Here is a 72089-nt window from a genome sequence, read left to right on the forward strand (position 1 = left end):
CATTTGTGCCAGGAGTGTCAAGGCTCTCTCGTTCCTGAGGTTATGAGTCTGAGGCAGGTCACATCCCAGACAGCAGGTTGACCAGTAGCTCATCACCACCAGGGCCATCAGAAAAGCACAGGATCTAGCCATTGCAGATGGTGGAGATGCTGCTTGTCCTATGGGCTGTTGGTCCTGAACCTTCCCCTTTAGGACCTCTGAAGACCATCCTGTGTGCATATGTCTTAAATATGAGAAAGCACCAGTTTCCATTTTCTAATTTCCCTCCCATTATCTTCCCATTTCCCTTACACTTTCTTTTAGTCATTCTTTGCTAGTATCTGTCTTTTTTTCAGCCATATTTGTTTTCATTATTTCTCTACTTTCACAGCTCTCCTCAGAAGAGCTTCTTTAGACTTTATTTTATGGATAATCAGTAATTTTTTATAGCACAGATATACTTTACATGTGTGAAGTTCCTCACATGCAAAGAGTGAAAACTTTCACGCAATATTTGTACAGAAAAGTTATTGAATTTAAGGGTGCAGTGGAATTTTGTGGGTTGTATTGATTTCTTCATATAGTTATTGAAAGTGTAATGTAATTTTTTTTTACAAATTATGTTTTCTAAGTGTACACTAATGATATTTGATGCCATGGTACAAATTAGAATCTACTATATATGTTGATTTAAATAAAATAAATTATGTGCCATGTTTTATTTCTATCCATGGGAGGCCTACCCTTAGGTGAATAGAAAGGGAGACAGAGTGGATTTGGGGTGGGTTAAAAGGAAGTTGCTTGCTAGGGGAGGAATGTGGGGATCCTGTAGCCTGGATGGAAAATAAATAAATACATAGTATTAAAAGTTTAGTTTATTCAAGTTGTCTTAATTTGGATTAATACAAAATTATATGAAAAATCAAGTTTTGTTTGTAGTGTATATTAGGTATTTATTTAATGCTTGTCCAAGGGTCATTATGGCAAAATCGGTATAGAATTTCCTAATGAAGCTTGACAAATTGATATTGATCCCCTGAACCCATGGTGTGTGTGGAAAACTGATTCCTGTGAGGTGTCCTCTCATATGACATGCTTTCTGTGAAAGAACTCTCTCTCTCTCTCTCTCTCTCTCTCTCTCTCTCTCTCTCACATACAAACACACACATGTATGTGTACAAACTGCCATAAACTTTATCAGATACAGATTTCTTCTAAAAGTTACATTCTTACACTTTGCACTGTTGTTTCTTATGTAAGGAACTATAGAAATGATCCCTGAAACATGACCTTCATCCAGTCTTGGGGTAATTATCAGATAGAAGAGTTTCAGTACAGCCATTGTGCATAATTTTTCATTTCATATACAATTGGTATGGTCGCTTCATGGTGGATGGCCTTTCTTTTGAATTTTCATTGAATTGAATGTTTTATTTCCCTTTCCTCACTCCTAGAGAGAAGAGACTGAAGTTACTTTGTGGTATTGAACAGAAATTGTGATGTCACTTGAAATGAAAATGAGAAAAAGGAAGTGGTGTCCTGTTTCTGTTTCAACATTATTGCAGCATATGTTTGAGTGGATGTTTCTCAGTACTCATGTAAAAGCCCAGCATAGAAGTACCTGCTTGTATTCTTTAAATTTGGGAAGAGACACCAACAGGCCTCTAGTGCTTCAAGATCAGCCTATCTCACTGAAAAGAAGAACCCTAGATTAAATGAGAGAACCTGTCACAGGAGGAAAGGAGGGAGTGGTTGAGGTAGAAACTAGCCATTGACATCTGACCTAACACTCATGAACTGCAAACATACAACAGAAAAATGAAAGCAAAATGACTGTAAAAAATGCCCAGACACAATCAGAGAATGAATGCAAGGAAGCTTAGAGAATTGGGAAGCATGTTACAGGCATTAAACATGGAAATTAGTGTTTCCCCATGTACGACATATCCACACAAGATGGTCATGAGGGAACCAAGAGGGAGTTCAGGACCATAGAACCCAGAGGACCAAGCAACATCTGGAAAAGTCACAATAGCCAGGGCCTGTGACTTCCTGACAGTCATGGTGTGGATGAGTTATCAACCTGCTCTCTAGGATGTGACCTGACTCAGACTCACAACCTCAGGAGCAAGAGAACCTTGACACTCCTGGCACAAATGAGGAAACTCTCCCCTCTCTCCTGCCTGAAGGACAGAAATGACTGTGCATACCCTCTGGAGGAGGTACATCCAAACTCATCTATAAGGTTCAAGATATCTCTGTCCTGCAGGAACTGACCCAGCATGTCCTGATCTTCTTCATCTCAAAGGACACATATGTTGCTTTGGAGACAGCTCTCTTAGACACATTCAGTGCTGGTCTCTACCAGCTGCTCAGTGACCTGCAAACCTGTCTAATGCAGCAGGAACCTCGCCTGCATGTCTGATATTTACATTATGATTCATATCAGCAGAGAAATTACAGCTATAAAAAGCCAGCAAAGTGTTTTATGGTTATGGTTCACCCTAACATAAGAAATTTTATAAAAGGACTTCAAAATGAGGAACCTTGAGAATATCTGGTTTGTTTAGTGAGTTCCAAGACAGTCAGTGCTACGTAGAGAGACTTTGTTTTATAAATTAAAAAAGAACAATGGTAACTTGTGCCTTTAAAGATTGATCTGTTTATTGAAGTGTAAATATAAATACATTATATCTTAGTATTTATATCTCTACAATGAGGCACACTAAAAAGTCATGGAAATATATAAATAAATTTTAAATACTGTACTCAGTTAAAGATTGTCACTCTTATATCTGAATAGTTTTTAACATGCGCACATATAATATGGTTTAATTATGTGCTCTCTATTCAAAAAAAACCCCATGTGGCTAAAGTATGGTTCAAAATATATGGATTTTATCCAAGAAAACATGGAGGCATTTGAGTTCTTTCCTAAATTAATTTTCAGCAACGATTTCAAATATTGTGTTAAAAGCTTCCAAATTAAATTTTAGGATTAAAATTTTTAAGTGATACTTATTTAATTTTACATTATTAAGTAGGTTAAAAGGTGAATTAAGATTGAAATTTTAATTTTTTTTAACATTTATTTATTTTTTTATTATGTACAAAGTGTTCTGGCTGCATGTATGTCTGAGGCCACATTGTACTATCGTTGGTTGTGAGTCACCATGTGTTTGCTGTGAATTGAACTCAAGACCTTAGGAAGAACAGGCAGTGTTGTTATCCTCTGAGCCATCTCTCCAGCCCCAATGATTCAAGTTGCTAATAGAAGTTGAAAACACTGGGTAACTCTTCAGCAGAGGGGGAAGAAGGATTGTAAGAGCCAGAGAGGTCAAGGATAACCAGAGATGACAGCACAGAATCAACTAAGCAGGTCTCATAGGGGCCCACAGAGACAGAGATGGCAACCATGGTGCCTTGCTTTGTCTTTGCTAATTCATCTGCAAATATGTTGTTCTTGTTAGCTTGGTGTTTTGGGAGAACTCTTAATAGTTGGAATGGGGATTGTCTCTGATTCTTTTTTCTGTTCTTGGGACCCTTTTCCTCTTACCTTATTGCCTTGCTCAGCCCTCATATGGGGACTGTACCTAGTCTTATTGTAAATTGTTATACCCTGTTCTGGTTGATATCCCTGGGAGGCCTTCCATTTTCTGAAGAGAAATGGAAGAGTGTTATTATGAGGGTCAGGGAAGGTTGGTGATGGGAAATGGGAGGAGTGTAGGCTGGGAAATTGCAGTCAGGATGTATTGCATGAGAGAAGAATAAAAAATTTGTTGCAATGGTATGCTTTAAATCCTTTCAAGTATCTCAAAATTAAAATTAATTTCCTTCATAGTAGCTTTATTTATATATTAGATACTACATCTGCATTTGGTTTGAGTGGTTCAAGTAAAGATTTGATTCTCCAATGTCACAATGGTTTGGTGGATAGAAGAGCTTGTGATCAAAATACAATGAACTGACTTATTCCCTGGAATCAAGATGGGAGGAGATAAATGATGCCTGAAAATTGTCATCTGACTTCTCCATGTGAATTGTGGCTTATAGCTGCAACACACACACACACACACACACACACACACACACACACACACACACCACACACACACACACACACTCACACACACACACACACACCACACACACACACACACACTCACACACACACACACTTGCACCCACATGTGGGTAAACATGCAAGCACACACACAGAGTTATTTAATTCATTTAACACATATTAGCATTTCTTTTCAAGTGACAAGAGTTAGAAACTAGCTTACTTTCTTACTTTAAGTGGAAAATGATGTTCCTTGGCCCCTTGGACTTCCATAACTGGGCAGACATTGCACAGAACCTTCACAGCACAGTCTCTTCAGAATGAAGAAGCAGATGGTGCATTTTCTCTTTATGCTCTTTGATGAATCATTACAGTCCAAAGAGTTCTATGAATTTTTTCCCTCTCAATAACAAATTCCTGTGGAGCACATGTCTGTGCTTCCCTGATGCCTCAAAGTAAGGATTGGTATAGACATCACCCTTTTTTACCTACCACTTTAGTAGTGAAGACTGCAGTGCTCTTCAACCTGTGACAATCACTCAGACTCTCACTGCTGGTTCCTCCTTGGTGTGTATGTGTGTTCAGAGTCTGAACCCAGGATGGTATTAGTTCTCCAATAACTTGGGACCTACTCAGTAGCTCTCAAATTCATGAACACTCTCTGCTGCACAGTGAAATCACAATCTCTGCCCTCCCTCTTGTACCTTACTCCATGAGAGAGGCCATACAAAAATGACATCAGAACTCAAGCAAGAAGTCATGTCTCTTGTTTTAAGTTTCCTAAATCCTAGAAGATTAGTGCTTCAATCTCTAGTTGATCACGTGACAGGGCTTTGTTTTCAATTGTGAGTCACATGGTCAGGTATTCGAGTGTCAAGACTCCTAGATATTATTAGAAAAACTTTGGGTTATCTATATTAATGGGGAATGTAGTCTTTCTGAATATCATCTTTAGTTGATAAGCACTTCCTCTCTACCAAATACTATTTTATGATCAATATTTAATTGTTGAGTGCTTGCTATGAATGAATTCTTAGGTGAACATATGCGTATCCTTGCTTGGTTATCAGTTATCTGGTAATCTTCCCTGAGACATGTCAATACACTTGTATTTTAGTAATTTTCCCTCGCTTCTTTCTTTGTCTGAATGCAAAAATGAGTGGTAGACATGTTCACTTTACTCTGTCAGAAAGAAGAGCTTTCCATTCTTCAACTGTGTATCATTTTTCTTTTATTTTTACTATTGAGGTAGTAGTATAATGGTGGATGCCTGACACTTAATCCTTTCATCATATTTACTTCTCAGTGAACAGAGAGAGAAAGAGAGAAAGAGAGAGAGAGAGAGGGGGGAGGGTGTAAAACAAAAAACCTAAAAAGGCAATGTCAGTCTCATATAATCTTTCCTTGCGTTCAAATCAAAGTTTTGTTTCTCTTTTCTAATTTTCTAGAAAGGAATTCCTAATGTTTGTGTGTGGCAGTGAGCCACACTTGGAATGAAACCAAGGAAAGTGACCTGTCATTCAATTGGGGAAACAATAGCAATACTGATAACAATATTTGTATTTTAAATTCTATAGTCCTATACATATAATTAATATGATATGAAAGTGATCATGTTTTGAGTGTCACCTACAGAGTCAATTTGTTTTCAATCAAAATTACAGTACTCCAACTCCTATAATGTCAGTATTAAAACAATGATGGAACAGGAAGTTGTAAATAGAAGAAGCACTATGGAAAAGAAAAGCCATAGTGGAGGCGTCCAACACTTGACTTCACATCACAGGTGTACTTCTGATGGATTATTGCATCTCCCAACTTCATCAGAGAATCTTCTTGTTGCATTAGCTGACTATGAACTAAGAGACACCAGACTGGCCACCATGTAGAGAATGAATTTTGTAGTTGGTGAAAAGCAGTGTGTAGGTCAATATTTGTAAGAAACCCTATGCACACATAAAATATATTTTCACAGGTATGTTTGGCTGGTGGGTTTATACATTCACACTGAGTGCTTATAAGCATGTGTAAATCCTTTTGCTGGATCAGACACAGTGTGCATTCCATAGGTAAATGGGGCAGGAGACTCTGGCTGCTACTTTACTAACAGAATCTTCCTTAGAAAGAAACATGTAGCTGTACTATGAAAACTGAGAATGAATACAACTGGCTGAGGGTGTTTACTTCATCAGTTTCATGAGAGACAACTTTGAGATGTTATTCTTAAGTCTCTGCTTCTGGGTGTTTCTCACTATTTCTACTAGAACCTGTGAAGCTAAGTGAAGGATACTCTCAACCATAGTCTCATCATAAAATATCCGAGTCTAAAACTTAAAGTAGAATTCTGCAGTGCATCCTGAAGTTAACATAATGATATCTGTCTCACTGAAATAGAGGATATTTGGATGTTAAATTCAATGCTACCTGCCCTGAGCTGGAGTCTGAATACACTTGTTGTGACAGTTTTGCCTTAATTCCACACACCAGATTTCACATGAAAGCACTGTACTTTAAAGAGAACTTTAAACTAAGCAGAAAAGCAAATAATTTTCTTAAGATCATGGTTATCTTACATTGGAAACTCATTTGTGGAGCCTACTTTTCCTAACCTCATTTAAGGTAAAAATGTTGAGAGGGATGATGGAATAGTATGTGTATGACAAAATCAAACCATTCAGGAATCTCCCCCAAGTATACAACTGACAACTGAAAGAATGTTTAGAGGTAGAGAATTTAATGACCATCTTGCATTTTAAGTTTATTTGTAAAAAAAAATTACTATGTGTTTCAAAGCACAAAATTATACATTCAACAACCATAAAAATTTTGCAAACAGGATGACACATGAAATTGGGAGGCAAGAGTGGAGTTGTAAATGATTCATTTTATACACAATTGAAATCCATGCCGATATTTATTCCCAAGGATGATTTTTAAGGTTATGATGAATAGGTTGATTGTTAGATTTCTTCTCAGGGTATTTGTCAGTAGTATACAGGATAGATAGTTTTTATAGTGTACTATTAGTATGCTGTGGTATATGACTTCACTAATATTAGTTTCCTTCAATTTTTAAAATCCTAGGTGTTGAGAAAATAATACTAGGTTCCATAGAAAGGGAATTCAGAGGCTGGTTAAGTCTGGGGAATAGTTGATCAAAAAGGACAAAGTCAAAATTTGATAGGAAGAATATAGTCTGACTGACTACTGCACAGTGTGAAGACTGTACCTACAGAAGCATGAGATAAGCAGGAGAAATGGAAAGACAGAATTTCACCAGCCATGAATAAGAAGCAAGAGATGGGTTTATCTAATCTACTTATCTGAACCTATGCAATATCACATGCATGCACAATCATTTGTTATCTTATAATGTATATAATATTTACTAAAGAATGCCAGTTTCAACATAAAAATTAAGAAAAGAAATAAAGAATGAAGAAATAAAAACATTGCTTCAGAAACACTTTATAGAAAATACAAATACTTATCAACATATACCATGACATATTTTACATTTCATAAATAGTTAATAAATACATAATTTTGAATGATGGAGAACAAGTGACTTTACAGAGAGGCAGGAGAATTGCTCAAAGCTGCTGAAAAATCTAGGCATGTTAATTGAGTCCACGACAAAATGAGTAAGAATTTTGAGAATGGAGAATCGGAGCAGTTAGGTGCAGTGTCCTAGTCCAAGAGAGTCCTCTCTAATTTGGATCAAGACTTACTCCTCCTCACTCAATCTCGCCAGCTAGTTGGCTGAGGAAGACAGGGCTCTCCAGATTTCTGCTCTGACCACCTCCCAGGCACAAGGGCTGTGATTCTTCTCTCTCAGGGAGACAGTGATCCTGTGGAAGTATTTCCTCACAGCCACCAGGGAGTCTTCCTGACTCAAGGGAGGTTCCTGCTCCCCCATCTGCTGCATGAGACAGGCTTGCAGATCATTGAGCTGCTGGTGGAGGCCAGTGCAGAATGTGTCTAGGAGGGTTGTCTCCCAAGCAGCAGATGAGTTCTTTGAGCTGAATAGGAACAGGACCTGCTGGGTCAGCTCCTGCAAGACAGGGATCGCTTGAGACTTCTGCATGTGCTGGACATCTACTTTCTCCAGAGGGAATGCAAAGTCCTTTCTGTCCTTCAGGCAGGAGAGAGGGGAGAGATTCCTCATTTGTGTCAGGAGTGTCAAGGCTCTCTTGTTCCTGAGGTTATGAGTCTGAGGCAGGTCACATCCCAGAGAGCAGGTTGACCAGTAATTCATTACCACCAGGGCCATCAGGAAAGCAAAGAGCCTGGTCATTGTGGATGTTGCAGATCCTACTGGTCCTCTGGGCTGCTGGTACTCAACCTTTCCCTCTAAGTTCTCTCAAGACCATGCTATGTACATTGTCTTAAATAAGAGAAAGAACAAGTGTCCATTTTCTTATTGTCCTCCCATGACTTTCCCTTGTACTTTTTACTTTCTTTTAGTCATTTTCAGCTATTGTTTATCCTTTGATCAGCCATTTTTCATTTTTCTTCCATTATTGCTTCCACTTTCGCTGTTCACCTCAAAAAACATTCTTTAGATTTCATTCCTACAAGAACATCCCATTGATGATAATGTAAAGGTCTAGTTTTATAACTGCTGCTACTCTAAAATGTTAAATTACAAATTAATACAGTTTATATTTTCAGAAGTTAAGCTTTAGCAAGCAGCTAAAATGTGTACATATAGCTACTGTTTAAAGAATATAAGGAGACTATATGCAATTTAAATTAAACTGTGCTAAGTTTCAACTATTTTAAAACCAGTTACAGTCAGACTAAAAATTAAGGAATAAGGATTTACTTAGCCACCATGGGCTTAAGGCAAGTAACTAAAACAGACAGACCTCTAATTCTTCAGTGACCTGCAGACTATGACATTTAAAATGTTATTTTAAAATTTTATATCAGACAGACTGTCAGATCCTGACAGTGACCCAAAGTCTCCAAAGAAGATTATGAGGTACCCCAGTTCCTGCATCTGGATGATGACAATGCTGACCAGTGAGCAAGATGCTCAAATGTGACACCAGCTGCCTGCCAGGACCTGGCAAAGACTGTGGACAAAACTGCTGGACACTAGAAAATTGATTGCACCCCCTTTGCCTAGACAAAACAAGGTCAGTCTTTTCCATGTCCCTCTTCCACAAAGAGAAAAAACCTCTCACCTTATAGGCCCGGTAATGATCACTGTTCATTGATACTTCTGCCTCCAACGCTAATGGAGAGACTTGGGTATGGCTAACTCTATATGGACTGGTTCCTGCCACTTTTTAATAGATTTGGAAACTGTATAAAATTTACCCTTCTCAGATCTCTGAAAGTATTAATAGTTGTAAGCTTGACAGCAACAGGTACTCAGATCCACTATAGATTATAGTCGGCTTGGTAGCTGATAAAGTAATGACTTCCTACTGTTCAGGCACAAGCTCAAGGACTTTAGGTTTATTTTGGTTGTCATCTAATTGTAAACTTAAAAGGCTTTTCATCAGGCCAAAGACACCTCTATCCAATCCATACCTGGCTCTCTGGACAGAAGAAAAATGTACATGCTTCTTGAACAAATCTGTAGTTTTTGCTAGGACTCAAAATTCTAAATATGTTCCTGCTGTTTAAACAGATATCCAGATATCTACTTTTCTGCACTGGGGGTTTAAATAAATAAGTTTTAACTTCTGTTCCGAGTTGAAACATTTATTGAACAGGTTTCTGCTTCTGGCAGACACAACTGAGTATCAGTTGCTGACTACAGGCTATTCCTAAGTAGTTCTGCAAGCCTTGGACATACTGTGGAGGTGATCCAGCCCAGCTGATGTGGACACCACCTGTCTCTTCAATAGAGTTCGACAACCAGTTACTTCCCCATTGCCTGAATTTTTGCTTTTGACTAGCATTTCAGCCTTCTTGGGTCCCTAACTGCATCCCGAAGTCAGCAGGAAGTAGCATGAGAAAGAATATGTCTCTCATTTTCTGTGGTTGAAATGCTAAGTCAAAATAAACTCCCTTACATAGGAGATGCCAATATCACTCACTCCCTGATGGGAACACCAGAGAAACAGCAATTCCATGATTGGAATATTCAAAAAATAGGGGAATGAAGGGAACATCTCCCCATTTCTGCAGGCATAAAAGCCTAACACATGCTTGCCTGACCTGTCTTGGTCACTAGGAGGTCAGAATCCTGCCTCGTAACAAGGAGCCAATCAGAATTTAGCTGGTAGTGCTATGCTTTACGGCTCTGGGTGTGCTTTATGGACAAGTGCACAGCAATGACATGCAGAGCATAGCAACCACCATAGGAGGGCCTATGGTCCACAACAACCTGTTGGCCTGTAAACACAGGGCAAGTCCTCCAAGCCTGGAGGCACACCAATCCTGAGCCTATGGGTACCCCCTATACATTCCCCTTACGCTGCCCTTTAAGATCTCCATCCCGTGGCTCCTCAGAGCCTTTTCCCAGCCATCCACCATGGTAGATGGATGAAAGGCCCGAGATAACATGGGGTTAGATAATTGAACAGCTACAATAAAACCTCTTGCTGTTTAATTAAAAAAAAAGAGCTAATTCATCTGGGTGGTGGTAGCTCATGTCTTTAATCACAGCACTCCTGAGGTAGAGGCAGGCAGATGTCTGTGAGTTTCAGACCAGACTAGTCTACAAGAGATAGCTCCAGGACAGCCTCCAAAACCACAGTGAAAACCTGTCTCAAAAAAACAAAAGAAAAAAAGAGCTCAACTATGGACCAGCCTTTCAGCATGAACTAGAGGTTAAAGCTAGTGGCCAGCTGCTTTGTTTCCCTAATATTCCCTAATATTGAACACCAATATCTATCTCTAGGTAATTTATTTATTCATGTTTCAAAAGAGGTTATACTTCTGTCTTTGCACAAATGTACAAACTCCAAGATGGATTCTGATCAAATGCATTCAAACAGGACACCCAGAGTCCACTGAACAAATGCGCGATCTGAAGAGAGCTGACAAATCAAACTGAGACATCCAAAGAGGAACAAAAAGCTTGTAACTTAGGGAGGAATCAGGACATTAATTCATCAAGCTGAGACTTTGAAGAAACAACAAGGACTGATCCCAGGATGATACCTTTGTGTTCACTGACTGTAATGCATGGTAATACTCAGCTTATTGATGCAAAATCTAAATACATTTTGTCAGGCAGGGACAGACAAGGGTGGATAAAAGAAACACACTTTGATAGGAGACAGGGTGATATTGTTTGGCCACACTAAGTATTGTATATAAAGATTTAGGATGAATAGGTCCCATGTTACATACATTTTTACCGAAAAATATACGCTTATAACCACAAGGGAGTGGACCCAGAGAAGAAAAGAGGTTGGCTGAATGGACCAGAGTCCATTTTGTTCTTCTCTAATCTTAGTACTGTCTAGTCAACTGGACCAAGTACATTGCCCCAGGTGAATCACTGGTCTCTTTCTCCTCTGCAAGAGAAGATCATCTATCTTGCCATTGCCAGGGACACAGCAGGTGTTTGTGAGAGAAGGCCAGAAAGTCCTGGGACCTGCTGGGGTTCTATGCAGCATTCATCCAGGGGTTTCTCGTCAAAACTTCCTTGGGCCCTGTCCATGAGCAAAGATGGGTGAGCCTAATTACTCCAGTCTGAGAGTCTTGACTTACTAGCTAACAGAAGGAAGTTAACCAGCTGACACGTGGGACAAAGAATGGCTCCAATAGGCACCACCTCCAAAATCCATTCTCACATCAAGACACATTTCCATCACCCTTGGCACACGCCAAACTACCACCAGGAGTAGAAACCATTCAAGGAGATTTGGAATCATCATTTTATTTGGAAATGGATTTGCTGGGGCACACACAACACCAGACAACACACACCCTTCTCATTCTCATCTTCATAGAGGCTGCTGGAGAAGACACTTCAAAATACATGGATGATTATCGTGTACTGTTTTTAGTGCCAGATTGGACTCTGCTTGTGTGCTATGACTTGAGGACCCTAGCATGATGTCATATCAGCATTGATTCAGGCATGGCACTTCTCTTCTTGGGGCTTCTCTCTGCAGGCACAGTAAATGTGGCAAGGACCATTTGCAATTCTGCCCTGATGATTTCCCAGGAGCAAGGGTTGTATCACTTGCCCTCCAGATAGCCAGAGATTCGTGAGAAGTAGGTGCAGATGGCCAAGACAAAAGTAGGTAGGCAGGACAGGCTTTGCTCCCCTGTCCCCACCAAAGCTTCCAGGCCAATCACCAGAGTATTGAGAATTTGACCAAGCACCAGCTCTGGCCAGGCACGTCTGCTGGACTCTGTGGCAAAGAGGTTGAGGACCTGCCCCAGCATCTCGGAGTAGTAACAGGGGGCCTCTTCTCTCTGCTTCCCTTGGGTGACAGGCCCTTTCTTCCAGGGACAACTGAAATCGTTTCTGTCCTGCAGGCACAGGAGAACCAGCATGATTTTTAGCTTTCATAGGAATACTAGAGTTTCAATTCGCTGAGAGTGCATGCTCCAGAAGGCGCCCCTGTCAAGTGAGCAGGCTGTGCTGCAGCCCAGCATCAGCCCCAACAAGAGAGGGAGCACAGGCAGCTTGCCCAAGCATAATGATTCCTAAGCTGTCCAGCAGGGGATGCGCGAGAATAAAGCAAGGAAAGACCCATTCATGGCTTTTGCTTTAATAGTGCACTTCTTGACAGTGCTCTGGCCAAGGCTCCCTCTGAGTCATGTCAGCAGAGAGGCCACCACACTGGAGCCCATTTGCCGGCCTGCTCCCCACTGGGCGCGGCCAAAGCCCAAACTTGGTCTGGAACCTAGCTCCACAGGGACTTGGTTGGACAGAGGACATATTGCAAGGTGGTGGTGGTGGGCTGCCTGAGGTGAAATGTGCAGGCTCCATATCCCAGGGAGCCTTACTTTGTTTGGCACGGGATTTCTCTGGTCTGGTTGTGAGAGTGGTGTGTCCAGGGAGTCCCAGGCATCCAGCTCCCTCAGAGTGGAGCAGGGAGCTGGGAGCCAGATGAAAGAAGTGAGGAGCAGGGAGCAGGTAGTGGGGAGTGGGAAGCAGGGTAAGGGAACAGGGAGAGGGGAACAAGGAGCCAGGAGCCAGGAACCAGGAGCCTGGAGCAAGGAGCCTGGAGCGCATATAGGGGAGACAGGAGTGGACTTCGGGGTGGGATAAACCAGAGCTGGTCAGGGACAGAAAGAGGGTCCCCCTTGGTCAGGGCATGCTCTGCTCCACCATGTGCAGGAGCAGCTCTGACACAGCCAAGTGGATCTTCAACCAGGAGGATGGCTCTCTTGCGGGCAGCCCCCTGTTCTCCATTGCTTAAAACCCAAAGGCACCATCCACCTTCCACCCCAAACGCATTTCCGGTCCGAGATGATCTTGCTCTGACTCAGAGTGCTTCCTTTTTGTAGCCCTGTCTCTGCTACTTGTGAGATCCTCTGTGCTTCTGGATAAAACACAAGTTACTCATGCTTCCTGGATCAGTAGTCCATGTCCTCTAGTTCTCAGCTTTTTTGGAGAAATCCTTTCACTAGTTAGCTATGGATGGTTTGCTTCATCCGTGTTTGTTGTTGTTTCTCTTGTTGCCTCGCTCTATGTATATCTATGCTCCGTCTATTTTTAAATATTTAGTCGGCTGTCTCATGTTTTCAGCTGCATGATGGCAAAAGGTTCGCTCTGGGCTCCTCGTATTGGTATTAAGCTCCACCTGTGGCGCCTGATGCCTCTGGTGGAAGTCCAGAAGAACCAGAAACCAGTTTATCCCCACCAACATTGCAGGAGTTCCCAGATCCTCCTTTAGCCTCCCTCCCCCTACAAGCAGTGTTCCCCGGGGACTTCTGTCCCTCCTCTGCTTACCCTTCACTCTGAAGGCACAGACCACATTGCCCTCTGTGCCAAAGCTTCATCACCAAGGTGCTGTTCTGCTCCATAGAGCTCCGCCTGTTCTTCAGCAGAGTAGGTGTCCATGGGTTTTTTGGGCATCTGCTACACAGGCAACACCGCCCTCCAGGAGGGACACAGATGCTTTGATTCCCTCCTTTGACTTTTGCATTCCTCCTGCTATCCCAGAGGCTTCACATTCTTGCCTGGACCCAGCATGAGACATTGCGGTGTTGTTTGGTTTCCAAGGAAGAGCCCAATGTCACCCAGTTCCAGAAACTGAGACACTGGAGCCTAAACCTCAGAGGGATGGCTATGCAAGGAGCTATTGAGGCAGCAGGAGGGTCCTGGGCATCACAGCTCCTTACTACAGGATGAGCCAATCCTGCTCAGCTGCACTCTTTTCTTCCCCAGAAACTTCGTGGCTACTGGAGGTTACCAGCCTACACTCTACTTGGATATCAGCAGAGCAGCAACACAGAGCACACAGGCAGGTGGTTTTCAAGAAGACAAAGAGTGGGGGAAGTGCCAGTGTGTCTGACTTCACAATAGCTCCCAACACCGAACAAGCATATTGAAGGGAGAGCCAACCAAGGAACTGAACCACCTTGGCAGTTTAATGCAGTCCTGGTGGACCACAAAGCACTGGGAAGTTTTAGAATCCTCACGCTGGGTATACACAGCATCTCCTCCACCCCTCTACTGGGAGAGTGATGGGCTGGAGACAAGAGTTGACAACACTGGCTGGCTACTCTGGGTATTCTGGGCTTATTTTTGGTTTTGGTACCATGTTACACAGGCCAGGGTACTGGTTCCATTGGCAAGGAGGTGGCATGTGGGATGTTTAAGTTCCTGATTATCTTGGTGGCTTACAAGTCTTCAGCTCCCTATCTTGGCCAGGGAAGACCTGATTCTGATGTAGGCATGGCTCTATGCTCTTGGGAGGGACTAAAATGGGACCTTTTGACAATGGGAAGGCTAGGCTCCCTCAGGACACTTCACCAATAGCTCATAGGAGAGATCTGTTACCAGATTCCTCACAGATGGGTCCCCAAGCTGTTTTTCAGCCTGTTGTCCTGGCCTGGGTATTCTGCTTCTGCTTCTGCTGGGGAATGGAGGAGTATGGGGAGCCGAGGAGGAAAGTGTACCAGGCCACAAAGTTGACAAAGCAAAGGGACAGAGAAGAAGAGACCAGAATCCAGCATTTACCTTTTGGTGCTGGCCCTTAGTGGGCATCAGCAGCAGAATCCAGAATGCAGTAGCCAGAAGAGAGATGTGGGGAGTGTGGCCCACACTTTCCCCTTGCACCCTGCCATGCCTGACCATCAAAGTCCAGGATCTAGGGAAAAGTGGCCAGTGAAGAAGGCAAGGCTCCTTATACTGCCAGTGTGGTGTCCAGGTGATCCTGTGCCCTGCAAGGATTTCCATGATCAGGCCTTCCTCCACTTCCTATGGCATTGATACAGCTTGTCTGTGGGTGCTCTTGTCTCCTGGTCAGCACACTACACACCCAACCACAGACCTCCTCCAGACAGTCACTCTCTGTCTGTGTTTCACTGACTCATTCTCTGTTTCTCCCAACTCCTCTATCTTCTCCTCTCCTCTCTCTCTTGGTCTCTGTCTCTGTCTCTGTCTCTGTCTCTCTCTCTCTCTCTCTCTCTCTCTCTCTCACACACACACACACACACACATCTCTCTCTCTTTGTCTGTTACTCTCCCTCCCTCTCTTCCCTTCCACTCCACAACTTTCACCCATCCCTGTGTCTGTCCACTGCAATGCTTCTTGAAAGTCACAAAGAGGCTGTGAATATGAATAGGTTACATGATCTGTTAGTCTCAGTCTTCAAACCAGGCCCAGACTGGCCTTTCCCATTCCTTATGTGTGTGTTGCCACAGGATACATGAAAGGGAAAGCATCAGAGCTAGGCATGATCCAACTGAAGTCATCAGGGCCACAAACAGGGTGACCACGAAGAGTCTTTGTGTTCAAACACTTGACCCTTCCTGCCTCGGGACACCCAACACAAGGCCCTGTCACCTGATAACAGATGTAGGCTCACTGAATGGAGCAGAGTCCATTTTGTCTCCTATAGTCTTAGTGCTGTCTAGCCGGTTATGGTGGCGCATGCAGGTAGGAGTTGCTGAAGGAGGCAGAGGCAGGAGGATGACCAGTATTGTCTGGTCACCTGTTGCCGGTCAATCACCCCAGGTGAATCACTGCTCTCTTTCTCCTCTGCAAGACAGGATCATCTATCTTGCCATTGCCAGGAACACAGCAGGTGTTGTATTCGAGAAGGCACAGAAACAAGAAAGGCCCAGGACTTGCTGCGGTTCCATGCCAGCATTCATCCGGGAGTTTCTCGCCAAAACCTCCTTGGGCCCTGTCCATGAGCAAAGATGTGTCAGCCTACGTACTCCAGTCTGAGAGTCTTGACTTGCTTGCTAACAGAAGGAAGCTAAACCTGATGACCCATGGGGTAAAGAATAGTTCCAATAGGCGCCAACTCCCAAAAAACATTCCCACAGAAAGCCACATTTCCATCACCCTTGGCACAAGTCAAACTCCACCAGGAGTTGAAACCGTTCAAGGAGATTTGGAATCATCATTTTATTTGAAAATGGATTTGCTAGGACACACACAACACAAGACAACACAACACAACACAACACACACCCTTCTCATTCTCATCTTCATAGAGGCTGCTGCTGAAGATACTTCAAAACACGTGGATGATCATCTCATCCTCTTTTTGGTCTCAGACCTCTTTCATCTGGTTGCATATTTGACTTTGCTTGTGTGCTGTAACTTGAGGCCCCTAGCATGATGTCACTGCAGTGGTGATTCAGGCATGGCAATTCTTCTCTTCTTGGGGCTTCTCTCTGGAGGCACAGGCAATGTGGCAAGGGCCACTTGCATTTCTGCTCTGACAATCTCCCAGGAGCAAGGGCTGAATCGCTTACCCTCCAGATAGCCAGAGATTCGTGAGAAGTAGGTGCGGATGGCCAAGACAAAAGTAGGCGGGCAGGACAGTCTTCGCTCCCCTGTCCCCTCCAAGGCTTCCAGGGCATAAAACAGACTATTGAGAAGTTGACGGAGCATCGTCTCTGGCCAGGCACGTCTGCTGGCCTCTGTGGCAAAGAGGTGGAGGACCTGCCCCAGCATCTCAGATAGACAACAGGTGGCTTCTACTCTCTGCATCCCTTGGGTGACAGGCCCTTTTTTCCAGGGACATCTGAAATCGTTTCTGTCCTGCAGGCACGGGACAACCGGCATGATTTTCAGCTTTCGTAAGAATCCTAGAGCTTCAATTCGCTGAGAGTGCATGCTCCAGAAGGCGCCCCTGTCAAGAGAGCAGTCTTTGCTGCAGCCCAGCGTCAGCCCCAGCAAGAGAGGGAGCACAGGCAGCATGCCCAAGTGTAAGGATTCAGGAGCTGGCAGGAAGAGGGTGAGTGCGCGCACAAAGCAAGGCTTCAGACCCATTCATGGCTTTTGCTTTAATAGTGTACGTCAGGGCTAAGCTTGACAGTTCTCTGGCGAAGGCTCCCTCTGAGTCATGTCACCAGAGGCCACCACATTGGAGCACATTTTCCAGCCTGCTCCCTCCTAGACTCGGCCAACAGGCCGACCTCGGTCTGGAACCTGGTTCCACATGGACTTGGTTGGACAGAGGACACATTGCAGGGAGGTGGTAGTGGGCAGCCAGGGGTGAAATGTGCAGGCTCCATATCCCAGGGAGCATTACTTTGGTTCGGGATTTCTCTGGTCTGGTTTGTGAGAGTGGTGTGTCCAGGGAGCCCCTGGCTTCTTTCTCCCTCTGGGTGGGAACAGGGAGCTGGGAGTGGGGAGCAGGGAGCATAGAGCTGAGAGCAGGGAGCAGGGAGCCTGAGGCCAGAACCAGGAGCCAACGGGGAGTGGGGAGCTGGCAGCAGGGATGGGTAGCCAGGAGTGGAAGCAGGGGTGGGATAGACCAGAGCTGGTCATGGACAGAAACAGGATTCCAGAGAGGGCACTTGGTCAGGACATGCTCTGCTCAGTCCTTTGGAGGAGTGGCTCTGACCCAGCCAAGTGGATCTTCAACCAGGAGGATGGCTCTCCTGCTGGGCAGCCCCCTGTCCTCCATTGCTTAAAACCCACAGGCACCATCCACATTCCACCCGAAGGGCATTTCCGATCCCAAATGATCTTGTTCTGACTCAGAATGCTTCCTTTTTGTAGTCCTGTCTCTGCTGCTTGTGAGATCCTCTGTGCTTCTGGATAAAACACAAGTTACTCACGCTTCCTGGATCAGTAGGCCATGTCCTCTATGTCTCAGCTTCCTTTGAGAAATCCTTTCACTAGGTAGCTATGGATGGTTGGCTTCATCCCTGTTTGTTGTCGTTTCTCTTGTTGCCTCACCATATGTATTTCTAGGTTCCGTCTATTTTTAAAATTTTAATCGGCTGTCTCATGTCTTCATCTACATGATGGCAAAAGATTCTCTCTGGGCTCCTCGTATTGGTATTAAGCTCCACATGTGGCACCTGCTGCCTCTGGTGGAAGTCCAGAAGAACCAGAAACCAGTGCTTCCCCACCAACATTGCAGGAGTTCCTGGAGCCTCCTTTAGGCTTCCTCACCTTACAATCAGTGGCCGGCAGGGGACGCGCGCTCATATAGCAAGGCTTCAGATCCTTTCATTTCTTTTGCTTTAATAGTGCACTTAGGGACTTTGTTGACCGTTCTTCTATCCTAACCTCAGTATGCCTATGGAAATTGGCACCACACATAGCCCGTTGTGAGGCCTGCTCCTACCTGCCCTTGGCCCACAAGCCCGACTTAGCCTGGAACCTAGCTCAAAACCGACTTGGTTGAACAGAGGACTCCTGTTGGGGTTGTGTGTTTGAGGAGGGGGCCCTGGGGAGTGAAATGTGGAGGCTCCAAATTCCAGGGAGTCTTACTTTGTTTGGTTTGGGATTTTTCTTCTTTGATTGTGGAAGTGGTGTGTTCAGGGAGCCCTAGACTCCTTGCTCCTTGTGGTGGGAACTGGGAGCTAGAGCAGGGATCGGGATCTGGGTTCGGGGAGCCTTCAATGAAAGTGGGGGTGGGATAGAGCATTGCTGATCAGCTAGATGAAGAAGGTCCCAAAGGGTTTTTTTTTCGATTCACTATCAGCCTTGCGCTGCCTGTTTGCTCTCTGTTCCAGCCAATTGGAAATTCATCCAGGAGGATGGCTCTTCCGCCGGGCAGCTCCCTGTCCTCCTTTGCTTAAACCACACATCCAGCACCCACCTTCCACAGGAAGGACTTTTTCGGTCCCACATGCTCTTGCTCTGACTCAGAGTGCTTCTTTTTTGTTTCCCTTTTCCCTGCTACTTTTCTGATCCGCTGTCCTTCTGGAACTAAACACAAATTTCTCACCCCGCCTGGATCAGAATGCCATGTCCTCTTGTTCTCAGCTTTCTTTGAGTACTTCCTTCACTAAGTAGCTTTTGTTCCTATGGTGTTTGTTGTTTCTTTTCTTTTTCCCTCGCCCTATGCATTTATATGCACATTCTGTTTTTATACCTTTAATCTGTTGTCTTATGTGTTTAGCTGTATGGCCTGTAAATATTCGCGTTTACTTCTTCATGTTGGTGTGAAGCTATATTTGCTTCTCCTTTTTCATTATTTGTGCCTGCTGAATGTGATGGAATTTTGCTCTGAAATAGTTCACAAACACTTCTTTCTGTCTGTCCCCTTTTTATCCTTGTTTTTTTTTTTTGTAAATCATTTTTAGCTTCTTTCATGAAATTCCTTTTACTGTTATGACTTTGTTTGTTTGCCTATTTTCTTTCTTCCTATGTCAAGAGAATGTTTGAATCTTCATTTCAGACATGATGTGTACATCCATATAATTTCCTCAGTGCGCATATCACATAGAAGATGGTTAATAATTGGTTCAGGCTTCTCTGTTTTATCTCATATTTTTCCCTTCAGCTATGCTCTAAATTTCTTTGCTGGAAGTTTTACTGGAAGAATTAATGTGCAGAATTGTAACCAAATTTGCGTTCTCAATGCTGTTTTCTTTCTGGTTGAAGTTTTGAACATTCTAAATTCCTTAATAGATTCTCTTTGTTTTTAGACACTTGCTACATATGGATATTCATATTCCTATTAAGTTTGATTTCAATCTATTCATGTTTTCACTGTATAATAAATTATCATACTACCCCTTATTGGTTCACTTAGTCTAAATGCACACAGCCACAAGTTCCATCCCTCTTTCTTTTCTTGTTATATGCTAGGGTGTGTATAGTAGGAAATTACCAATACAGAGTCATGTAGAAATATAAGGGTATTTAATAGGGAAAAGCCTTACTTAGAGCGAACCAGCCAGCCAGTGGTAGTCTGTACAGCAAGAAGCAAAGAGAGAGCGAAACCGAAAAGGAAACGCAGTCCCCCTACTCACTCTGACCACGCCCTCACAAGCCTGCTCAGGTATTCCTGTAGCCTGCCCTTAAGAAGGCGTGGCTACAGCTTCCCCTACAATTCCCCTTTTAGTCTAAAAGAGGATTAAAACTTAACAGTATAAAGGTAAAATATAAGAAGATACAACAATCTGCTTATGTCACCTCCTAACTATGTATTTTAACTAAACCCTAAAGTCATCTGAAATAGGTGTCCAAGCCTGAACACCTCCTTCCAAACCGAACCATAAACAATAGGAAGCTATTCCTAACTAGGTATATACACTATCCTAAGTGACAACAATGGGGAAAGGGGGCGTAGCATTCTCCAAGTTACTTCCTGCTGAAATGGGACGATGATAGTCATGTGGGGTCCTGTAGAAAGAAAATGTTAGTATCCAGTCCATGTTGGATGGGATTCACTTGATTGAAGATCTCGCTTGAAATCCTCAACTTGATTGAAGTCAGTACCCGAACCTCTGGCCAGAGTGTCAGTTGAAATAGAGCAAGTTGGATCCAGTCGAGGAGGTGTGGCCAATTTTCTTTCCAGGGTGTCCAGGGATTGCTGTCAGGCAGGTCTTCATTGGCTGTGTGGGACTCAAACATAAACAGTTAGCAGAGAAATGTTTGTTTGTGTATGTACACATGCTAGGGAATGCAACCATGAGAGCATAACAATTATGAAAGGGTGTACACCTTGAGAGAAAGATCCAAGAAAAGACAAAGACAGTCCCCAAATTCTTCTTTTATTCTGTATTACATCAATTGGCTTCTTGATACAACACAGAAACACTAAAGCTTAGTTAAATAATGTGCTTGGATTTTAGAGGAGGAAAGCCAAATCCACCTCTAAATCCAGCATTGGTTTAATTGAATAGGGACTAGGAAATAAAGAGAAATAGAGTTTTTTGAGAGACAGCTGTAAAGTTTACCGTATGGCACATTCCTTCTATTTGATGGTTATAGCTACCTTTTCTTCTTAAGTATCTACCCATGCAGTGTCTTTTGCCTTCTGAAGATGAGTTTTCCTGTGAAGATAAAAGCAAAACACTTCCCTTTCCTTTGGGAGGTTTCTATTTAGTTTATGAGATATACCTTAGTAGAACATCTGTCATTTGTCCTCATCGAGAGGTTTTTCCTTTTCCAGTCGAATCTTGATCAACTTTGATGGTATCCAAAGTTTTTCTTTTCCTGTAGAAACCAATGCAAAACCCCTACCCCAACGTAACACACGTCCTGGTTTCCATACAGAGGTTAGTACATCTTTGAAGTATACTGGCTGATTGAGTTCAGCAGTTTTTTCCATAGTCCAGTGTCTTTCTGCAGCTGTTTGTCCTTTTTCATTGGCATTAAGAAAGTTTAGTGTTAATAAAGCATTATGCAACCTATGTTTGGGGGGTTTAGTCTTCCAAGCTTGTTTGTTGAGCATCTCCTTAAGTGTTCTATTAGATGGCTCAACCACTGCTTGTCCTGTAGGATTGTGTGATATACCAGTAACATGCTTTATGTTAAAATATTTGAAAAATTGTTCCAATTTCGTAGAGACATATGCTGGAGCATTGTCAGTTTTTATTTGTGCAGGTATTCCCATAACTGCCATCACCTCTAGCAGGTGTATAATAACAGAATCAGCTTTTTCAGAGTTAAGAGCAGTAGCCCATTGGAACCCTGAGAATGTGTCTATGGTATGATGCACATATTTCAAATTTCCAAACTCTGCAAAGTGAAAGACATCCATCTGCCAAACCTCATTTCTCTGAATGCCCTTAGGATTACAACCTGCTGGCAATGGAGTTTGATTATAAAAGGAACAAGTAGGAAAGTTTTTCACTATCTCCTGCTGCCAAGTGATAGAGAAGTCCTTTTTCAGAACTTTTCTATTTACATGATGTTTCTTATGAAATTCTGAGGCTTCTAGCACACTTCCAATTAATAAACGATCAATCTCATCATTGCCTTGTGCTAGTGGGCCAGGCAGACCCGTATGGGATCTGATATGTGTAATATACATAGGATTACTTCTGTTTCTGATAGTTTCCTGTAATTGTAAAAACAGAGAAGTTAATTCTGTATTATCAGGAACAAATTCTGCAGTCTCAATATGTAACACGACTCTCTCTGCATACTGAGAATCAGTAACTATATTAAGAGGTTCTGTAAAATCCTTAAGTACCATGAGAATTGCATATAATTCTGCCTTCTGTACAGATGTATATGGACTTTGAACTACTTTACTTACCTCACCTGCTTTATAACCTGCCTTACCTGATTTGTTGGCATCAGTGTAGAAGGTAAGAACTCCAGAAATGGGAGTTTGTCTTACAATACATGGAAGAATCCAGACTGTCTTTTTTATGAATTTAATTCTGTCAGTTTTGGGATAGTTGTTGCTAATTGTTCCCAAAAAGTCAGTAAGAGCTTTTTGCCAATATTCATTATCTTTCCATAAGGAAGAAATTTCTTCATTAGTAAAAGGTACTATAATTTCTGCTGGATCTTTTCCAGTCAGCTGACAAAGTCTTAATTTACCCTTTAAAATCAAATCAGAAATCTTGTGAGGGCACATTCCGGGCCTAGGCCGAGGGCCCGATGGAACCCACAGCCTGTCCCAAATGGGGTGTGGGTTTCCAATATCCCACTTCTGACACCAGATATAGTAGGAAATTACCAATACGGAGTCAGGTAGAAATATAAGGGTATTTAATAGGGAAAAGCCTTACTTACAGAGCGAACCAGCCAGCCGGTGGTAGTCTGTACAGCAAGAAGCAAAGAGAGAGCGAAACCGAAAACGAAACACAGTCCCCCTACTCACTCTGACCATGCCCTCACAAGCCTGCTCAGGAACTCCTGTAGCCAGCCCCTAAGAAGGCGTGGCTACAGCTTCCCCTACAGGTGTGTGCTGCTTTTATCTTTAAGAGATATCTCCCTTGAGTGGTTGCAAGGATTCCCCAAATTATTTTCTACCTTTGTCTCTATAGTCAGAGCATGCTTCAAAATTGTTATGTGTAAAGTCTTGCCCCCCTATAATCTCTGCCTTCAGCTTGAGGTGAGTGTGGGTGTTGCTCAGGGCCCAACTCCCCCCATACCCTCCTTGAAACTTCCTGGGTTTGCTCCAAATGTAGTGGACTGGCCCCAGAAAGAGGGACCACCTGGAGTTTGGCCACACCTCAATCTTGGCTCTCCATGCCCTCCATGCCCTCCACTTTGTGGCCTTTACTTGAGTCTTGGCTCCCTATGCCCTCCACTTGAGAGAGAAGAACACCAAGAGAGGCCGGGCCATCCAGAGTTACTAACATTGAAGTCTTGCTCCACCTACAACCACTGGCAGAGAGAGGAGAGAGGGAGACCCCACCTCTACCCACTCAAGAAGGGATGGGAAGACGACAGAATAAGAACACACTCAACAACAGAAAGACCAATATGACACCATCAGAATCTAGGGACTCTACACCAGCAAGACCTGAACATCCCAAAACAGATGAAGCAGAAGAGTAGGACCTCAAAAAACAACTTTTTGAAGATTATAGAAACCCTCCAAGAGGAAATCCCTTAAAGAAATGGAGGAATAGACAACCCCCAAAAATTCAAGAAATAAGTAAATCTCTTAAAGAATGCAAAGAAAGCCAAGAAAAAAATAAACAAACAAGTGAAGGAAACATTTCAAACAGTTCAAGGCTGTAAGCTCAAATAGAAACAATAAAGAAAACACAGAATGAAGGAATGCTGCAAATAGAAACACTGGGTAAATAATCAGGAACTACAGATGTAAATATAAGCAATAGACTATAAGAGATGGAAGAGAGAATCTCAGGTGTTGAAGACTCACTAGAGGAAATAAAGTCATTGACCAAAGAAAATCCCATGTCCAACAAATCCCTGGCACAAAATATCCAGGAAATATTGGACACTGTGAAAATATCAAACCTGTGAATAATAGGCATAGAGAAGGTGAAGAAATACAGCTCAAAGGTACAGAAAACATATTCAATAAAACCACACAATAGAAGCAGAAGGTTCATTGCCAAAATATTTTTACAAGACTTAAATAACCTTGGTACCCAAGCCACACAAAGAGACAACTAACAAAGAGAACTACAGTCCAATATCTGTCATGAACTTTGATGCAAAAATACTAAATAAAACACTGACAAAACGAATCCAAGAACACATCAGAAAAATGATCCACCATGATCAAGTAGGGGTTCATCCCAGCGATGAAAGGATGGTTCAACATAATAAAATCCACCATTGTAATCTATCATATAAACAAACTACAAAAGAAAAATCACATGACAATCTCATAGGATGCTGAAAAAGCCTTTGACAAAATCCAGCATCCCTTCATGATAAAGGTCTTGGAGAGATCAGGGATAACAGGAACATACCTAAACATATTAAAAGCAATATACAGCAAACCTACAGCCAACATCAAACCAAATGGAGGGAAACTTAGCACAATTCCTCTAAAATCAGGAACAAGACAATGCTGTCTATATCTCTTCAATATTGTACTTGAAGTTCTAGCTAGAACAAAAAGACAACAAAATGAGATCAAAGGGATATAAATTGGAAAGGAAGAAGTCAAACTTTCACTATTTGCAGACTATATGATAGTTTACATAAGTGACCCGAAGAACTCTACCAGGGAACTTCTACATCTGATTAAACACCTTCAGCAAAGTGGCAGGATGCAAGATTAACTAAAAAAAATCAGTATTACTTCTATATACAGATAATAAATAGGCTGAGAAAGCAATCTGAGAAACATCACCCTTTACAATAGCACAAATAACATAAAATATCCTGGTGTAATGCTAACCAAACAAGTGAAAGACTTGTATAGCAAGAACTTTGAGTCTTTAAAGAAAGAAATTAAAGAAGATACCAGAAATTATCTGCCATGCTCTTGGATACATAGCATTAACATAGTAAAAACGGCAATCTTGCCAAAAGCAATCTACACATTGAATGCAATTCCCATCAAAATCCCAACACAATTCTTCACAGTCCTTGAAAGAACAATGTTCAATTTTATATGGAAAAACAAAAAACCCAGGGAGCTGAAACAATCTTGTACAATAAAGGAACTTCTGGAGGCACCACCATCCCTGACTTCAAGCTCTATTATAGAGCTATAGTCCTGAAAGCAGCGTGGTATTGGCCCAAAAAATAGACAGGTAGACCAATGGAATTGAATTGAAAACCTTGATATTATCCCACACATCTATGAACACCTGATTTTTTTGACAAAGAAGCTAAAGTTAAACAATGGGATAAGAAGTCATCTTTAACAAATGTTTCTGGCATACCTGGATGCTGACATATAGAAGATTGCAGATAGATCCATATCTATCACCATGCACAAAACTAAAGTCAAAATTGATCAAAGACCTCAAGATAAATCCAGCCACACTGAACCTCTTAGAGGAGCAAGTAGGAGGTACCCCTGAATGAATCGGTACATGAGAAGGCTTCCTGAACACAAAACCAGTAGCACAAACACTGAGATTGACAATAAATAAATGGGACCTCCTGAAACTGAGAAGCTTCTGTAAGGCAAAGGACACACTCAGCAAGACAAAACAGCAACCCACAGACTGGGAAAAGATATTCACCAACCCCACATCCAACAGAGGACTGATTTCCAAAATATACAAAGAACTCAAGAAGCTAGTCACCAAAACACCAAACAATCCAATTAAACAGTGGGGTACAGATCAAAATAGAGATTTCTCAATATAGGAATCTAAAATCACTGAAAGATTCATAAGAAAGTGCTCAACATCCTTAGCCATCAGGGAAATGCAACTCAAAACAACTCTGAGATACCATCTTACACTCTCCAGAATGGCTAAAATAAAAAACACCAATGAATCTCTGCTGGAGATGATTGGAGAAAGGGGAACACTCTTCCATTGCTGGTGTGAGTTCAAACTTGTGGTGCCACTTTGGAAATCAATATGGTGGTTTCTCTGGAAAATGGGAATCAGTTCACTTCATGATCTAGCAATTTCTCTCTTGGGCATATGCCCAAAGAATTCACATTCATACAACAAGGACATATGTTCAACTATGTTCATAGCAGCATTGTTTGTAATCCCCAGAACCTGGAAGCATCTGCCCCTCAAGTGAAGAATGTATGGAGAAAAATGTGGTACATTTACACAATGGTGTATTATTCAGGGGGAAAAACAATGAAGTCTTGAAATTCACAGGAAAAAGGATGGAACTGGAAGAAACTATCTGAGTGAAGTAACCCTGTAAGAAGGAAGCATGATTAGTGGTACCTGACCACACCATCCTATGCGTGGTCATAGGTAATGCTGACCACGCCTGCTTGGGGCTGGACACAGGGGTCACGTTGGCGAGGTCACAGTGATGTGGGAAAGGTTTAAGTAGTTCAGAGGCACAAACACAGGCCCCTTCTCTCGCTCCCTGGTAGGTATACACTCATGTAGATATTAAACATAGAGCAAAGGACTACCAGCCTACAATCTGCACCACCAGAGAAACTAGGAAACAAGGAGGTTCCTAAGAGAGAAACATACGGTCCCCTGAAGAAGGGAAAAGAAACAAGAACCCTTGAGCAAATTTGGAGCATGGTGGTGGGGGAGTAGGAAAAACAGAACGGGAGAAGAGGAGGGGGGAGGAGAACAATTGGTATCAAGAAGACTGAGACAGGGGAGTAATAGAGGAGAGCAACAAAAGAGTTACCTTAATAGAAGGAGCCAACAATAGAGGTTTAAAGTGAAATCTGGCACTAGGGAAATGTTCACAGATCCACAAGAATGTCCCCAACTAAGAATCTAGGCAGTAGTGGAGAGGCTGGCTTTGATGCCCTTTCCCTATAATATGATTGATAACGACTTTAATTACCATCCTAGAGCTTTCATCCAGTACCTGATGGAAGCAGAAGCAGACACTGACAGCTAAGCACTGAGCCATATTCCCAGAATCCAGTTGTAGAGAGGGAGGAGGGATGAACAAAGGAGCCAAGACCATGCAGGAGAAACCCACAGAAATAATTGACCTGACCTAGTGAGAGCACAGGGACCCCAGTCATAAAGCTGGGGAACCAGCATTGGACCGATCCATAACCTCTGAAAGTGGATGCCAGCTAGGAGGCCTGGCCAGTCTATGGGACCTCTAACAGTGGAGCCAGAGTTTATCCGTAGTGCACAGATGGACTTTGGGAGCTCATTCCCTATGGAAGGATATTATTGCAGCCCGAAAACAGGGAAGAAGGCCTAGATCCTCCCCCAAATTAAGTGACAGACTTTTATGATCCCTTATGGAAGGCCTAACTATACTTGGGAAGTGGGTGGGGGGTCAAGTTGGAGAATTTGTTTGGGGGGATGGGCTGAGGGGAGGGTGAGGGAATGGGGGGATTGATATGTAAAATAAGATTGTTTCTGAAATAAAAAAAAAGTGTTATGTGTAAATGTTACTTATAGAGTAAGGAGACTTAAACCTATATCCACTGTACTCAGGTATAAAATAGATGTCAGCCTATATATAATAGCCGCAAATAAAAATCTCTATTTCCTGTCCTCATTACCATGTGTGCAATAAAAATTTGAATTTATATCTCTACCCATGTCATTAAGTATATAACTGTCCACCCTGTTGCCAACCATACTTCTGTAATTTTATTGATTCAAATGGCACCTTATGATATTCAGTAATATTTCTTCTTCTGTATCTTTAATGAGTAACATTTTTGGATTTTGAAACTTTAATTAAAATTTTTAAAAAGGAAAATTAGTACAATGCTGCAAATTTAGCATGGATGTGAACCTCACCAGGTTTGCTATCTGGGACAGTGAGTGTGGTTGGTACTAATTACCATTTTTACAAATTCAATCCCTTTGATTCAGTGTATCTACAATAAACTATTTGCACATACATCTTTCAGATTCACATTCTGGGCTATATTATTTCTAACAGATTCATTTCCACGTTAAGGGAAAAATAACTCATAGTATACTATTGAGCCCATCACCAAATTCACTTGCTTTTCTTCTAGTTACTTGTGGTTTTCGTGAGACGCTGAAGTTTTAGCTGAAGAATGCTTTTGAAGGACCAGCCATTTACATTTCAAGGATTGTTCCAAAGTCCAGAACAACCCATTTTCTCCTCATCAATGTTGTTTCAGAAAACCAGTTTACTCTAGACATTGTCCTCAAAACAAAATAAGCAAAAACCCAGTAGGCCTCACCACATGAGTGAACTCAAACCCAGAAGTCCACGCAGGCCTTGAGCTTCTGTCCTGCCTCAGGAACAATTTCTGCTTCATTGAGTCAATTCCACAGAATTTAAAGCAAACCAAAAACACTTACATTGCAGAATACAAAAAGGTAATTTTGTAAGTAAAAATCACTCAACTCACAAAACTGAAGTATGTCAGAGGACGAGGGCACAGGGAAAGGTGTGACTGAGAGACCCTCACAGCTGACACAAGTATTGCTGAGCTCACCTCTGGACACACACCTCTGAAATGACCCAAGAACCCTTCTCTGGAGCACCTCACTCAGGAAAACAAACAAACGAACCAATAAATATTTAAGAGAATACAAGGTTCATATTGGTTTTTTACATATTGCACTTGAAGAGCCAATACTTGCAAATTAGGTTTCACGTGGTCTATGTCATTAACACACACAGGGCACTGCATGTTTAATGCAGTGATGTGTGCACTCAACCCTTTTGCAAGGTGGTCACACATTGTAAGTTCCATAGGACTGTGGAAAAGTCCTCTCCACCCTGCAGTGACAGAAACCATTTCGACTCATGATGACTGACAGGACAGACCGTGAAGAAAACTTCATTGAATTGAGGAGAAAAGTCCAATATCACCATTCAGAGTCATGACTTTGTGCTGTTCTTGTCTCTCTGTAAGAATGTCCACAAACCCCTAGCAGTTAAAAGCATAGTTCCCACACTAATGAGACTCACATGTGAGTGCCTACCTGAGCATGACCTAGAGATGGGGCTGCACAAGGATCTACTGGAAATGTGACCTTCCTTCAACTCACTGCTGCCCTCCCCTTACACAACCTTCTATTTTAATTCTGAATGTACAGTCTTACTACATATACTTCATATCTATTAAGGACCATCAACCTCTCTTTTGGGCACTGACACAAAACTGCAGGTTGGTGATCATTTTGATTCAAGGCTTTGAAAGATGGCAAAGCATTCAATGATGCATTCATTGATGAATTAAATATCATAAACAGGAAGCTTGTCCCCCTACCCCAATCTCACATACAGCCTGGAATGGAATGTTGCAGCATAGAAAGGTGTGAGGGTGGGTGAGCAAGGTAAGACCTTTAGGTAACATCCACAACCACCATAATGTCAAATTATGTGCTCTTTGTTCCTAAAGAATAGTCTCTAAAGTAGTAGCTAGAGTCTTTACATAGTGACCATAGATGAATGGCAATATTTGAGATGACAGAGCTGTCAGAAAGACCATTTCAAACATTTTCATTTTCACAACTTTTCTCCATAGTGTTTTTTTATGATCCATTCGTGTGTTCTTTCTGTGGCCTGAAACACAAGACTCAGATATTGTTTGAAATAAGAGGTTAATTTTCCAGTAAGCCTCTGGTATGTTAGATATAAATAGAAAGCGTTGTTCCAATGAGAAAGTTCTGTGGTAGAATTTCAAAGTGCATACATGTGTGAAAAAAAACAGCAAATAACCAAATGTTTCGCTTAGTCTTCACCCTGCAGTTTCCCTTACTTCCCAGAGATGATGCTCTCTCAACTCTATGAGTTTCCTTTACTGCATAGAGATTGGGCAGAGCCGTCATAGCACAGAGGCTCTTCAGTATGAAGAAGCAGATGCTGCTTTCCTGATTATTTCATGGGTGACTCATTACCGTTGACAGACCTTCGCTAATAATTATCTCTCTCAGGAACCAATTCTTGGGGTTGTGTGTCACTGTTCTTCAAAGTCAGGACTAATGTAGATATCTCCTTTTCTGTCTGTCATTTGAGCACCAAGGTCTACAGTGTTCTTCAACCTGTACCATGTACCTCTACCCTGAATGCTGGTTCCCTCTTGGTTTGTGTGTGGAGAGTCTAATGCAAATGTGATGCCATTTTCCAAGTACCATGTGACTCACTCAGTGGCTTTTGAGTCTATCCACACTCTCTGCTGCACAGTGACACAATATCTTCTGTCCTTCTCTTGTCCCCCAGCCCCTGAGAGTGTGCTCACCACATCCTGATGACTTCAGCTCTCATACTGGATATGTTGTCTGCTTGGTTTTCAGAATCTAAATCCTAGATGGTTACTACTCTTATCTTAGTGTGTTCATGTGAATGGCTCTGATGCTGGATATGGTGTCTGCTTGGTTTTCAGAATTTAGATCATAAATAGTCCAGTCTCTTGTCTTAGTATGTTCATGTGAAGGGCTTTTGTTTTAAGTCATTACTCACATTCCAGGGATCAGAGTACTAAGTATTCCCAGATATCCCAGCAATCATATGAGCTGCCTATATTGATGAAGAAATTTTTTTCTGTTTGTCAAATTTCATTCAAAGTAGATAAGTACTGTCAAATACTCTTTTATGATGGAACACTTAATCATTGAATAATTGTAGTGTTTGAAATGACTGGATTGAACTAGAAGACACACTGGTAGCTGAGCATTTGATTACAGCTATGTGGGAACCTAACCCAAAGTTGTTTATCTTGTTTGAGTGTAGTAAGTGATTGAGGGTCCTTGCATCCCCATCTCCATTCAACTCAAAACTGCATGGTAGAGACACTCAGACTATTCTTCTGGAGAGGAAGAGATTTATGTCCTTAAATTATTCATAATTTTTTAATTTTCATTTTACTGTATTTTGGAGGTGTTCACTTAATGGTGGATTCTGCCGGTCTTTCCTTGTATTTACTCCCTATTAATGTTAGACAGTAAGATGACACAATTGGATAGCATCAGTTCTGTTTAATTTTTATGACGTTTAACATTTATTTACTAAACTACTTTCTTACTTGTTTACTTTAGTAGTTTCTACTTCCCTCAAGCTCAAAACCCAGTTTTGGCTCTTAGTGTGGAACTAAAAATGTGACATCAATTGTTATGAAAGCAAAAGAGAGGAAGTGACTTTTGCTGAAGAGATGGGAAGCATTGCAGTAATGTTAGTGTCACTCAGTATAGTACACAGGAAATCCTACCCTCATGAACTACGAGTTTATAACATGTAAATGACTGTATATCAAAATTGTCCTAAGATATACTGGGGTTTAAATGAAAAGTTAGCAACATTCCACTCAGAATTGGAAATGAAAATCATTAGCTATACATAGAAGCCCAATGTTCAGTGGTGGCCTTATTACAATACCTGAATGCATACTCTACAGAGTTATAGTAATTGAAACAGCAGGACACTAATACAAAGGGAGATATGAGGACCAGTGCAAAGGAACAGTTTGCCCAGGAAAAAATACACACAGCTACACCACACCTGGATGGCTGTCAGTTACCAACAGCACACACTGGTGGGATGAGACAGGTCTCTCTCTCTTCCCTCCCTCCCTCCCTCCCTCCTCTCCTCCCTCCTCCCTCTCCCTCTCTCCCTCTCCCTCCCTCCTCTCTCTCTCTCTCTCTCTCTCTCTCTCTCTCTCTCTCTCTCTCTCTCTCTCTCTCTCTCTCTCTCTCTCTCTCTCTCTCTCTCTCTCTCTCTCTCAGTAAAACGTCTTTAATAGGAGACTTAAATGTCACAGAACTTCCACCTCCGCCTCTCTCCCTCTCACATAATCTCATATCCCTTAATTGTGCCAGCCCCTCTCCCCACATAGTTTTGTAACCAGCCAGTCAGTGACACTCTTTGACCTGAGCCTCCCTCTTAGAGAGTGATTCGCCTGTTTTCATAGCTTCCTCTCATACTTTCGCTTTCATCGGCTAGTGGGTCAGCCAGCCCGCGTTCAATATGCCCCGGTGTTGGTGCCACTCCAGCGTTTGTGCCACTCCAGCGTTTGTGCCACTCCAGCGTTTGTGCCACTCCAGCGAGGGCATTAGTACCCTGTCCTTTGGTGCTTTTGTGTCCCCACCCCCTCCTGCCCCGCATGGGAGGAGCCTCCAGAGCAGAACTCCAGCCTGAGCAATCTATGTTGGTTCCCTGGACGATCCAGACGGTTGTTGGGCGCCACCTAGCGGTAGCAATTTTCTACAACACGCCTGGTCCCCGGGAGCTCGCTCGCTGACAAGGGTAGTGAATCGCTTGTCGACAGCCGCCCAGAGTGAGGAGAGGCCCGGCAAACTGGCGCGTGTGTCCCGGAGGCGGTGTTGTGTTTGCCAAAGGTCTCTGTGTACGAGGTTGCACCGGTAGATTAACAGATTACTTGGTAACTACTATGCCAGCTACATGGGCCAAAAATTACTATGTGTTTCACAGTACAAAAATTGTGCATTCAACAACCATAAAAATTAATATACAGGATGGATAGTTATTATTATGCTGTGGTATATGACTTCACTAATACTAGTTTCCTTCAATGTTTAAAATCCTAGATGTTGAGAGAAGAATACTAGGTTCCAGAGTCAGGAAATTCAGAGGCTGGTAAAATCTGGGGAATCAGTTTGATAGGAAGAAGACATTCTGGTTTACTGACTGTACCTACAGAAGCATGAGATAAGCAGGAGAAATGGAAAGATAGAATTTCACCAGCCATGAATAAGAAGCATGAGATGGGTTTATCTACTTATCTGAACACTATACAATGTCACATGCACCCACAATTCTTTGTACTTTTATTATAAGTTCTTTACTGCAGAATGCCCGTTTCAATGTAAAAATTATGAAAAGAAAGGAAGAATGAAGAAATAAAAGCATTGCTTCAGAAACACTTTATAGAAAATACAAATCTTTATTATATACCACAAAACATGTTACATTTCACAAATAGTTAATAGATAAATAAATTCAAATGAATGGAGAACAGTGACTTTAAACATGGACAGAAGCATTGCAAAAAGCTGCTGAAACATCTAGGCAAGTTGATTGAGTTAATGACAAAATGAGTAAGCATTCTGGGCCTGGAGAATCTGAGGAGTGAGGTGCAGTGTCCTAGTTCAGGAGAGTTCTGTTCACTTTGGCTCAGGACTTACTCCTTCTCCTCACTCAATCTTGCCAGCAAGTTTGCTGTGGCAGACAGGGTTCTCCAGACTTCTGTTCTGACCACCTCCCAGGCACAGGGGCTGTGGTTCTTCTCTCTCAGGTAGACAGTGATCCTGTGGAAGTATTTCCTCACAGTCAACAGGGAGTCTTCCTGGCTCAGAGGAGGTTCCTCAATCCCTACCTGTTGAATCAGACAGGCTTTCAGGTCACTGAGCTGCTGGTAGAGGCCAGTGCAGAATGTGTCTAGGAGGGTTGTCTCCCAAGCAGCAGATGAGTCCTTTGAGCTGAAGAGGATGAGGACCTGCTGGGTCAGCTCCTGCAGGAGAGGGATGGCTCCAGCCTTCTGCATGTGCTGGACATCTACTTTCTCCAGAGGGAATGCAAAGTCCCTTCTGTCCTTCAGGCAGGAGAGAGGGGAGAGTCTCCTCATTTGTGCCAGGAGTGTCAAGGCTCTCTTGTTTCTGATGTTATGAATCTGAGGCAGGTTACATCCCAGAGAGCAGGTTGACCAGTAGCTCATCATCACTAGGGCCATCAAGAAAGCAAAGAGCCTGCCCATTGCTGTTGATGTTGCAGATGTTGCTGGTTCTCTGGAATTGGTAATCAACCTTCTCTTTTAAGACCATCTTATGTACATTGCTTAAATAATACACAGAATTAGTTTTTGTTTTTTAAATGCCCTCCCATTACTTTCCCATGTACTTTTTACTTTTAGTCATTTTCAGCCACTGTCTATTCTCCCTTTCAGCCATTTTTCACTATGCTTCCATTTTTTGCTTCCTATTTCACTGCTCACCTGAAAAAAGTTCTTTAGACTTTATTCCTATAAGAAAATTTCATTGATTTTTTTCATAACACAGATATACCTTATATGAAACTATTCACATGTGGTGAATGAAAACTTTCATCTAATAATAGCATTGAAATGTTCTGGAATTTTGTGTTGCAACTTAATTTTGTGAGTCCTATTTATTTCTTAATACAATTATTTAAATTGTAATGTAAATTTTGTTGCAAGTTATTTTTCTAATGATATTTGATACAGTGATACAGGAGAAAATCTTATATATGCAGATTAAACTTAAAACTCTGAGTCCTATGCCATGCTCTATAGTCTTGCCATTTTCTGAACTTAAAGGGAGTAGTAATGGACATAGCGGTGTGTTGAAGGGAGGTGGGTGGGGACTGGAGGAAGAGGAGTGGAGGGAATTGCAATGTGGATGTAAAATAAATAGTTTTAAAAGCTGAGTCATTTTGTTATAATTGTGTTAAATTAGTTTAATTTTAATATTTATGTGGGACTGAATTTGGTTCTTAGTCTATATTAGGTATTTCTGTAATGATAGTCCAGAAGTCATTATGGCAGAATCAATTGATCTTCCTGAGGAAGGTTGATCCATGGAACCCATCTTGAGGGGTGGAAAACAGAATCCCTGAAATAACCTCTCACTCTACCTCCTTCCTGTGGCAAGATCAATCCATCAAACACCCATATCCACATACAGACATTCACAAAACACACATAACACACACACACACACACACACACACACACACACACACACACACACTCCAGTTTTGTAGGCTGTGGGATTGTGCTTCACAATTCCTTCAAAGTCAGGATTAGTGTAAACATCTTCCTTTCTGCTCACCATCATTGACTGCACTGAGTGTTCATGGACAGATAACAATTACACAACACTGAATGCAGGTTCTGTCAGGGTGTGTTTAAGTTTAGAGACTGTGATCTCTAGTTGCTGGTATTTCTCCAAGTGTCCTGTGACTTATTCAGGGGTGTTTGGATCTACTAAACTCTCTGCTGCACAGTGACACAATGTCCTTAGCTCTCCTCTTGTCCCCTGCTTGATGAGTGTGCTTAACATATCGTGATGGCTTCAGCACTCACACACAATGTTGTGTTTGCTTGGTTGTCAGCATCATATATCCTAGAAGATCGCTGCTCTGACTTTAGTGACTTCATTAGAAACATCTTTGTCCTCAGCAGTGACCACATTGCCATAAATCAGAGTATCTAGAATCCCCAGCTGTTAATAGCAGCGGACTCTGTGGTCTGTAGTGATGTGCAAACATTGCAGTTTGTCTTGAACACACTCTTAGTAAACAAGTATTTGCTCTTTTTCTAAAACCTATTTTTGTGATCAATATTTAATAATGGAGTTCTTTCTGTGCTTAAAGTTTTTAGGGGGGAATACAGATCAAAAGACACACTGATAGCAGTGCCTACGAATAGCATAGTTTGTCCAGAATTTTTGGGCTACAGATATCTCCCCAGTTCCACTTTAGTAGTGGATCCTGACACACTTTGTCTTGTCCATTTGAAAACAAGACGTTTTCAAATGGTATTCTATCAGATAGAAGAGTTTCAATAATTCAAATATGTATAGTTTTTCATTTAATTTTTTATTATGATAGTGAAACCATTGTAGATGGTGGAGATGCTGCTTGTCCTATGGGCTGTTGATTCTGAACCTTCCCCTTTAGGGTCTCTGAAGACCATCCTGTGTACTTGTGTCTTAAATATGAGAAAGCACCAGTTTCCATTTTCTAATTTCCCTCCCATTATCTTCCCAATGTCCCTTACACCTTCTTTAAGTTATTCTCTGCTAGTATCTGTCTTTTTTTCAGCCATTTTTGTTTTCATTATTTCTCTAATTTCACTGCTCCCCTCAGAAGAGCTTCTTTAGACTTTATTTTATGGATAATCACTGATTTTTTATAGCACAGATATACTTTACATGTGTGAAATTCCTCACATGCAAAGAGTGAAAACTTTCACGCAATATTTGTACAGAAAAGTTATTGAATTTAATAACTTGCAGTGGAATTTTGTGGGCTGTATTGATTTCTTCATATAGTTATTGAAAGTGTAATGTAATTGTTTTTACAAATTTTGTTTTCTAAGTGTACACTAATGATATTTGATGCCATGGTACAAATTAGAATCTACTATATATGTTCATTTAAATAAAATAAATTATGTGCCATTTTTTGTTTCTATCCATGGGAGGCCTACCCTTAGGTGAATAGAAAGGGAGACAGAGTGGATTTGGGGTGGGTTAAAAGGAAGTTGCTTGCTAAGGGAGGAATGTGGGGATCCTGTAACCTGGATAGAAAATAAATAAATACATAGTATTAAAAGTTTAGTTTATTCTAGTTGTCTTAAGTTGGATTAATACGAAATTATATGAAAAATCAAGTTTTGTTTGTAGTGTATATTAGGTATTTATTTAATGCTTGTCCAAGTGTCATTATGGCACAATCAGTATAGAGCTTCCTAATGAAGGTTGACAAATTGATATTGATCCTCTGAATCCATTGTGTGTGTGGAAAACTGATTCCTGTGAGGTGACCTCTCATATGAAATGCTTTCTGTGAAAAGAACTTGGTGTCAGACTCACACTCACACAAATACAATAATGCTCTCTCTCTCTCTCTCTCTCTCTCTCTCTCTCTCTCTCTCTCTCTCTCTCTCACACACACACACACACACACAAACACACACATGTATGTGTACAAACTGCCATAAAATTTATCAGATACAGCTTTTGTCTAAAAGTTTCATTCTTAAACTTTACACTGTTGTTTCTTATGCCCTTAAGATTTAAAGGGATGCAACGAACTATAGAAATGATCCCTGAAATATGGCCTTCATCCAGTAGCTGATGGAAGCAGAAGCAGAGACTCACAGCTAAGCACTGAGCCGAATTCCTGGAATCCAGTTATAGAGAGGGAGGAGTGTTGAGCAAAAGGTGTCAAGACCATGCTAAAGAAACCTACAGAAACAGCTGTTCTAACCAAGCACACAGACAGGAACCTGTATAAGACCAATCCAGGCCCCCTAAACGTGAGTGTCATTTAGGAGGCCTGGGCAGTCTTTGGAGTTGCTGGCAGTGGAACCAGTATTTATCCCTAGTGCATGAATGTGTTTTGGAAGTCCAATCGCTATGGAGGGATACTCTCTCCACCTAGATACATGGGAGAGGGCCTAGGCCCCACTCTCCCTGAGGAGTAGATTGGAAGTAGTATTGGGAGATGGTGGGAGAAATGAGAGGATGGGCAGGAGAGGGAACTGGGATTGATATGTAAAATAAGAAAGATTTTAATTTAAATAAAATCAACTTAAAAAGATTTAAAGGGATGCTGTCTTGGACTGTGTGTTTCCTTAACTGTTTTGTGATCCAGAAGAGCATTCATAAGAATGAAGAACACATGGAGCTGGGTTTTTTTTGGCATTATTGTCATTGTGACTTACATAGTTCACAGAGCATCTCTGATATTTCTCCAATGAATCGGTTTTGTAGAGTGTGGACTTGTGCTTCACAATTCCTTTAAAGTCAGGACATTAGTGTAGATATCTCCCTTTCTGTCCACCATTAGTGCACAGTGTGTTTTTGGACAGATTACACCAACACTGAAGGCAGGTTTTTCTGAATTGGGATGAGTTTAGAGACTCTGAACTCTAGTTCCTGGCATTTCTCCAAGGGTCCTGGTGTTTGAGTCTACTTGCCATCTTTACAGTGACAAAATGTCCTCAGCCCCCTTCTTGTCCCCTACTCGCTGAGTGTGCTCACCCTACCTTCATGGCTTTAGCACTCACACATGATGTGGTGTTTGCTTGGTTTTCAGCATCATAAATCCTAGAAGATCTCTGCTCTGATTTTAGTGGCTTCATTGGAAAGGCTTTTGTTCTCAGCAGTGACCACATTGCCATGGATTATGTGTCAAGTTACCAAGATGTCAATAGCATAAGACCCTGAGGTCTGTAGTGATGTAAACATTCCAGTTTCTCCTGAGGACACTTGTAATAGAAATGTATTTGTAGTTTCTGCAAAAACTATTTTTGTAATCAATATTTAATCACTCACTTCTTGCTGTCCCTAAACTTTTAAGGTAGAATTACAAAACACAAGACACACTGGCCGCAGTGCTTCTGATTGGCTATTATATCCAGAAATTTTGAATTTCAGATGTGTATCCAGTTTTTCTTTAGCACTAAGATAAAAAGACACCACTCTGTCTTTGTTCAATTGAAGCCTGAATAGTAGAGAGCTTTGGGGTAATTATCAGATAGAAGAGTTTCAGTACAGCCATTGTGCATAATTTTTTTCATTTCATACACCATTGGTATGGTCGCTTCATGGTGGATGGCCTTTCTTTTGAATTTCCATTGAATTGGATGTTTTATTTCCCTTTCCTCACTCCTAGAGAGAAGAGACTGAAGTTACTTTGTGGTATTGAAACGAAATTATGATGCTGCTTGAAATGAAAGTGAAAAAAAAGGAAGTGGTGTCCTGTTTCTGTTTCAACATTATTGCAGCACATGCTTGAGTGGATGTTTCTCAGTACTCATGTAAAAGCCCAGCATAGAAGCACCTGCTTGTATTCTTTAAATTTGGGAAGAGACACCAACAGGCCTCTAGTGCTTCAATATCAGCCTATCTCACTGAAAAGAAGAACCCTAGATTAAATGAGAGAACCTGTCACAGGAGGAAAGGAGAGAGTGGCTGAGGTAGCAACTGGCCATTGGCATCTGACCTAACACTCAAGAACTGCAAACATACAACAGCAAAAATGAAAGCAAAATGATGTGAAAAAATGCCCAGACACAATCAGAGAAGAGTCAGGAAGCTAAGAGAATTGGGAAGCATGTTACAGGCATTAAAAATGGACAATAGTGTTTCCTCATGTACTACATATCCACACAAGATGGTCTTGAGGGAACCAAGAGGGAGTTCAGGACCACAGGACCCAGAGGACCAAGCATCATCTGGAAAAGTCACAATAGCCAGGGCCTGTGACTTCTTGACAGTCATGGTGTGGATGAGTTATCAACCTGCTCTCTAGGATGTGACCTGACTCAGACTCACAACCTCAGGAGCAAGAGAACCTTGACACTCCTGGCACAAATGAGGAGACTCCCCCCTATTTCCTGCCTGAATGACAGAAACGACTGTGCATACCCTCTGGAGGAGATACATGCCCAGTGCATCCATATGGGTCAAGCTCTCTCTGTCCTGCAGGAGCTGATCTTATTCATCTCAAAGGACACATCTCCTGCTTGGGAGACAGCTCTCTTAGACACATTTGGCACTGGTCTCCACCAGCAGCTCAGTGACCTGCAAGCCTGTCTGATGCAGCAGGAACCTCCCCTGCATGTCAGATATTTACATTATGATTCATATCAGTACAGAAATTACAGTTATACAAAACCAGCAAAGGGTTTTATGGTTGCGGTTCATCCCAACATAAGAAACTTTATAAAAGGACTTCAAAATGAGGAACCTTGAGAATATCTGGTCTGTGTAGTGAGTTCCAAGAGTCAGTGCTACATAGAGAGACTTTGTTTTATAAATTAAAAAAGAAGAATTGTAACTTGTGCCTTTAAAGATTAACCTGGGTATTGAAGTGTAAATGTAAATATATTATATCTTAGTATTTAAATCCCTCCAATGTGGCACACTAAAAAGTCATGGAAATATATAAATAAAGTTAAATTCTGTACACTGTTAGAGTCTGTCTCTACTATATCTGAATACTTTTTAACATGCACACATATAATATGGTTTAATTATGTGCTCTCTGTTCCAAAAAAATCCTATGTATGGTTCACAATCTTTTTAATTTGTTCAAGAAAACATGGAAGCATTTGAGTTCTTTTGTAAATTAATTTTCAGCAACGATTACAAATATTGTGTTAAAAGCTTCCAAATTTAATTTTAGGATTAAAATTTTCAGGTGATATTTATTTTATTTTATATTATTAAGTTCATTAAAAGGTGAATTAAGATTGAAATGTTTAAATGTTTTTTAAGATTTATTTCTTTACTTCTTATGTACACAGTGTTCTGCCTGCATGTATGTCTGCAGGCTAGATTTCACTACCATTGGTTGTGGGCCACCATGTATTTGCTGCGAACTGAACTCAGGACATTTGGAAGAGCAGTCAGTGCTCTTAACCACTGAGCCATCTCTCCAGCCCCCAATTTCAAATTTGTAATAGAAGTTTTAAAAACTGGGTAAGCCTTCAGCAGAAGGGGAAGAAGGATTGTAAGAGCCAGAGAGGTCAAGGATAACAGGAGAGGACAGCACACAGAATCAACTAAGCAGGTCTCATAGGGGCTCACAGAGACTGGAATGGCAATTGTGGGGCCTTGCTTTGTCTTTGCTAATTCATCTGCAAATAAGTTATTCTTGTTAGCTTGGTGTTCTGGGAGAACTCTTAATAGTTGGAATGGGGATTGTCTCTGATTCTTTTGTCTGTTCTTAAGACCCTTTTCCTCTTACCTTATTGCCTTGCTCAGCCCTCATATGGAGACTGTACCTAGTCTTATTGTAACTTGTTATACCCTGTTCTGGTTGATATCCCTGGGAGGCCTTCCATTTTCTGAAGAGAAATGGAAGAGAGTTAATATGAGGGGCAGGGAAGGTGGGTGTTGGGAAATGGGAGGAGTGTAGGCTGGGAAATTGCAGTCAGGATGTATTGCATGAGAGAAGAATAAAAAAATTGATGCAATGGTATGCTTTAAACCCTTTCAAGTATCTCAAAATTAAAATTTATTTTCTTCAAATTGGCTTTATTTATATATTAGATACTATACCTGCATTTTGTTTGAGTGGTTCATGTAAAGATTTGATTCTCCAATGTCACAATGGTTTGGTGGATAGAAGAGCTTGTGATTGAAATACAATAAACTGATTTACTTCCTGGAATCAAGCTGGAAGAAGATAAATGATGCCTGAAAATTGTCATCTGACTTCTCCATGTGCATTGTGGCTTGTAGCTGCAACACACACACACACACACACACACACACACACACACACACACACACCACACACTTGCACCCACATGGGTAAACATGCAAACACACACACAGAGAGTTATTTAATTCATTAAACACATATTAGCATTTCTTTTCAAGTGACAAGAGTTAGAAACTAGCTTACTTTCTTACTTTAAGTGGAAAATGATGTTCCTTGGCCCCTTGGACTTCCATAACTGGGCAGATATTGCACAGAACCTTCACAGCACAGTCTCTTCAGAATGAAGAAGCAGATGGTGCATTTTCTCTTTATGCTCTTTGATGAATCATTACAGTCAAAAGAGTTCTCTGAATTTTTTCCCTCTCAATAACAAATTCCTTGTGGAGCACATGTCTTTGCTTCCCTGATGCCTCAAAGTGAGGATAGGTATAGACATCACCCTTTTTTACCTACCACTTTAGTAGTGAAGACTACAGTGTTCTTCAATCTGTGACAATCACCCAGACCCTCACTGCTGGTTCCTCCTTGGTGTATATGTGTGTTCAGAGTCTGAGCCCAGGATGGTATTAGTTCTCCAATAACTTGGGACCTACTCAGTAGCTCTCAAATTCATGAACATTCTCTTCTGCACAGTGAAATCACAATCTCTGCCCTCCCTCTTGTATCTTACTCCATGAGAGAGGCCTTTCAAAAATGACATCAGAACTCTTGCAAGAAGTCATGTCTCTTGTTTTAAGTTTCATAAATCCTAGAAGATTATTGCTTCTATCTCTAGTTGATCACGTGACAGGGCTTTGTTTTCAATTGTGATTCACATGGTCAGGTATTCGAGTGTCAAGTCTCCTAGATATTATTAGAAAAACTTTGGGTTATCTATATTGATGGGGAAATGTAGTTTGCCTGAATATCATTTTTAGTTGATAAGCACTTCCTCTTTAACCAAATACTATTTTATGACCAACATTTAATTGTTGAGTGCTTGCTATGAATGAATTCTTAGGTGAACAGACAGGGCACACTGATGTGTACCCTTGCTTGGTTATCAGTTATCTTGTAAACTTCCATGACAAATGTCAATACACTTGTATTTTAGTAATTTTCCCTTCCCTTCTTCCTTTGTCTAAATGCAAAAAAATGAGTGGTAGACATGTTCAGATTACTCTGTCAGAAAGAAGAGCTTTCCATTCTTCAACTGTGTATCATTTTTCTTTTATCTTTACTATTTAGGTAGTAGTATAATGGTGGATGCCTGACACTTAATCCTTTCATCATATTTACTTCACAGTGAACAGAGAGAGAAGGAAAGAAAGGAAGAAAGAGAGAGAGAGAGAGAGAGAGAGAGAGAGAGAGAGAGAGAGAGATGGTGTAAAACAAAAAAACCTAAGAAGGTAATGTCATTCTCATATAATCTTTCCTTGCGTTCAAATCAAAGTTTTGTTTCTCTTTTCTACTTTTCTAGAAAGGAATTCCTAATGTTGGTGTGTGGCAGTGAGCCACACTTGGAATGAAACCAAGGAAAGTGACCTGTCATTCAAGTGGGAGAAACAATAGCAATACGGATAGCAATATATGTATTTGAAATTCTATAGTCCTTAGCCATATAATTAATATGATATGAAACTCATCATGTTTTTAGAGTCACCTACAGAGTCAATTTGTTTGCAATCAAAATTACAGTGCTCCCACTCCTATAATGTCAGTATTAAAACAATGATGGAACAGGAAGTTGTAAATAGAAGAAGCACTATGGAAAAGAAAAGCCATAGTGGAGGCGTCCAACACTTGACTTCACATCACAGGTGTACTTCTGATGGATTATTGCATCTCCCATCTTCATCAGAGAATCTTCTTTTTTGCATTAGCTGACTATGAACTAAGAGACACCAGACTGGCCACCATGTAGAGAATGAATTTTGTAGTTGGTGAAAAGCAGTGTGTAGGTCAATATTTGTAAGAAACCCTATGCACACATAAAGAATATTTTCACAGGTATGTTTGACTGGTGGGTTTATGCATTCACACTTAGTGGCTATAAGCATGTGTAAATCCTTTTTCTGGATCAGACACAATGTGCATTCCAAAGGTAAATGGGGCAGGAAATTCTGGCTGCTATTTTACTAACAGAATCTTCCCTAGGAAGAAACATGTAGCTGTACTATGAAAACTGAGAATGAATACAACTGACTGAGGGTGTTTACTTCATCAGTTTCATGAGAGACAACTTTGAGATGTTAATCTTAAGTCTCTGCTTCTGGGTGTTTCTCACTATGTCTACTAGAACCTGTGAAGCTAAGTGAAGGATACTCTCAACCATAGTCTCATCATAAAATATCCGAGTCTAAAACTTAAAGTAGAATTCTGCAGTACATCCTGAAGTTAACATAATGATGTCTGTCTCACTGAAATAGAGGGTATTTGGATGTTAAAATCAATGCTACCCGCCCTGAGCTGGAGTTTTAATACACTTGTTGTGACAGTTTCGCCTTAATTCCACACACCAGATTTGATGTGAAAGCATTGTTCTTTAAAGAGAACTTTAAACTAAGAAGAAAAGCACATAATTTTCTTAAATCATGGTTACCTTACATTGGAAACTCACTTGTGGAGCCTATTTTTCCCAACCTCTCACTTAAGTTAAAGGTGTTGAGAGGGATGATGGATGAGTATGTGTATGACAAAATCAAACCATTCAGGAATCTCCCCCAAGTATACAACTGACGACTGAAAGAATGTTCAGAGGTAGAGAATTTAATGACCAACTTGCATTTTTATGTTTATTTGTAAAACAATTACTATGTGTTTCACAGTACATAAATTGTGCTTTTAACAACCATAAAAATAAATTTGCAAACAGGATGACACATGAAATTGGGAGGCAAGAGTGGGGTTTTAAATGATTCATTTTATACACATTTCAAATCCCTGCCTAGATTTATTCCAAAGGATGATTTTTAAGGCTATGATGAATGGGTTGATTGTTAGATTTCTTCCCAGGGTATTTGTCAGTAGTATACAGGATGGATAGTTATTATAGTGTACTATTTGTATGCTGTGGCATATGACTTCACTAATATTAGTTTCCTTCAATGTTTAAAATCCTAGATGTTGAAAGAAGAAATCTAGGGTCCAGAGACAGGGAATTCAGAAGCTGGTAAAGTCTGGGGAATAGTTGATCAAAATGGACAAAGTCAAAATTTGATAGGAAGAATATAGTCTGGCTGACTGCTGCACAGTGTGATGACTGTACCTACAGAAGCATGGGATAAGCAGGAGAAATGGAAAGACAGAATTTCACCAGCCATGAATAAGAAGCATGAGATGGGTTTATCTAATCTACTTATCTGAACCTATGCAATATCACATGCACGCACAATCGTTTGTAACCTTATAATGTATATAATACTTAGTAAAGAATGCCAATTTCATCATAAAAATTAAGAAAAGAAATAAAGAATGAAGAAATAAAAATGTTGCTTCAGAAACACTTTATAGAAAATACAAATACTTATCAATATATAATATGACATATTTTACATTTCATAAATAGTTAATAAATTCATAATTTTGAATGGATGGAGAACAAGTGACTTTACAGAGAGACAGGAGCATTGCTCAAAGCTGCTAAAACCTCTAGGCATGTTAATTGAGTCCACGACAAAATGAGTAAGAATTTTGAGAATGGAGAATCGGAGCAGTAAGGTGCAGTGTCCTAGTCCAAGAGAGTCCTCTCTACTTTGGCTCAAGACTTACTCCTCCTCACTCAGTCTCGCCAGCAAGTTGGCTGAGGAAGACAGGGCTCTCCAGATTTCTGCTCTGACCACCTCCCAGGCACAGGGGCTGTGGTTCTTCTCTCTCAGGTAGACAGTGATCCTGTGGAAGTATTTCCTCACAGCCACCAGGGAGTCTTCCTGGCTCAGGGGAGGTTCCTGCTCCCCCATCTGCTGCATGAGACAGGCTTGCAGATCATTGAGCTGCTGGTGGAGGCCAGTGCAGAATGTGTCTAGGAGGGTTGTCTCCCAAGCAGCAGATGAGTCCTTTGAGCTAAAGAGGATGAGGACCTGCTGGGTCAGCTCCTGCAAGACAGGGATCGCTTGAGCCTTCTGGATGTACTGGACATCCACCTTCTCCAGAGGAAATGCAAAGTCCTTTCTGTCCTTCAGGCAGGTGAGAGGGAAGAGTCTCCTCATTTGTGCCAGGAGTCTCAAGGCTCTCTTGTTCCTGAGGTTATGAGTCTGAGGCAGGTCACATCCCAGAGAGCAGGTTGACCAGTAATTCATTACCACCAGGGCCATCAGGAAAGCAAAGAGCCTGGTCATTGTGGATGTTGCAGATCCTACTGGTCCTCTGGGCTGCTGGTACTCAACCTTTCCCTCTAAGTTCTCTCAAGACCATGCTATGTACATTGTCTTAAATAAGAGAAAGAACAAGTGTCCATTTTCTGAATGCCCTCCCATGACTTCCCTTACACTTTTTACTTTCTTTTAGTCATTTTCAGCTAGTGTCTTTCCTTTGTTCAGCCATTTTTCATTTTTCTTCCATTATTGCTTTCACTTTCACTGTTCACCTCAAAAAAATGGTCTTTAGATTTTATTTCTACAAGAACATCCCATTGATTTTCATAGCACAGATATACCTTATATGAGTGAAACTACTCACATGTGGTGAATGAAAATTTCCATCTAATAATAGTACTGTGATATTCTGGAATTTCATGTTGCAACTTAATTTTGTGGATCCTATTTATTTCTTAATACAATTATTTAAATTGTAATGTAAATTTTGTTGCAAGTTATTTTTCTAAGTGTACCCTAATGATATTTGATACAATGGTACAGGACAAAATCTTATATATGGAGATCAAACTTAAAAATCTGAGTCCTAGGCCATGTTCTATTTATAGTCATGGGAGGCTTGCCATTTTCTGAACTTAAAGGGAGTAGTAATGGACATAGCAGTGGGTTGAAGGGAGGTGGGTGGGGACTGGGAAAAGAGGAGTGGAGGGGATTGCAATGTGGATGTAAAATAAATAGTTTTAAAATTGAGTCATTTGTTATAGTTGTCTTAAATTAGTAATATTTTTTGTAGGAAACCGAATCTTGTTCTTAGTCTATATTATGTATTTATTTAATGATTATCCAAAGGTGACTATGCCAGAATCAAGAGATCTTCCTGATGAAGGTTGACAAAATGATGTTTAACCCTGGAAGCCATCTTGGGGGTGGAAAACAGAATCCCTGAAGTATCCTCTCACTCTACCTCCTTCCTGTGGCAAGATCATTCCATCAAACACCCATATACACACACATACATTCACAATCACACATATACATATGTTCTTCCTTGTTTATCTCTCTCTCTCTCTCTCTCTCTCTCTCTCTCTCTCTCTCTCTCACACACACACACACACACACACACACACACACACACCAGTTTTGTAGGCTGTGGGATTGTGCTTCACAATTCCTTCAAAGTCAGGATCAGTGTAGACATCTTCCTTTCTGTTCACCATCATTGCACTGAGTGTTCATGGACAGATAACAATTACACAAACACTGAATGCAGGTTCTGTCAGGGTGTGTTTAAGTTTAAAGACTGTGATCTCTAGTTGCTGGTATTTCTCCAAGTGTCCTGTGACTTATTCAGGGGTCTTGGATCTATTAAACTCTCCACTGCACAGTGACACAATGTCCTCAAATCTCTTCTTGTCCCCTGCTTGATGAATGTGCTTAACATATTGTGATGGCTTCAGCACTCACACACAATGTTGTTTGCTTGGTTGTCAGCATCATATATCCTAGAAGATCGCTGCTCTGACTTTAGTGTCTTCATTAGAAACATCTTTGTCCTCAGCAGTGACCACATTGCCATAAATCAGAGTATTAATAATCCCCAGATGTCAATAGCAGAAGTCTCTGTGGTCTGTAGTGAGGTGCAAACATCACAGTTTGTCCTGAGGACACTTATAATAAATAAATATTTGATGTTTTTCTAAAACCTATTTTTGTGATCAATATTTAATAATTGAGTTCTTTCTGTGCTTAAAATCTTTAGGTGGAAATACAGATCACAAGATGCACTGATATCAGTGCCTATGAGTGGCATTGTTTATCCAGAAATTTTGACCTACAGATATTTATCCAGTTCTACTTTAGTAGAGGATCCTGACACACTTTGTCTTGTCCATTTGAAAACCACACAGTTTTCAAATGGTATTCTATCAGATTGAAGAGTTTCAATATTTCAAATATGTATAGTTTTTCATTTATTTTTTTGTATTGTGGTATTATGATGGATGTCATTTATTTTGAATTTTCATTGCATTGAATATCTTATTTCTTTTGTCCACTTTCAGAGAAAGAAGATGCTGACATTAATATGTGAAATTAAACATAAATTGTGATGTCATTTGAAACTAAAGAAAATAAAGGAAGTGGTGTCAACAAAACGGGGAAGTAATAACAATGTTAGTAATATTCAAATTGACAGTGCAATGTCCATTAAATGAAATAATATTACATAAAATGGAGTGCATTTTTGAAAGCGATCCGAAGAGTCAAGGCAATTCCAGTTGAAACTTCAGTAACATTCTTCCCAAAACCATCTACCTTAATACACCTATGGAAACAGAAAGCTGCTAGAGAGAAGGACTGTAAGAATAAGAACAATGGTCGTGGTGTCACAATGCTTGATTTTTTTTTTTACACCCTCTACATCTCATGGAGGGTAAGTGAATCTCTCAGTCCTCCTCAGAGAAGCTTCTTTTCTCAGTAGATGGCTGGATGTAGACACTGATATGTGGTCAATGTGCAGAGAATGGGTGACTGAGAAATGATCAATCTCGCTTTCTTGGCTCCCAAGAGTCATCGATCATTACACAAGAGGCGGGAGATTGATCGGAATTCACAGAGAAGTGTTTATGACTATAGAAAACAGTGGTTTTGGACTCAATAGAGTAGTTTCATGCATGTGTTGATAGCAGCTGTGACTGCATGCACAAAGTCTAAATATGACAAAGACAGACACAATCCCAGTAAAGCAAGGAGGATGTCTAGAAATTCCACTCCTAGCTGGCTAGCTCTTTGAAACTGATGTCTGCTGGGAGAGGGAGATTCAATTGTCCCAGTGACAGAATCCCTGAGAGGTTTCCCCTTTTCCACTTAGATGGCAGTGTACACATGCACAAATGGCAACATTAAACAAAATCGGGTTTAAGAAATACAAAGGAACAAATGAAACTGAGAGGAATTAGCAGTGTTCAATTTAGAGGAATTTCACTTCCCTTGTTAGATTTAGTCCAAGGCAAATTTTCAAGTTTATGATGAGTGGAGTTTTCCCAGTATAATTTCAACTTGACAGCAGCTAGGGTCTAGTGGAAAGAAGAGACCTCATCAGGAAAGATGTGTCTACAGGGTTGATCTGCAGACAAGTTTCTAAATTCATTTTACTATCTGATGATTCTGTAGGAGTGCTCACTGCAGGCGGCCCCAGCCCTGGGCAGTTGGTTCTGGACAGCATAGAAGCAGGCTGAGCAGGTCATGAGCCATCAAGGCAGCGGGCAGGGCTCTTCCATGTCCTCTACTTCATTCCCTGCGATCACTTTCCTGCTCTGCTTAAGATCCTGCCCAACCATCTCTCAGTAATGGAACATTCTGTGCATTTTAAACTAAAATAAAACTTTTCTACCCCCAAATGATACTTTTCACAGCAATACATACCATCATCAAGACAGGGCTGATTCTCCTATTTTTTCATGATTTACACCTGAATATAAGAAGGTCCTCATTTGTTGTGTGTTATATTTTATTCTGGATTCATGATCTCAGAACTCATCATTGGAACCCAAATGTTTTTTGGTCTGATAGAATTTGAGTGTGAAGTGTTAGTTACCATAGACCAGAAAAGTCAAAGGAAGATACAGTCTGAAAATAATTGGTCAAATGGAATAAGTCACAATGTGACACAAGCAAGATGTTCTGGCTTCTTTATGCAGTGCATGCTGGCTATACATACAGAGGTATTCTATATAAAGGAGACAAGTAGATTTTGCCATCAATAAACAAGAGCAACGAGATAGCTGTGTCCACTCACATCTTAGATCTCTGCAGTGACATTGCTTTCAGTATTATTTCCTACTATGTCCAGATGTGTAATACTTATGGTAACAGAATGAATTTAAAAGGATCAACAATTTTTTCAAAAAATCTGGTGGCCAACATATAAGAGTAAACAAGTATAGTAAAAAAATTTTATTGATTAGAGGAAATAAATTGACAATAATTGTTTGATACACTAAAGAACACTTAACATTCCATAGTATTATTTAAAACTAAAATAATAAAATAAATAAGCAGAAATATGATAAAATAAAAATAAATAATACATCTGAATGAATAAACAAATGCTCTTACAGATGAATAGAATATAACCCAGTATTATGGTAAGTATCCAGGGAAATTGAGTCAATGATGCCAAAAGAGATCTTGTAGAAGGCAAAATCTTAGGAGTGAGGGTCAGTGTCATAGCCCAGGACAGTCCTCTCCACTTGCTCAAGACTTACTCCTTCTCTGCATTCAATCTTGCCAGCAAGTTGGCTGAGGATGACAGGGCTCTCCAGACTTCTGCTCTGACCACCTCCCAGGCATAGAGGCTGTGGTTCTTCTCTCTCAGGTAGACAGTGATCCTGTGGAAGTATTTCCTCACAGCCACCAGGGAGTCTTCCTGGCTCAGGGGAGGTTCCTGCTGCCCCACCTGCTGCATCAGACAGGCTTTCAGGTCACTGAGCTGCTGGTGGAGGCCATTGCAGAATGTGTCTAGAAGGGTTGTCTCCCAAGAAGCAGATGAGCCCTTTGAGCTGAAGAGGATGAGGACCTGCTGGGTCAGCTCCTGCAGGACAGGGATGGCTTGAGCCTTCTGGATGTGCTGGGCATCCACCTTCTCCAGAGGGAATGCAAAGTCCCCTCTGTCCTTCAGGCAGGAGAAGAGGGGAGAGTCTCCTCATTTGTGCCAGGAGTGTCAAGGCTCTCTTGTTCCTGAGGTTATGAGTCTGAGGCAGGTCACACCCAGGATAACTGAACAACTGAGCAACTGGTCAACTGAGCAGGATGACCAGCAGGGTCATCAGGAAAGCATAGTACCTGGCCATTATGGATATTCCAGATGCTGCTATTCCTCTTGGCTGTATGTCCTGAACCTTCTCCTGTAGGTTCTCTGAAGACCATCCTGTATACATGTGTCTCAAATAAGACAAAGCCCTTGTTTCCATTTTTGAATATCCTTCCCTTTTTCCCCAATTGTCTTTTCACTTCTTACATTCATTCTGTGATCATGACTGGCCATTTTCCATCAAATATTTTGGTTTTCATTATTGCTTTCACTTTATTGCTCATCTTTTTTTATTAGTTCAAATTAGGAACAAGCTTGCTTCACATGTCAATCCCTTCTCCCTCTCCCTCTCCCTCTCTCTTCCCTCCCCCAACCCCTCCCATCCCCCTATCCTATCCCTCCTCAGCTCCCCTGGGAGGGTAAGGCTGAGGCTGAGGCTTCCTCATTGACACCCACGTTCAGGGGTCTGGTTCAGTCCTGTGCTGGCCTCCCAGACAGCAGTCCGGGGACCATGTGCTCCCCCTTGTTCAGGTCAGCTGTTTCTGTGGGTTTCACCAGCCTTGTCCCAACCTCTTTGATCTTCATTTCTCCCTCTCTGCAACTGGGTTCCAGAGTTCAGTTCAGTGTATAGCTGTGGGTGTCTGCCTCTGCTTCCATCAGCCACTGGATGAGGGGTCTAGGATGGCATATAAAGTAGTCATCAGTCTCATTATAGGGGAAGGACATTTAGGGTAGCCTCTCCACCATTGCCTAGATTGTCAGTTGGTGTCATCCTTGTAGATCTCTGGAAATCTCCCTAGTGACAGATCTCTCCTTGGACCTATAATGGCCCCCTCTGTTATGGTATCTCTCATATTCTGCTCTCCTCTATTCTTCCGACTCAAACTTTCTGCTCCTCCATTTCCTCCTCTCCCCTCCTCTTCTCCTCCTCTCATTCTCCCAGCTCCCTCTCCCCTACCCTCATGTTCCCAATTAGCTCATGATATCCTGCCCCCTTCCCATTCTCTGGGGCCCATGCATTTTTTCTCTTAGAGTTCTTCTTTTTTTTTCTTTTTCTAGTTCCTTTGGTGATGAGGAGTATAGGGTGGTAATCCTTTGCTCTAGGTCTAAAATTTATATATGAGTGAGTACATACCATGTTTGTCTTCTTGTGACTGGGTTATCTCACTCAGGATGGTTTCTTCTATTTCCATTCATTTGCCTGTGAATTTCAAGATCCCATTGCTTTTTTCCGCTGAGTAGTACTCCATTGTGTAAATGTACCACATTTTCTCTATCCATTCTTCAGTTGTCATTGCTCATCTTAACAAAGCCATTTTAGAAGTTAATGAAGTCATTATCTTTTACATATACATATGTGAAATTTACTCATCTAATGTAAGGAATGAAACAGAATACATAAGTGTATTTAACACCCATTGAATGTTTCTGTTTCAACATTTTGTAGCATCTGTTTGCATACCTGATTGGTTTCCCAGTACCCATGTAAAAGGCAGGCACAGAAGCACATGCACGAAATCCTGAAATATGGAGGAGACACAAACAGATCTCCATTGCTCAGGCCATCCAATCTAACTGCATTGTTGAACCACTGACATCTGGCTTAATGCATATGAACATTCTCATCAAATGCAAACACACAAAAGCAACAATGAAAAATGAAAATGATTGAGAAAATGTCAAGCAGGAGTAGAGAATGCAAGAAAGGAAGAAAAGAATTGGCAAACAACTTATTGGCATTAAAAGATGGAAATTAATGTTATCCTATACTTAAGGCACATACACAAAGAGGGCCTTGAAAGAACCTATAGTGGAAGGTCAGGAACAAAAACACAGAGGATCAGCAACATCTGCAATATCCACAGTGACTAGTCCCTGTGCTTTCCTAATGACCATTATGGTGATGAGCTACTGGTCAACCTGCTCTATAGGGTGTGACCTGCCTCAGACTCATAACCTCAGGAACAAGAGAGCCTTGACATTCCTGGCACAAATGAGGAGACTCTCCCCTCTCTCCTGCCTGAAGGACAGAAAGGATTTTACATCCCCTCTGGAGAAAGTGGATGCCTAGCACATCCAGAAGGCTGAAGCCATCCCTGTCCTAAAGGAGCTGACCCTTGAGGTACTGGTTCTCTTCAGCTCAAAGGACTCGTATGCTGCTTGGGAGACAACCCTCCTAGACACATTCTGCACTGGCCTCCACCATCAGTTCAGTGACTTGCAAGCCTGTCTGATGCAGCAGGTTGGTGTAGAGTGAACTCCCCTGCATGTCAGATACTTAGATTTTGGTTCTTATCAGTAGCTAAATTATAGTTATGAAATAGCAACAAAGTTTTTATGGGTGAGTGTCACTACAATGTTTTGAACTTTATTAATGGACTACAACATTTAGGAACCTTGTAAACCACTGTTCTATGTAATGAGGTCCAGGACAGCCAATGTTACATAGATAGTCCTTGTTCCAAAAAACATAAGAATATAACTAAATTAAATTGATACTTTAAAGATTTATACATTTAATGAAGTGTAAATATAAATACATTATATCTTAGTATTTAAATCTCTCTGATGGACCACACCTAAATTTAATGCAAATATATAAATGAAGTGTAATTTCTGTACTCTATGAAAAAATGGTGCTCCTATATTCAATACTTTTAACAGTCATAAGCATAATATAGTTAAATTATGTGATCTATATTCCAAAAAAAGGGAAAGTATGATCAAAATCTTTTTAATTTGACTAAAGCTTCATGAAGCAATTGAATTGTTTCCTAAATTAATTTTCAGCAACCTTTTCAAAATATTGTAATTAATAGCTACTGAACTGCATTTTAAGATTAAATTTTCATGTGCCTTATTTTATTTATATCATTAAATAAATTACAAGGTGAATCAAGTTTCAGATTTTCTAACAAAAATGGAAAACACTGGGCCATCCCTCAGAAGAAGGGGAAGGAGTATTGTAGAACCCAGAGAGGTCAAGGATACCAGAACACAGCACACAGAATTTACAAAGTAGGTCTCATAGGGTCTCACAGAGACTGAAGTTGCAGTCATGGAGCTTGCATGGGTATGTGTTAGGTTCTTTGCAAATGGGTTATTCTTGTTAGCTTGTTTCTTTTGTGTGTCTGGGAGTACTAACAGTTGGAGCAGGTATCTCTGACAGTTTTGCTTGGAATTGGGACTCTTTTTCTCTTACTGAGTTGCCTTACCCACCTCTGATATTGGGACATTGTGCCTTGTCTTATTGTAAGTTGTTATGCCCTGTTGCAGTTGATATTGCAGGGAGGCTTGCACTTTTCTGAAAGGATATGGAGGAGAATTAATCTGAGTGACAGGGACAGTGAGGGATGAAAATGGGAGGAGTGTATAATGAAAAAACTATAGTCGTGATGTACAGGATGAGAGAATAAAGTAAGAATACTGACACAATAGTATGTTTCAAAATCATTCAGGTATCTAAAAAATTAAAATTTAGTTTCTTCTAATTGGCTTTTTTAGTCTATTTCTATATTAATATTTTGTTTGGGTGATTCATGGAAAGATTTTCATGCTGCAATGTGACAATGGCTTGGTCAGTAGAAGATCTTGTAGTTGAAATTTGATGACTTGATTTTGCTTCCTGAAACCAAGTTGGAAAGAGATAACTGATGCCTGAACCTTGTCTCCCAATTTTCCATGTGCATTGTGGTTTGTAGCTGCAACATGTGCACACGCACACACACACACACACACACACACACACACACACACACACACACACACACACACATCACAATACAACGATGCACCCATACATGTGGATATGCATGCAAGCACACACAGACAGAGTTATTTAATTCATTTAATATGTATTAGTCTTTCTCTTCAAGGGAAAAGAGTTAGAACCTAGCTTACTTGCTTACTTTAAGAGGAAAATGATGCTCCTTGGCCCCTTGAACTTCCTTAACTGGACAGAAATTGCACAGAACCTTCTCAGCACAGTCTCTTCAGAGTAGAGAAGCAGGTGGCTTGTTTTCTCTTTATTCTTCTAGGTGAATCATTACAGCCAATAGAGTTATCTGTCTTTCTCCCTCTCAGTAACAAATTCCTATGGGCCACATATCTGTGCTTCCCTGATCCCTCAAAGTGAGGATCAGTATAGATATCTGCCTTTTTACTCACCACTTTGGTAGTGAAGACTATGGTGTTCTTCAACCTGTGACAATCATGCAGACCCTCTCTGCTGGTTCCTCCTTGGTGTGTATGTGTGTTCAGAGTCTGAGCCCAGAATGGTATTAGTTCTCCAATAACTTGGGACCTACTCTGTAGCTCTTAAACTCATGAACAGTCTCTCCTGCACAGTGAAATCACAATCTCTGCCCTCCATCTTATACCTTACTCCATGAGAGAGGCCTTATAAGAATGACTTCAGAACTCATACAAGAAGTCGTGTCTCTTGTTTTAAGTTTCATAAATCACGTGACAGGGATTTGTTTTCATGTATCAGAGTGTCAATGAGTCCCAGATGTTCATAGAAAAAAATTTGGTTGTCTATATTGATGGAGAAATGTATTTTGTCTTAATATCAATGTAGTTCATATACTTGCTCTTTAACCAAATACAATTTTATGATCAACATTTAATCATTGAGTGGTTGCTATGCATGAATTCTTAGGTGAACATACAGGACACACTGATGTGTACCCTTTCTTGGCTATTAGTTATCTGGTAAACTTCCCTGACAAATGTCAATCCTCTTGTATTTTATTCTAAATGCAAAAAATGAGTGGTAGGCATGTTCAGGCTACTCTGTCAGAAAGAAGAGATTTCCGTTCTTCAACTATGTATCAATTTTTTCATTTAACTTTACTATTAAAGAGGTAGTTTTCTGATCCTTTCATCATATTTGTTACACAGTGAAGAAAGAGAGGGGGCGTGAAACAAAAAAACACAAAATGATCACATCATTCCCATCTAAATTTTCCTCACTTTTAAAGTTTTGTTTCTCATTTCTACTTTCCTAGAAAGCAATTCCTAATGTGGGTGTGTGGCAGTGAGCCAAAAGTATGACTCCACTTGAAATGAAACCAAAGAAAGTGACCTGTCATTCAAATGGGAAAACAATAGCAAATGATGAGAGTAATGCTTGAAATTGAAATCAGACAGTCTTAGAAATATAATTAATATGACATGAAACTAATTATGTTTTTGAAAGTCATCTACAGAGTAAATGTATCACAATCAAAATTTCAGTAATTCTATTCAAACAATGTCAATATTAAAGCAATTATGGAACATGAAGATGTAAATAGCAGAAGAACTATGGAAGAAAAAGAGCTACAGTGGAGGTGTCTAACACTGACTTCAAATCACAGGTGTATATCTGATGGATTATTGCATCTCCCAACCTCATCAGAGAATCTTCTTTGTACATTAGCTGACTATAAACTAGGAGACACCATACTGGTTATTATACAGAAAATAAACACTAGAAGATTTCTCAATCCTAAATAAGACATACCTATTACACAATCCACCTCCAAGGCTCAGGAATTTGAAGATGTAGTGGAAAGAGTGTAAGAACCAGAGGCAGGGGATGACTACAGCAATAGTGTTTTCAGATTACAACAGGACACTTGCACACATGAAATGACCATGGCTATGACTGCTGATGATAAGGCCTGGACACATCAAGCCAGACAAAATCCATGCTTGAAGCTTAGGGGAAGTCAGGAGGTTCCAAGCTGAGTTCCTATTGGCAACTGATGTCTCTTGTCAGAAGGAGTGATTCAACCCCAGGCATTGTGTCCTTGAGAGGCTACCCAAGCTCCAGTAACATACCCATATACATACAGACATATGTAAGTGGAGGCTGAGCACTGTCATAGGTTATCCAGTACTCATTTGCTTTCTTTGTCTTTAACTCTCTATTTCATTCATTTTATATGGTTTCAATCATATCTTCCGTTGATGAAAAGCTGTGTGCTGGCGAACCTTGTATAAAACCCTATGCACATATAAAGATTATTTTCATAGTTATATTTGACTGGTGGGTTTATACATTCACACTGAGTGGTTTATAAACATGTGCAAATCCTTTTTCTGGATCAGACACCATAGTGAGATATCCACCATGCCTGCACCTGTAGTGCTGACCACGCCTGTTTGGGCGTGGTAACAGGTGTGGACAAGAGGGAGAGTGGTTTTAGGTCTGGGGTCCGGGCACAGGTGGCTCTCTTGCTTACTTCTGTTCAGGTCTCAGAGAGCAGCCTGTGTGGATCCTTGGAGTGGGAACTTGCAGCAGTCATCTGTTTCCTGTGTAAGTGCTTTCTCCCTGAATAAAATTGTATTAACCTATACTGAGCCTAGTCCCAAGAATCTCCATCTTCGCGTCTGTAAGACACAATGTGCATTCTGTAGGTAAAGGGTGTAGGAGACTCTGACTGCTATTTTACTAACAGAATTTTCCCTAGGAAGCAAACTTTGAGCTGTACTGTGAAAGCTGAGGATGAATACAACTGAATTAGGATGTTTACTTCATCAATTTTCATGAGAGACAATTTTGAGATGTTAATCTTGAGCCTCTGCTGCTGGGTGTTTCTCACTATTTCTTGTAGAACCTAGGACTCTAAGTGAAGGATACTCTCAATCATAGTCTCAGCATAAAAAAAAAAAAACTATCCAAGTCGAACACTTAAGGTAGATTTCTGCAGTGCATCCTGAGGTTAACGTGATGATGCCTGTCTCATTGAAATAGATGGTATTGGAGTGTTAAAATCAGCACTGCCAACCTGAGCCCAAGTCTGAAGACATTTGGTGTGAGTTTCATCTTAATTCCACAACTAGATTTGATGTGAAAGAATTGAAGTATATACAGACCTTTAAACCAAGCTGAAAAGTAGATAATTTTCTTAAGATCATGGTAACCTTACATCGGAAACTCTTAAGTATAGCCTACTTTTCCCAACCACTCACTTAAGGTAAAAGTGTTGATAAGAATCATGGGTAAGTATGTGTATGATAAAATCAAACAATTCAGTATTCTTTTCCCAAGTATACAACTGATGACTGAAAGAATTTACAGAGGTGGAGAACTCAATGGCCTCCTTGCATTTTTTAAGTTTTTTATTCTTTAATTACTACTCATATTTACATATCCATCCCCCCATTCCCTCACACTCTCATCTTCCCATGTTCCCCATCAACCACCCCAACTCCTCCCCAGGGATAGTGAGGCCCTCCACATGGGACCTTCAAAGTCTGTCATATAATTTTGGGGAGGCCCTAGTCCTTCCTTGCTGTATCTGACTGCAATAGTATCCCTCCATAGGGACTGGGCTCAGAAAGTCCATTTGTGCTCTAGGGTTAAAGAATGGCTTGACTGTTAGAGGTCCCATAGACTGTCTTGACTTCCTAGCTGGCACCCACATTCAGAGGGCTTGGTTCGATCCAATGCTGTTTCCCTAGCTTTATGACTAGGGTCTCCACGCTCTCAGTAGGTCAGGTCAACTGTTTCTACAACACCATCTTGGCTCCTTTGCTCATCCCTCCTCCCTCTCCACAACTGGATTCCAGGAGTATGGTTAAGTTTATTTGTGAAAGACTTTAAAATGTGTTTCACAGTACAAAGCTTGTGCATTCAACAACCACTAAAAATATACTTAAAAAGAAGGTAATACCTGAAATATGGAGGCAATAGTGGGGTTCTAAAGTATTCTTTTTATACATATTTCAAATCTCAGGATAGGTTTGTTCCAGGGATGTTTCTCGAGACTATTATGAATGGGTTAATTGCCAGATTTCTTCTCAGGGCATTTGTCAGTGGTATATAGGGTGGACAGTTATTACAGTGAGCACTATTTTCATGGTATACAACTTCACGAATATTTATTTCTGTAAATATTAGAACTCCTAGAGTTGAGAGATGATTACTAGGTACCAGAGTAAGGGATGTCAGAGGATGGCAAAACCTGGGGAATACTTGGTCAAAGAGGAATCACAATTTGACAGGAGCAGGACAATCTGGCTACTGCTGAACAGCGTGAGTGATTACTGCCCACACAGAAGCATGAGAGAAACATGAGAAATGGAAAGACAGGATTTTACAAGTAAAGAACAAGAAGTATGAGATGGGTTTATACACTTTCTAAAGGTGATGTAACATCACCTGCACCCTGAATGCTTTGTACCCTGACCATATATAATATATATATATATATACATAATATATATAATATTTACTGTGGAATATCAGGATAAACATTAAAATTTGAAAAGAAGTAAAAAATTAACAAATAAAATAAGATTTATTTTGAAATACTTTATAGAAAATACAAATTAATATATTATACAACAAAGCACGCTTCATTGCATAAATAAATAAATAAATAAATAAATAAATAAATAAATCTGACTAGGTAGAGAACAAATGACTTTACATATGGACAGGAGCATTGCTCAAAACTGATGAAACATCTAGGCAGGTTGATTGAGTTCATGATAAAATGAGTGAGAATTTTGATACTGCAGAATCTTCCCAGTGAGGTGCAGTGTCCTAGTCCAGGCGAATCCTGTCCACTCTGGCTCAGGACTTATTCCTTCTCCTCACTCAATCTTGCCAGCAAGTTGGCTGAGGAAGACAGGGCTCTCCAGACTTCTGCTCTGACCACCTCCCAGGCACAGGGGCTGTGGTTCTTTTCTCTCAGGTAGGCAGTGATCCTGTGGAAGTATTTCCTCACAGCCACCAGGGAGTCTTCCTGGCTCAGGGGAGGTTCCTGCTCCCCCACCTGCTGCATCAGACAGGCTTGCAGGTCACTGAGCTGCTGGTGGAGGCCAGTGCAGAATGTGTCTAGGAGGGTTGTCTCCCAAGTAGCAGATGAGTCCTTTGAGCTGAAGAGGATCAGGACCTGCTGGATCAGTTCCTGAAGGATAGGGATGGCTTGAGCCTTTTGAATGTGCTGGGCATCCATGTTTTCCAGAGGGAATGCAAAGTCCTTTCTGTCCTTCAGGCAGGAGAGAGGGGAGAGTCTCCTCATTTGTGCCAGGAGTGTCAAGGCTCTCTTGTTTCTGATGTTATGAGTCTGAGGCAGGTCACATCCCAGAAAGCAGGTAGACCAGTAGCTCATCACCACCAGGGCCAACAGGAAAGCACAGAGCCTTGCCATTTTGAAGGGTGCAGATGCTGCTGGTCTCCTTGGCTGTGTGGTCCTCCACTTTCCTCTGTAGATTCTCTGAAGACCATGCTGTGAGCATCTATCTTAAATAAGACAAAGTCCTAGTTTCCATTTTCTGAATTCCCTCCCATTAGTTTCCCACGTCCTTTTCACTTTCTTTAGTCAATCTCTGCTAGTGTCTGTATTTCTTTATAACCATTCTTTTGTTTTCATTATTACTTCAACTTTCACTGCTCCCCTCAAAAGTACTTCTTTAGATTTTATTTATTAATTATCATTTATTTTTATATCTCACATATCCTTTACATGTGTGAAATTACTCATATGTAAAACATGAAAACTTTCATGTAATAATTGTCCTGAAAGGTTTTTGAATTTAATGGTGGAATTGTATTTTGTGGGTCAGATGTAGTTTTTTTGTATAGTTAATGAAAATGTACTGTAAATTTTGTTCAAATTATTTTTTCTAAGTGTATGCTAATGGCAATTGATGCAATGGCACATGTCAGGATCTTATATATGTTGATTTAAATTTTAAAAAATGAATCATATATCATGTTTTGTTTATATCCATGTGAGGCCTGCTGTTTCGTGAATAGAGAGAAAGGAGGAGAGAGAGATATGGTAGTGTGTTCAATGGGAGTGGGAGGCAGGTACTGTGAGGAGAGGAGTGGGGAGAAAGTGTAACTGTTTGTATAATGAATAAATAAATAGTTGTAAAAGATTGGTTTATTTATTCTAGTTGTATTTAGACTAATATGAAATTAATTGAAAGGCTAATTTTTTCTTTTTGTTTTTTCGAGACAGGGTTTCTCTGTGTAGCTTTGGAGCCTCTCCTGGCACTTGCTCTGGAGACCAGGCTGGCCTCGAACACACAGAGATCCGCCTGCCTCTGACTCCCAAGTGCTGGGATTAAAGGCATGCGCCACCAGTGCCAGGCCTGAAAGGCTAATTTTTATTTTTAGTGTATATTAGTTTTTTTAAAAAATGATCGTCCAAGGGTCATTATGACACAGTCGGTAAAGAGCTTCCTAATGAAAGTTGACAAATTTATGTTGATACCTTGAGCATAGTGGGAGTGGAAAAGTGATTCCTGTAAGGAAGGTGTCCTCTCATACCACATGCTTGCTATGGTAAGAACTTACTGACATACTGACATTCACACACACACACACACACACACACACACACACACACACACACATGCTCTCTCTCTTTCATGCACACACACAAATCACACACTTGTATACAAACTGTCATAAACTTTATCAGATACAGCTTTGTTCTAAAAGTTCCAGTCTTACTCTTTGCACTGTTGATTTCTCTGTTGTTAAGATTTAAAGACATGCTATCTTGGCATGTGGGTTTCCTTAACTGTTATATTCTCCAGAAGAGCATTGATCAGAAGGAAGAACACATGGAGCTTTTTAGTATTGCTGTCATTGTGACTTACAAAGTTCACAGAGCATCTCTGATATTTCTCTCTCCAATAACCAGTTTTGTAGGCCATGGGATTGTGCTTCACAATTCCTTCAAAGTCAGGATCAGTGTAGACATCTCCTTTCTGTCCATCATTAGTGCACTGAGCATTCTTTGACAGATAACAATTACACCAACACTGAATGCAGGTTTTTTCTGTGTGTGTATGAGTTTGGAAACTGTGATCTCAAGTTGCTCATATTTCTCCAAGTCTCCTTTGACTTATTGAGTGGTGTTTGGGTCTACTCAAACTCTCTGATGCACACTGACGCACACTGACAAAATGTCCTGAGCCCTCCTCTTTAAGTCCACTCAGTGAGTGTGATCACCACATCTTGATGACATCAGCGCTCACACACAATGTAGTGTTTGCTTAGTTTTCTGCATCATAAATCCTAGAAGATCGATGCTATGATTATAGTGGCTTAGTTAAAGTGTTTTTGTTTTTTGTTTTTTGTTTTTGTCAGCAGTGACCACATTGCCATAGATTAGAGTATCAAGTTACCAAGTTGTTAATAACAGAAGACTTTGTGGTCTGTAGTGATGTGTAAACATTCCAGTTTGTCCTGAGGACACTTGTAAAAGACAAGTATTTGCTGTTTTTCCAAATACTACTTTTGTGATTGACACTTAATCACTGAATGCTTGCAGTCGCTGAAGTTATTAGATGGAAATACAGACCACAAGACATACTGACAACAGATGGGCCAAGTTATCCAAATTTCACCTACACATATTTATCCAGTTTTACTTTAGAAGTGGATTCTGCACACACTCTTCCTTTGTCCATTTGAAAACTGAACAGTAGAGAGCCTTGAGGTATTCTATCAGATAGAATAGTTTTAGTTCTGCCAATGTGTATAATTTTACTGATATGATGTTGGCTTCATCGTGGTTGTACTTTACTTTGAATTTTCATTGAATAGAAATTTAATTTCTTTTTTCCAATTTCCTAGAGAGAAAATCTGACATTTCTTTGTGGTATTGAGCTGAGATTGTGATGTCACTTGAAATGAAAGCAAAAGGAAGGAAGTGATATCATCAAATTGGAAAGCAATAGTAACAGTGTTAGTAATGTTCAAATTAAGAGTTCAATGTCCATGCAATAAAATGATATTACTTAAAACTGTGGACAACTTTGAAAGTAGTCTATATATTCAATGCAATCCCAGTCAAAACCTCAACGAATTTCTTCTAAAAAAATCAATATAACATTCCTATGGAAACAGGAAGCTTTTAGATAGCAGGACTATAAAGAATAAGAGCATTGGCAGTGGTGTCAAAGTGTCTGACATTTTACATTACACACTGCTTCACACAAAGGGCAAGTGCGTCTCTCAGTCCCCAGAGAAGCTCCTTCTAGCAGTAGACGGCTGGACACAGACACTGACAGTGGTCAATGTGCAGAGAATGGGTGACTGTAAATCATCAATCTGCCTTGCCCGCTCCCAGGTTCAGCGATCATAACACATATGGTCTCAGGAAGACCACAATGTCCAGAGAGAGTTTATGACTGTAGGAAACAGTGGTTTTGGACTCAATAGAGTAGTTGTATGTACTTGTTGATAGCAGCTGTGACTGCAGGTGCAAAGTCTGAATATGATCAAGACAGACAAAATCCCAGTATAAGCAGGGAGGATGCCATGAAATCCACCCCTAGCTGAGGAACTATTTGCAACTGATGCCTGTTGGGAGAGGGAGATTCAGTTAACCTTAGTCAAGGGATTCCCTGAGAGGTTTCCCCTGCTCCACTAGAGGGCAGTGTACCCATGCACAACTAGTAGCAGTAGGCAAACTGAAGGTTAAAAAAAAAAAGATAAAAAATGAAATTGAGAATGATTAGCAGTGTGGATTTTAGAGGACTTTTACTTCCCTTGTTTTATTTATTTCATGTGATATTTTTGAGACTATTATGAGTGGAGTTTTTCCTCGACAATGCTAAGGTCAATGACACCTGACATTATCATGTTGGAAGAAGGAATTTTATAAAGGAAGGTGAATTTATAGAACCACCCTGTAGAAAAGTCACTAAATCATCTTAATAACTGATCACCCGTAAGAATGGGAAGCTCATGGTGGGTGATGTGACCCCTGGGCATTTAGTCCTGAACAGCATAGATGCAGACTGAGCAGGCCATGAGCCATCAAGGCAGTGTGCAGTGGTCATCCATGACCTCTATTTTAGCCCCTGCCTTCAGGTTCCTGTCTCATTTAATATCCTGCCCAACCTTCTCTCAATAATGGAATATGTTGTGGATTTTAAAGTAAAATAACCCTTTCCACCCCAAAACGCTCTAGTATCATGCTGTGATACTTTATCACAGCAATAGAAACCATCATCAAGACATGGCTGATATCCCAATTATTCAATGTTACCCAGTGGTATATAGGAAGGCCTCTCATTTTTCATGTGTCATATTTTATTTTGGTTTTATGTCTCACTCATCTTTGGAATCCAAATGAGTTAATCTGATAACAGTTGACTCAAATGTCAGTTGTCAGAGGACAGAGAAGTCAGAGGGAGGTACAGTCTAGGAATACTTGGGCAAGAGGACTAAGGCAAAATGTGACAGAAGCAAGACGTTCTGGCTGTCTTCTGCACAGCATGCCAGCTATACATAAGAATTTTGTATAATGGAGAGAAGTAATATTTTACCTTCAATAAAGAAGAACTATGAGATGGCTGTGTCAAATCACACCTTAGCTCTATGAAGTGACATTGCTTTCACTATATACTACTGAGTAGAGGTACGTAAAATATATGGTGACAGAATGAGTTAAAATAAAAATATTTTTAACATATCTAATGGTTGACAAATAAGATCAAATGAGAATATGAAAAATTTATTGAATAGAAGAAATAAATTAACAATAATGATATAATTTTAAAAGGAAAATAAAAATTCCATGGTATTATAAAATAACTATAATAATGTAAACAGGGAAATATGCAGAAACACACATAAATAAATAAATAATGCATGTGAATGAATAAAATTTGCCTGAGAGATTAATACAATATAGCCTAACATTATGGTAAATACACAGGAAAAATTGAATCAATTTTGTTGAAATGAAAGAGCTCTTCGAGAAGATGGAATCTGCCCAGAGAGGTGCACTGTCCTAGTCCAGAAGAGTCCTCTCCACTTTGGCTCAGGTCTTATTCCTTCTCCTCACTCAGTCTTGCCAGCAAGTTGGCTGAGGAAGACAGGGCTCTCCAGACTTCTGCTCTGACCACCTCCCAGGCACAGGGGCTGTGGTTCTTCTCTCTCAGGTAGGCAGTGATCCTGTGGAAGTATTTCCTCACAGCCACCAGAGAGTCTTCCTGGCTCAGGGGAGGTTCCTGCACTCCTAACTGTTGCATCAGACAGGCTCGCAGATCACTGAGCTGCTGGTGGAGGCCAGTGCAGAATGTGTCTAGAAGGGTTGTCTCCCAAGAAGCAGATGAGCCCTTTGAGCTGAAGAGGATGAGGACCTGCTGGGTCAGCTCCTGCAGGACAGGGATGGCTTGAGTCTTCTGGATGTGCTGGGCATCCACCTTCTCCAGAGGGAATGCAAAGTCCTTTCTGTCCTTCAGGCAGGAGAGAGGGGAGAGTCTCCTCATTTGTGCCAGGAGTGTCAAGGCTCTCTTGTTTCTGATATTATGAGTCTGAGGCAGGTCACATCCCAGACAGCAGGTAGACCAGTAGCTCATCACCACCAGGGCCAACAGGAAAGCACAGAGCCTTGCCATTTTGAAGGTTGCAAATGCTGCTGGTCTCCTTGGCTGTGTGGTCCTCCACTTTCCTCTCTAGGTTCTCTGAAGACCATGCTGTGAATATCTATCTTAAATAAGAGAAAGCCCTAGTTTCCATTTTCTGAATGCCCTCCCCCATCCTTGTAATTATTTTTTTTCACTTTTTGAACTCATTTTCTTTTTGTGCTTGGCATTTTTTTTAAACCTATTTTATTTTCTTCTCTCTTCCCCATCTACTATTTCCCTCAAAAAGATGTCTTATTGGTTTTCTTTTTCTAAATAGAATTGTCATTAACTGTTACACTCAGAATATCCATTATTTGTTTGAAATTTACACATCTATTGTGAGGACAGTGTTTCCTCAAAGAGTTATTGAGTTTCACTTTACAATTAGTTATTTTATTTTACTTATAACATTTACTTAAATATTTAAATCATAATGTATTTTATGATTCAGAATTTTCTAACTTAAAAATATTGACACAGGGCTATACTTTAAAATTTTTCCAGGATCTAAACAGATAAAATTGAATTCCTCAAATTGCCTGCCTATTCGTAATATAAATGTACATAAAAAGTTAATTTAACATTACAGTTAATTAGTTATTTGACCAATTATTTTGTAAAAAGTCTTTCTTGTCAGTTTGAAGAACTGAGTCTGATTCATTGGAACCATGGTTGAAATAGAGAACTTACTCCTGTAATTTTGCCTTAGACCACTACATACACAGGAAATCTTTTGTGTGCACTACACGCCTAAGACACATACTCACACACATAGACATATGCACTTTCTCATTCATACTTGCACATAAACACACAAATACATATATAGAGACATACAGCCTCACATACACATGCCCACACATATACAAACACACAAACTCATACACATAGACACATACCATCACACTTACATACATACCCAGAAACACACTCTCACACAAAAATGCACTCACACGCATACATACACAGAAAAATACACTGACAGAAACACAGAGATACACAAAGATATATACTCTCCTGTACAAGCACACACACACACACACACGCTAATACAGACAACGCACATATCCAAACATCAAAACTCACAGTAACAGAAATACAGTTGAACATATAAATACATACACTTGCACAACACATACACAAAACATACACTCCTGCACAATATACTCCCACATTCTTGAAAACCTACACTCTCTCAAATACACACACACTCCCAAATACACACACTCCCACAGATGACATACATTTTGACACATAAACACAGACACATATGCTAAAATACATGTGCACACACACATATACACATACCCACAATACACACAAATACACAATAAACACACAGTCACATATAACATAATACACACATGCACAAATTCCCACACATATGCACACATTCTGACAAATATACACACGTGCATACACACACATTTCACACAAACACACAATACACATATAGACACACACACAGGCATATCCTTACATACAAACTCAAACACAGACTTTCTATCAAACACACATGCATAAACACATACAAACTCATACACATATACACATCACACACAGACACATACGCATAAAGACAGATATGGACACACATTCACACCCATACACAAGAATAAATAAAGAGAAATTCAAATTATCAAAGATAAATTTTCACTAATCTTGTCTCACAACTTTAGAACATGTATCCATGGATTACTGGATCCACTGCATAGTAGGAAGGCCGTGTGATTCACAAAGTCACTCACTTCATGGTGGCCGAAGGGCAGACAGGGGACAAAGTGTGTCCATAGGATGGAGTTCCCTAACCTTCCTCCAGCAAAGCCTCACTACCTCTAGTTCAGTCATCTGAAACAATCTATGGATTTGCATTGATACAGTTTGTTCCTTGAAGACATGATGAAGCCTCATGTCCCCTGAGAACACTGCTCCCTTGAGTACCAACCTCTAAAACACAGGAAACCTTGAGACGTTTTGTATCCAAACCACGACATACATACAGACAGGTAAAGTGCCTGAACTTTGTATCAAAGGCTTAGGATTTGAAATGCTATGCCATGAGTATTATTAAAATAATAACAAATTTACAATCATTTTAATCAGCATGTAATGTTTATTCTCCAGCACAGGACACTGTAGTGCGGTTAAGTCCCTATAAACAATGTTTGCATCAAATCATAATAGAAGCACTTCTAGTTTTTCAACATCTATAGCAACTAGGAATCTGCATGGTCATTTCTGTGTGTTTGCAAACATCAAAATATCCTCATTCTGTGAATAATGTATAAATTAATTTAAATAATGGCAACAAATAATGTTACATTGTTTTAGGTTATACACATAGCTATTCTGCATAGGAGAACATTACAATCCCTATTCAACTTACCTCCAAAATGTATCTAACTGTAATATTTTATTTTCTGCTGCTTATAATTTAAGTTTCTAATACTTTCCAGGCACACACTTGTAGCATGAATAATAAAAACCCAGAGACAGACATTGGGCTTAAAGCTGAAGATCAGAGAAGCCAAGTGACCACCCACCAGAGAGCTCTCACCTCTACCAATGCTCAGGCCAAAGAGGCGATACACCCAAACTCAGACTGCTCTGGGCTGCACTGCTCCTCAGACACTAATGAGTTCCTTTCTCCTCTGGCCTTATATTCCTCTCTCTGCCCAGCCATATCACTCTTGTCTCCACCTCCCTAGTACTAGGATTAAAGGCATGTCATCCCAAGTACTGGGATCAAAGGTGTGAGCTGCGTTTCTCTTTTAGACAGATTCACTCTCATGTATCTCAGGGTGGCCTTGAACTCACAGGGATCCATCTGACTCTGTCTCATGAGTGTTGGGATTAAAGGTGTGTAACACCCCTGGCCTGGCTCCTATGGCTGTGGCTAGCTTTGCATTCTGATCTTCAGGCAAGCTTTATTTGTTATATCATAAACAAAATATCACCACACACACAGTTGTCAGGCAATGTGGAGGCATGTCCCCTCATCTCTTGTCTACTGACCCTGGTGACGATAGCTGTGCAGACCCTTCTTTGTGCCCTATTATCCCCTCAGTCTCCATGTTCTTCTGATGCCTGTGTCTTGGAACCTTATTCAAGTCTGTGTTTCTGCCATTCCTTAGGTCAGCATAGATGACATGAGTTATTTTGGAGTTTCACTTATTAGGAAGGTGAAAGAAATGTATGAATCTGTTAAGAATGTATCGCAGGGTTGGTCTAGTTATAGCAGAGCCTTTGAATTTGTGTCTCTGTCTGAAAGTCCATTTTTCCACCATTACTAGAACACATCTTTGTAGCTGTGATCCTTGGGTGGAATTTGTTGCTTTTTGCCCTTGTCCAAAATGTCTGCCTGAGGCTAAAGAAAGAGTTGTGGATTATTTCTGTTGGCAGAAAAAGAGCAAGCTGAACAAGAAAAAAATAATGTATAATTTAAGGAGAAAAGGAGCACCAGGAAGTGGAAGGGGCCTAAGTCTTATGTACAAGGAAGTAAACAGATTCAGAAGTGGAATAAGGGGAGTGATGATCTCCAGGCAAGATCCTACCTTGCTAAGATTCCAACTTGTGAAAAGGAATTGAAGAAAATTTTAGAGCTGGGTGTGGTGGGGCACACCTTTAATCCCAGCACTCCAGAGCCAGAGGCAGAAGGGTCTTGGAGTTTAAGGGCAGCTAGGTCTACAGATCCAGTTTCAGGACAACATTATTAGGAGGTAAAGAAATTGATGGGAAACAGAAGGCTGGTAAAGAAGTAATTGAATGAGGGGTCCAAGTTCTAACCCTACTAAGTAGCAAAACTTTGTAGTGTTGGTCATGTGGTCCTGTCTTTAGAATCAAGGATAGAAGAAAAGAGTTATAGAATCTTCCTACTGGACTGAGGAAAGCCAATGTGGATAGGAATGTGTCAGGAGTGTCTCTGAATAGAGGCCTAGAGAGAGGCCATTGTTTGAGCTGTGAAAATGAAGCATGTGATGCCTTGGAGACCTCAAGATGTTGAAGATGCTAGAGGCATGGGATACCTGCCAAGGAAAGTTGCTAACAGGGACTGGATCCAGCCTAAGAGACAGAAATGCATTGAGGTCAGTAAAGAAGAAAGGAATTGGAGATCTGATGAACATTTTGACATCAAACATGGAGATGCAGGGTTTGGAGTTTGCCCAGCTGGTTTTCAGTCTTGCTTTGGTCCAGTATTTCCTAATGGTAATGTACATACTGTGCCATTTTATGCTGTAAGCATGTATTCTTCTTTTCAATTTTGATTTTACAGGGGATTACATTTAAGAGATTGCATGAACTCAGAAGACACTTTGAACTCTCGACTCTTAAATAAGTTTGAAACTGTTACAGTTTATGGGGAAGAGACTTTTGAAGTTGGGTTGATGTTATTTTTTGCATTATGATATGACTACAAGTCTGTGGGGGCCAGGAGTGGAGTGTGCTGGTTTGAAAGAAATGGCCCCATAGGGAGTGGCACTATTAGGAGGTTTGGCTTTGTTTGAGTAGATGTGGCATTGTTGGATGAAATATGACACTGCTGGTGTATGCTCTAAGGTTTCCATTGCTCGAGCTACACTCAGTGTAACACAGAGTTGCTTCTGATGCCTGCAGATCAAGATGCAAAGCTCTCAGCAAGTTCTTTAGCACCATGTCTTCCTGCATACCACCTGCCATGATGATATTGGACTAGTCCTCTGATACTGTAAGCTAGCTCTAATTAAATGTTTTTTAAGAAGAGTTGCCATGGACATGGACATCTCCTCAAAGCAAAAGAAACCCCAAGTGAGTTGTTCCACTCACATCATGGTCCTCTGTCAGTCCTTCTATTCCTTTCTCTTGGTTCACTAATTGTGTTGGACAAAAGCAGATTGTTATAGTTAAGATGTGGAAAACAATATGGCTAGTTTGTGGGCAAGGTGACAGTAAGTAACTGCTTCTTAGCACTTTATTCTGTTATATAATCAACAAGATGATGAAAATTACCTTAAAATAAACAACAAATAATGAATGTGAGAGTCATTCTGGGAAGATATTATAAAATTGCATGTAGAGGATAGTTCATCAAAAATCAATATTCCCCACCAGAGTCTTCTTCAATTATAAGCTCTGTAGATCACCGTGATATCACTCAATTTTTCCCAGATACACACTATGTAGTGTCTGTTCCTGTAATATATGAGTCCTTCAGCTAGGGCCTTCATCCAGTAACTGATGGAAGCAGAAGCTGAGATTGCTAGCTAAGCACTGGGCTGAACTCCTGGAGTCCAGTTGTAGAGAGGGATGAGTAATAATATGAGCAAAGGGATCATCAAGACCATGTTGGGGAAACCCACAGAAACAGCTGATCTGAGCAAATGGGAGCTCACTGACTCCAGACTGACACCTAGAGAACCTACATAATACTGAACTAGGTGGCTGGAATGTGGGTGTCAGTTGAGGGGGTTGGACAGTCTATGGGGTCCCTGGCAGTGGAACCAGTATTCATCTCTAGTGCATGAACTGGCTTTTTGGAGTCCATCACCTATGGAGGGATACCTTGCTCAGCCTAGATACATGGGAGAGTTCTTGGTCTTGCCTCAAATGATGGGGCAGACTTTGATGATTCTCCATGGGAGGCCTAATGCTCTCTGAGGAGTGGATGGGGATTGGGATGGAGAGATGATGCAGGGAGTGGGAGGCCAAGAGGGAGGGGAAACTGGGACTGGTATGTAAAATAAGTTTGTTTTATTAAAAAGTGTCATTTCCCAATTCCTGTGCTCCCCCTGAGGACCCTGATAGGGCAATGCTCATGTGAGCATATTCCTCAGCCAAAGTGATAGCGACAACTTTCTCTGGACCATGGAGTCAAAAGGCAGGACCTGATAGCAGAGAGGGATTTGCAATTAAAAAGTTACTCTTAAAAAGGAGTAGATGAGATGTCTGGGCCTGAGCTGCTGCTGTGAGCCATATCTGGGTCCATGGCCCTGCTCCAGCTAGGTTCTTGGTTGAGGTTCATGGGCCCTGTTACCACAGGAGTCCATAGGAATCATGCATGTTGAAATCTGAAGGCCCTGCTGAGCCCTGGTCTGCCCTTCACTGGTCCCAGGATAGCCGCCCTACCCCTCACTGGACATTGCAGTAGAAGAGTTGGGTGAGTCCTTCATGGGAAAATTAGCCGCATTAAGGGAGAGATCCCTTACCATGGGCATGGGAGATCTGGGCCCAGTGGCATTGGTGGAGGAGAGCTGGCTCTGCCCCATACTTGAGGGTTGTGGTTCTAGCAGCCCAAACTGAGGAGCTTGGCTACCATCTAGTCCCACATTCTTGCCCTTGGTTTGGGCCTGCCTAACATCTACCCCATTTATGACCTGCTATAGTATGTGACAAAACTGTTCTGCAGAATGATAGCATCAGGATTGCCATGACAGAGTTGGGGCAACAGCAGGATATCAAAGGGGGGTTTCTATGGAGTCCAGTGATGATGGTGTGCTAGAAGCCAGAGACCTTGAACCATATGAATGACTCATTGAAATGAACACTGGAGGGTAAGGATGATTGGACAAAAGGGTATAGTGTGTGGCACACTGCATTTCTCAATGCATTAGGTCAAATGAAGAGGTATTACAGGAAAGAAAGATGGTGGATTGAGGTGGTTTGTTTGTTTCATTTTGGTTTTTATTAATTTTTGTGGGGGATTTCTTTGGGGGAGACGCTGAAGTGTCAGGGGCAGACATGGGGATGCTGGAATTCTATGGGATTGTGGTGCATGATAGGCAATTCACAAAGATATATATATATATATATATATATATATATATATATATATATTATATATAGAGAGAGAGAGAGAGAGAGAGAGAGAGAGAGAGAGAGCTAGAGGAGGAAAGGAGGAAGAGGAGGAGGAAGAGGAGGAAGACAAGGATGAGGAGGAGGAAAGAGAGTTGTTGATACTCAAAGGTTTCCCTGGCAGCTGTAACTACAGATGAGTGTTATCTTCCTCCCTTCACATGTCCTGCAAAACCCAAAAGGGCTGATGGGTCAAGATGCTTTGGGCTATTGAGCTATGTGTGCTCCTGTAAACACAGACCTTGCTCCAGTAAGAATAAGAACTGTTTTATTCTATACCAATTAAGAATGACCATGATCAGTAAAAGAGATTCAGGTTGCTCCATGTGGCCTGGTCTACTGTGGAGGAGTGTGGTGATATTTGCTTGTGATCTAACAAATAAAGCTTTACTGAAGATCAGAGTGCAAAACTAATCCACTAGTTGACCATGGAGGCCAGGCAGTGATGGCACACACTTTTAAGCCCAGCACTTGGGAGGCAGAGGCAG

General features: G+C 40.9%; 7 protein-coding genes and 1 pseudogene across 7 annotated transcripts in view; all 8 read right to left on the minus strand.

The window, feature by feature from the left end:
- Nucleotides 1-132, minus strand: part of LOC100760323 (interferon alpha-12) — a 573-nt gene extending 441 nt beyond the window's left edge. The window contains exon 1 of the mRNA XM_027400396.2: nucleotides 1-132. This exon is cut by the window's left edge and continues 441 nt beyond it. Within this exon, the coding sequence (XP_027256197.2) occupies nucleotides 1-132 (132 nt within the window).
- Nucleotides 133-7796: 7664 nt separating this feature from the next.
- On the minus strand, nucleotides 7797-8339 carry LOC100760028 (interferon alpha-12). Its single transcript, XM_027400397.1, has one exon. It carries the CDS (start codon nucleotides 8337-8339, stop codon nucleotides 7797-7799), a length of 543 nt encoding a protein of 180 aa, XP_027256198.1.
- Nucleotides 8340-16773: 8434 nt separating this feature from the next.
- Nucleotides 16774-17355, minus strand: LOC100763520 (interferon alpha-3). The gene has a single exon (XM_027400519.1). The coding sequence runs from the start codon at nucleotides 17353-17355 to the stop codon at nucleotides 16774-16776; it is 582 nt and encodes a 193-aa protein (XP_027256320.1).
- A 16138-nt stretch (nucleotides 17356-33493) lies between these two features.
- On the minus strand, nucleotides 33494-34066 carry LOC100759741 (interferon alpha-12). Its single transcript, XM_027400393.2, has one exon. It carries the CDS (start codon nucleotides 34064-34066, stop codon nucleotides 33494-33496), a length of 573 nt encoding a protein of 190 aa, XP_027256194.1.
- Nucleotides 34067-45038: 10972 nt separating this feature from the next.
- LOC100766726 (interferon alpha-12) lies at nucleotides 45039-45608 on the minus strand. The gene has a single exon (XM_027400395.2). It carries the CDS (start codon nucleotides 45606-45608, stop codon nucleotides 45039-45041), a length of 570 nt encoding a protein of 189 aa, XP_027256196.1.
- Nucleotides 45609-49845: 4237 nt separating this feature from the next.
- On the minus strand, nucleotides 49846-50434 carry LOC100766437 (annotated as a pseudogene).
- Nucleotides 50435-58970: 8536 nt separating this feature from the next.
- Nucleotides 58971-59543, minus strand: LOC100766144 (interferon alpha-12). The gene has a single exon (XM_027400348.1). It carries the CDS (start codon nucleotides 59541-59543, stop codon nucleotides 58971-58973), a length of 573 nt encoding a protein of 190 aa, XP_027256149.1.
- Nucleotides 59544-64191: 4648 nt separating this feature from the next.
- Nucleotides 64192-64764, minus strand: LOC100765849 (interferon alpha-12). The gene has a single exon (XM_027400347.1). The coding sequence runs from the start codon at nucleotides 64762-64764 to the stop codon at nucleotides 64192-64194; it is 573 nt and encodes a 190-aa protein (XP_027256148.1).
- Between the last annotated feature and the right edge of the window lie 7325 nt (nucleotides 64765-72089).

Source organism: Cricetulus griseus, chromosome 2 (assembly GCF_003668045.3).
Source record: "Cricetulus griseus strain 17A/GY chromosome 2, alternate assembly CriGri-PICRH-1.0, whole genome shotgun sequence".
In the NCBI taxonomy this organism is placed as follows: domain Eukaryota; kingdom Metazoa; phylum Chordata; class Mammalia; order Rodentia; family Cricetidae; genus Cricetulus; species Cricetulus griseus.

Coding starts and splice junctions, on each gene's coding strand:
- LOC100760028 (XM_027400397.1), bottom strand. CDS start 8,339: ATGACCAGGCTCTTTGCTTTCCTGATGGCCCTGGTGGTAATGAATTAC.
- LOC100763520 (XM_027400519.1), bottom strand. CDS start 17,355: ATGCTGCCTGTGCTCCCTCTCTTGCTGGGGCTGACGCTGGGCTGCAGC.
- LOC100759741 (XM_027400393.2), bottom strand. CDS start 34,066: ATGGGCAGGCTCTTTGCTTTCTTGATGGCCCTAGTGATGATGAGCTAC.
- LOC100766726 (XM_027400395.2), bottom strand. CDS start 45,608: ATGACCAGGCTCTTTGCTTTCCTGATGGCCCTGGTGGTAATGAATTAC.
- LOC100766144 (XM_027400348.1), bottom strand. CDS start 59,543: ATGGCAAGGCTCTGTGCTTTCCTGTTGGCCCTGGTGGTGATGAGCTAC.
- LOC100765849 (XM_027400347.1), bottom strand. CDS start 64,764: ATGGCAAGGCTCTGTGCTTTCCTGTTGGCCCTGGTGGTGATGAGCTAC.